Below are 72,089 nucleotides of genomic sequence, written 5' to 3' on the forward strand. Positions count from 1 at the left end.
AACAGAAATTTTATTCGCCAATCCTCCCATTTTACTCTTGTCGCGGATACACTATTTAAATGAGGTCTAGATGGTACTCTTTTAAGATGTCTCAAACAAGAAGAATATGAGAAGGCCTTACATAAAGTCCATAATGACATTTATAGCACTCATTCAAGTGGTCTTACCCTTTCAAAAAAACTCATACACTAGGGCTATTATTGGCTGACTATGGAATGAGATTCTTTTCAGATAGCTAGAACATTCAAACAATGTCAAATCCATGGGAATTTGATTCATGCACCAGCACAAGAACATCATGCTTTGGCAACATCTTGGCCTTTTTGTCAAATGGGATCTTGATCTAGTAGGAAAGATAAATCCTTCTTCATCTAATGGTCACAAACTCATCCTTGTGGCTACAAAATATTTCACAAAATGGATTGAGGCACTACCTCTCACAAATATCACAGGAAAACAGATTGTTGCATTTATCTTGAACTACATCATTTGTTGCTATGGAATACCAATGACCGTTATCACTGATAATGAGCGACCATTCAAGAATCAGGATGTACAAGAGCTATTTGAGAAATTCAAGATTCAACATAGATTCTCCACACCCTACTATCCACAAGAAAATGGACAAGTAGAAATATCAAACAAAACTATTCTGAAAATCCTCAAAAAGACAGTAAATGATGCTGGAAAAGATTGGCATATTCAATTAAACCCTTCTCTATGGGCCTACCGTACCAGTATCCGCACACCAGCATGTGCCACACCTTTCTCTCTTGTTTATGGATCAGAAGCAATACTGCCAATAGAAGTAGAGATACCTTCTCTACGAGTATCATTAAAAGGTCTCATCCCAGATGAAGAACGACGAGTATCTAGATTACAAGAGTTAGAATTGATCCATGAATGAAGACAAAATGACTTTGATCATTTAAAGGTATATCAGCAAAGAATGTGCCAGAGTTATAATCACATGGTCAAACCACGAGTCTTTCAAGTAGGGGAACTAGTACTAAAAGAAAATCCATGCAACCAGGCAGATCGAGAAAAGAAAGGAAAGTTTGAACCAAATTGGTTAGGTTCATTTGTGGTCACATCAGTATTTGGATTAGGAGCATATCAACTATCAACATAGGATGAAAATCAACTTGAAGAACCCATCAATAGCATGCATCTGAAGAAATTTTATTTCTGAAAAAGCAGAAAAATCAAAAACAGTGAAAAAGCAGAAAAATCCAAAAATAGTAAAAAAGAAAAAAAAGAAAAATAAATAAAAATAAAAAATGAGAAAAAGTGCAATAAAAACAGATAGTGAAAACCTGGCAAATAGGCGCTATCTGTCAGCTAGCTCTTCCATCTATTAGTTCATGCATCTTTCCGCTTGCATTCATTTTTCCATCAACGCTATCCATATCCATAATGAAGCCTTGTACATACATTGGCATCCCGAGTGGCTTCTTGCCATGGTTTGGATCATTGGGTATATCATAACAACTTTGTTTTTAGGCTTAGGGCAAAATCCTGCACTTAGGTGGGGGAAAAATTTTTGATCATTTTGAGCTTAATCAAACAGGTAGAACAAATGGTTAGACAACCCTTATCAAGCGAAAACTAAGACATATCCAGCATTGAACATGAGATCAAATTATTAACCATCAAACTATCACAAAGTCAGTCTAAACACATGGATGATATCTTTTGATAATGATTTTAACATGATTGATCAACTTTTTTATCTTGATTTTTGCTATCATGATTTCTGAGTGACTCCAGGATGTCTTTGACTAGAGGAACAAGGAAGGAACATGATATTTTTCTTGTCTATTGTCTATAAATTAATCATTAATATGTGAAAATTTGTCTCAGGACATGATCATCGGAGTATCATCAAAGACATTTCCGATTTGCATATTGAAATGATTAATATTGCCTGTTTTACGCAAGCAACACTCAGGTCATCTTGGTTCAATTATACCTCGATGCTTGTGTTAACTTGCCATATCAAAAGCTAGGAAAACAGTGCTCAGGTCATCATGGTTTAATTATACCATCGATGTTTGCACTCATGTCCCACATTTTAAAAAGCTCAATGATGATAAAAACGTAATAATTCAGTGATTGGTCTGATCGTAGCTTTGCATTTGATTTGCATTTAGCTGGCATTTCATTCTTGCATGGGATCCCACATGCTCCTTTTATCCAGGGTTAAATATATCACATGAATCATCAAGGTATCATCACAAGTGTATACACAATCAGACTAATGACTCATATCTCTCCAGATATTGTCGACCCAATGAAAATCTTATGCTACCCTCTCAACAGAATCAACATCAGCATATCCGAATCTTTCTGCAACTTCATATCAACAAACTGTCAGTTCTTTACCCAATCAATCTTATCAATTCTATCAAATCAAATCTAAATCAATTCTATCATATCTTCTACAGGATGTATCTTTCCTGAAACTAGACGTTCTGATCTTTGTCTTATACATGATATATCATTCCTGAAACCAAACGCTTTGATCATCTTTGTCTTATATAGGAGGTGTCATTCCTCAAACCAGACTAAATCAATCAAATCAATCAATCTTTATCAATAATAAAGAACCACATCACCATGATTGTAGAACTCACACTTTCATCAACCACAGTTGTAGACATCAAATCATTTCTAATCGAGATATCAATTTCTTAAAGATCCAAAAACTTCTGTTAGTCTCAAATTTTGATTTCCCTCCTATCCTCCTGTAAGAAAATGAATAACTTTGTCTGTGTATGAAGAGATCAGGGAAATAGAACTCTAGAGTAACATCTAACAAAATTTTATAACCTTCTATACTTTGAACTTATCCAATGTTCAAGTGGGTATACCTTCTGTGAATATTTTCACACTTTAAAAATGAGATCCACAGTAAACCGGTGTCAAATACCAGTGGATTTCATCACCTTGACACAATCAAAATATTTAGAAGAAAAACTTGTATACATTTTCAGTATTGATCTTCAAGAAAAATATAAAGAATCCCACAACAAGTATCAGTGCCTTATCCAGGCCACAGAGTCACCTAAATCAAGCAATAATTTTCAAAATTGAACATTCTCATACATCTCATCATCTCGGCTTTCATGAACCCCATACATGCCTAACATATACATAGGTCCTCTCCCATTTAACTAAAACAATTCATCAGATTCATAGCAACAAACAATAGATTTGCTAACAGAAATATTTCATGCACATTTAATCCCTCTCCTGAAGAGAAAAGCCAGAAATAACATCTATAAGATTGCCTTACAATCCATGCTCATTCAAACAACCCTAGATTATCCAAATGAAACCAGCAAACTAAAGAATGAACACCAGAAGACAAAGAAATTTTAGGCCTGGAACTTTGATCTGTATATTCATATTCATTCTTGAAAATATTACATAACTCAGAGTAATCTGCTTAAAACTAGAAAAAAGCCCTAAATATATTTTGCCAAAGCTTCTTTACAAAATTCTTGTGATCTCTCTTTTACTAGTCTTGGTATCCATTTATAATATCATGGATGCATACAAGCTTTGGGAATTCCTAAGAAACGTTTGTTACAAACCGCAATGTTCTCCAAGAAACAGTTACAAGTCCTTTTCAATATCAACAACCTCTTTAGCTTGTTGCTCCTCTATAACATCTTTTAACTGTTCTGGAAGTTCTTCTATTTGTCTGGCATATTCGTCCTTCCACTCCTGAAACAAGTCATCACTCAGCCAAGAGAAGCTAACAATATTCTTCTTCATCCCTTCTAGCCTTTTCCAAGTGACCCTTAACTGCCCAATCTCTGTTTCTATGAAACCATAGTGTGACTTTACCTTTTCAATCTCCTTAATTGTCTTGACAAATAAGGACGTTTCATTAGTGTTGATGATTTCATTAACCCTTTGGGACAATTTGTGGTCAAGTTCTTCAAACCATGCCTTTTCCTCTTTTAGCTGAGTCGGACCAACAAAACCCTTTGGGAACAACTCATATTTGTGATCAAAATTTTCCTTCCTATACAATTGGGCTTTTCTCTTCACACCTGCCCTTTCTTCTAAGATTATATTCATTTCTTTTATGAATTCATAGATGGATTTGAGATTGTCACTTGCCTCTATATCTGCATGGGATGAACACATAAGCTCTAACTCCTTTCACCTAGGCATCCACTTACTTAGAATTGGTTCCAAAATGGTCTCATCTTTTCTGAATTCAGTCAAAATATTCAGAATCCTCTTCATAGACGTATGCACAACAGAGGCCCTAACTGAATCAGCAAATTTTAAAATTGTGGCCTTTACCTTCTCCTCATACTTACTTGCAAACAGGGCTTGAGCCTGTTTCAACTTTTCCAGCTCTTGTTGAATAGTTTCAGCTGATTGGAAACTAGAAGGCATAGGAGAAGGGGGATATTCTATGATAGGACTTGTAGGTGGAGGTCTTGCTGGAGAAGAAGCTATCATAAGAGTAGAGGACTCACCCTGATGGTGTTGTCCTGTCAACTGACTCTGAAGTCTAACAATGATGTTGTCACGGTTAGCTATTCCCTCTTTGGCCTCATTATAAGCCTTCAAGATTGTTTCCAATTTCAATTGGAGATTATCCTTTTCTTTTGCCTTCTTTTCTGCCACTGCTACACTAAATTTTGCAGTTTCTAAAACTGTGCTAGCAGCTTCTACCACCCCTGTATCTTGGACTCTTTTCACAATCATACCTCCCAAGAAACTAGAATCTGAGGCATCTTTTATTCTTCTATTTTCATCATTTTTCAAAGACCACATGACTAAAGAAACATCATCTTTGCTGAATGTCACTCCTTCCATAGGCTTGGTTTCTTTCCTGACCACTTCAAGTACTAGAGCATCAGCTATATCCCACTCAGGGAAGATTAAAACACCAACCTTTGATACCATTTCTCTTCCCTTTTTAGGAGTAATGGCTTTGAATTCTTCAATCATTTATTGCTTTACCTCTTCCTCTACTAGAGTTGCATCTTTGTGAGGCTTCTCACTCCTCCTTTTTTCACATCTGGCCTTAAATTGTTCCATGTTCTATTTCCATACAAATTGCATGAAGGCCCCTGTTGTAACAAAGTTACTATCAGCCAGGAACTCCTCACTGGCTTGCTTGAAAGTTGGGTCTAACTCTTTACCTTTGAGCTCACCTTCAGTCAAGTTCATCTTAGCACTAGGTGGCTCTTCTGGCATCCCCTCTTGTGTTTCCTCATATGTGTAGGCAATCTCCCCGAGACTCCCTAACTGTAACAATTGTTTGGCCACCGCCTACTCATCTCCTATGTGGATAGGGGATTGAGATGGAGAATACAGAGGCTCATTTGTTTACACTTCCTCTCCCACTCTTTTCCTTTTAGGGAGTCTTGGATGTCAATGACATCTTCAATTGCTATTTTCCCTCTTGAAGTAGAAGGCTCACTAGTCACTGGCATCATCACACTGTATTTTGATTTCTTGTGCATTACATAATCACCAGGTGGGATGGCCTTAGCAAAGGTAGGCTTAGCTAGAACCAATATAACCCTGTCAGGGTCATCTCTCATTATAACCTCCCTCTTTTCTTTCAAAGTTTGCATGAGGTCTTCAAAACAAAGAATTAAGAATTTAATTTTTTCCTCAAAGGGATTAAAACTAGAAAGAGGGTCATAACTACTATCAAATTGATGAATGAAGTTAAGAGACCTTTTGTATGCCACCCACTTCTCTTTCCTCAATTCTTTCTCATCCAAATTGAATTCATTCCTAATTAGATCTTCAGGGAAATGAAATGGTGCGGCCTACCTTTACATACTGCTCTCTTTCTAAACATGCCATTGAAAAAATCTTCAGGGTCTACAAATCTTGAAACCACAGTAGACAACCTATATGGTTTAAAGAATTCTTCAAAATACTTCTAGCCACCTTTGGTGATCACAAAATGATGGGCAATGGTAATAGTTGGGAAAATAGTCCCTTTACCTCTATTTGTCAGCTCTGCCTCTTGCACGCCTCCAATCTACCTTAAGACTTCTGCAATTCCTATCTTCAGTGGGACTTGATAAGGCAATAAATATGGAGTGCCCTTGAAACCATAAACTCTGAAAACTATAGAAACAGGGTACAAATACATATCACCCCAGTTATGAACAATCTTAATACCCTCAGCAAACTCCTTGGGCCTGAGGAATTCTAAAAGAGCCTTAGGAATCCTAGGGTTTTCTGTAGACAAGAGAATCCTAATTTTAGATGCAAAACACCTATCAAACTTTAGGTAACTGGTATCTTCTCTATCCCAGGACAGAATGGTGCTCCATAATTGCACTAGCATCTCTTCACCATCTTTTTCCTTGATTAGTTCCATTTCACTAGCAAAATAATCAGCACCTTTAAATAGAAACATGTGCATGAGAAGGGAGTACCATCCAAAAGGACTATCCACCTTACCATTTTTTATGCCTACTAGCCCTTCATGAATTTCATCATTGAGGTAAGGCACATAATCAAATGTTTTTGCCAGAGAGGGGTTTAGAATCTGTGCAATCATCAACATGTAATGGGCTGGCATGTTTCTCTCAGCATCTTCTCCAAAAATCTGACAAAGTGCCCAATACATGCCCTTAGACCTTAGAGTAAACAGATTCAGGGAGAAAGGTTCCATGGTACTGGGGCCTACTACAGTTAACCCTCCTATCTTGACAAAAAACTCTTTTAGGGGGCCACTCCATAGGTGATCCCTTTGTACATTGTAGGCCTATGCTAGTGTCTCAAAGTTGATAGGCTCTAAATAATTGGACACTTCACTGAGCTTGAAAACCTTCCTGAACTCATCATCAGTAATCTCAATTAAGGTTGCTCGCTTTGTATTTCTAACACATTTGGCTATAGGGTCATAATTTTGTGCAATGAGGGTCAACAAATCTATATCCATGAAGATCCCTAGGACTATAAAATTTCCCACATCCAACTCCCATATACTATTTAATGGGGCAGGGGAATGTCTCTAACCAAAACCTACCTTGAAAAGTCCTAGACCTGACATCCCTATTTGTGGATCCCTTAACCAATTGCCCTTATCATATAGACCATCTCCAATTCTTAGACAAGGGTTTTTTGGCACCAATTCCTTAGTTTTGGCCGTGGCATTGGTAGACATGGTTAGTTGTTCCAGGAAGTCATCACATATGTTCCTATCTTGGTAATTTACCTTCCCTGTGAACTCCCTTCTTGGTGCCATCTCGTTAATGCAATTATCAAGTGAGATTCACACAGGACTCTAACGGAACAATTCACACAACAACACCGACTTCTCAGACTGCAATTAGCAAGAAAACAAACAAAAAACCCGGTTATTCGCTTGAAGAAACTTGCTCCACACCAGCTCCTCTGCAACAAACTTGTTGAAATGATGCTAACATTCAATTGATGTGGACCTTAATATGGCAACTTGGCATTGAATTGAGAAGTTAATCCCGCATGCTCTGGCCCTCACCTCAGAATTGAATTCGCAAAACAAATTAAAAAAAAAATAGGCTCCAACAGACCACAAGTTCTCTGAGTCTTTCTCTGTTTCGTTGTTTCACCATTTTGCAGAGCTTAAAACCCCCACACTTCTCTTTTGCGAAGCAACGATGTTCGTTGGATCCTTGGAACTTGCACTGCCTTTACTCCTTTCGATCCTTGTGTATTAGTGACGGGCCCCATCTTCTTTTCGCTACTTCGCAAACACTAAACCTTGCGCACTTCAATCATGCAAAACAACACCAGCCGTCAGATCATTTCGCTACTTTGCGAACATTAATCTTCGTTTGACTTGAGGCCGCGAGTCCACGTGAGCCGCCCAATTAACTTCTACTTAATCGGTCTTTAAAAACTACAACCTACTTGTCCTTTGGGCCCACTGACCTTTTCGCTACTTCGTGGACCTTAAATCTCTAGCAACTCCTTTTCGCGAAGCAACGACCACCGTTAGATCTTAGAAACCCGCTTGTCTGCTACCCTTGTCGTGGTCACCTTGCTCGGGCCCTCCACCTTTTCGCTACTTCATGAAAGGTAAAACACATGCATCTTGGGCTAGCGAATCAACGCCAGCCGTTGATCTCTTCTGAACTGATCATCCTTTAACCAATAGAATCGCTTGCCTCTGGGACCCACCAAGTCTTTCGCTATTTCGTGAAAGGTAAATCATATGCATCTTGGGCTAGTGAAGCAATGCCAACCATTGGATCAATTACGAAATGTAGTTTTTTAACCTGATGAGAAATCCTTTGGTTGGGCCTGCTTACTCTTTTCACCATTTTGTGAACACTAAACCACGGGCATCTTCTCTCAGCGAACCAACGCACAACGTAGGATGAACCTTAACTTGCACGATAGTTAAGAAGCCTGACAAAATTAAAACAATACATAGGCAAAGGCGTAATATTTGAAAACATTAGAAAGACTGCCTAGGGAAAACCTATGGGGGGGAGCACTTTTCATGATAAACCGACCCTTCCTTAAGTGGAAAAAGAAATTCAGAAATAGAACACAAGGGCTTTCAAACATATGAAGGGTTAAATATTTTCAAAAACCTTAAACCCTCTTTTGACCAAAAAACACAGAGGCAACAAGGCCATGCCAAGCACATTTTTGCATAATTTTAGCTGACTATGGGAAAAGAATACCCAATTTTCTAAACAGTGATAACAACTCCAAAGATCAATTATCTCAATTGATCTCCCGAGGGGGCATCATCGTATCGAAATTTATCAATCAAGAGCTGGGGCATCCTATCGAACCAATATCATCATCAAAATGAGATTATTCTTTGAATCAACACGTCATCACACCTCGCTTCAAAGAGGAGCGAAATGTATACACCTAAAAATGGTCTGAAGATAATTAATTAAATAAGAAATTATTTAATTAATCCCCCTCCCCAATTTCATTGAATTCACTAAGCAATTTGATTAAATTCCCCCTTTCATCTACTTTTTAATAAATCTAAGGATTTATTTAATAGGTTCATTTTCATAATCCCCTTTGATTAATTAATTCACCCTCCATCCATCTTCAATCTTTTCTTCTAAATTCCCTAATTAATTAAAACAAATCAATTTATGAGTTGTTGAAAATTAATTAGTCTTTATTTGAATTTTAAATTCAAATTACCCACATGCCTCCTAACTTCTAACCACCTAACCTAACCCCTTCTAAACCTAATCCCTTTCATCTAACCCTGGGTTTAATTAAACCTACTCTCTGCTTGAGACACATGGCAATATTGGGTCACATGTCCCCTTTCTTTAGACACTTTCTCTCTCATGACCAAAGCTTCTTGACACTTGTCACCATAGAGATGACAAATGTTCCCTTTCATCCAACCTCTTCTAGAAGCCTCTTGACACTTGTCACAATAGAGATGGCAAATGTTCCCTTTCATCCAATCTCTTTTCCAACCTCCTGCAATTTCACCATTGATATCTTTAGACTCAATCTTGACCATTGATTCCTGCCACCTCACCCCTGGCCTTGGAAATCCTATAAATAGACCCCATTTTGGAGCAATAATGATCTCATCTCATTTGTATCTTGATAATTGTTACTATAGGCATATTGATCTTAGCATATCATTTGAGCATTGTTATTATAGGCAATTGCATTCTTAGATCTATCTTATTTTCTAGCATAATTGTTGAATCATGTAGCTTAATAATTCTCTTTTCTAGCTTAAATGCATCATTATCATCTTAAATCCTCCATCTAGATGTAGTCAAGTCACTGGAATTTTCTTATCTAGATCTGAGAGCAAATCTACACTCACATTTATTAGGAGGCAATAGATCGATTAGCCATGGTTTTATCTTTATTTGTTTTAAATTTGGTAACCATGCTTGCCAGGACCTATTGAGTGTTTTGTGTTATAGCTATAGATATACACTTCATAGGCATGACAAGTACATATACATATTGAGAAGTGATAAATTAAAATCACTTAGCAATACATATTTACATTATTGGAAAGACTAAGTCATAAAGCATATAATGATATTGTATTGTTTTTGAAGAAAAATAAAGCAAATATGAGAATATTAAAAACTAAGACTATAATGCCTAAGTGTTGTCAACATTTTCTAGGGTAAAAGAAAACCCTAAGTCTTTTATTCTCATTTCTTTGGCATTCGACATTCTTCTTTCTTTGAGCCGCCATGAGGATTTTTCATCTTTGAGGGTTTTGCTTAGGGATTTTGTGAATGGACTTGCAGACAAAATGTATCTACAAGATGAATCTGGTAATTTCTTTGCTCATGACGCCCTTTTCGTGTATAAATTTACATATTGGTTCTTTGCCTTCTGACCATGCTTACAAATTTCTACTTTTGATTCCCTTACATCTTCATGGCATATCTTTGGCTATGATTCATATGCAATCCCTAAATCAGTTGTACATGTCGACTGTGTTACTATTCCTTTTCTCTCAAAATACTGCTCTTATTTTTTAGTCTTTCATTTTATGAATGCCACAATTTTATTTGGATTTTTTTCTGAAACAATATCTTTCATTCATTGATTTTCATGGGTAAGTGCACCAAGATGGTGAACAAAAAGGGGGGTATAAGTGGCCACTTTTTTTTTCTGAAAATGGGTAAACTTGAACTTCAAAGAGATATTTGAAGGTCATGTACTAAAAACTAGGAGTTGAGAAAAGAATAAGAATTGTAGTGCTCTGAATCTAGTGTCTAAGCTACAAATTTTTTTAAAAAATTGGATAATATTAAGAGGGTCAAACCTTCCACGCACCAAAAACCGTTCCTTATTTTTTCAGAAAAATATAACATAACTGTTTTTGTGCGCTGCACAAAATATATATTTAGATTAACTAATTTGCAAAACCCTTTGGTAGGATGATAGGTAAGAGTGAGATCTAGAAGTTGTGTATTTTTTTGTAATTTTCTGTGGATAATTTTTTTTTTTTTTTGAAGTGACCACATCCTGAAAATTTGGTACCTATTCGTGCGCTGGGCATAACTTGCATCAAAATAATTGAAAATGAAAACTTCTTTTTTTAAAAGTGTATAGAATCTAGTGTAGAACAATAATATGTAATTTATTTTGAATTTGGTCAAGTATATCAAAAGTTATTAAAAAAATGGTAGACATATGTCTGTGAGGACTGTCAAGGCACTGGTAAAGAAAATTAAAGTTTACTATGCTAATGTTGTCCAAAAATAGAAAAAACCATATGGTCAGAAAACTGAGAAGACGTGTGAGATTATGGTGGTAATTTTAGAGATACCCACTTGATCATTTGTAAACCTGATGATGACAAAGTCAATAAATCATGTTGGAAGATGAAAAAATGTGTAAAGGGACAAAAATGGGGGGAAAATGGGCTTGCAAGCCTTAGGGTCATTTTCCAACCCTCTTACCAAGCCAAAACCCACACGGGTTTTGAAAAACAAAAAGTACTATTCACAGTTCTTCATAACCCACACGGGTTTTGAAAACAAAAAGTATTATTCATAGTTCTTCATAACCCGCATGGGTTTTGAAAACCAAAAAGTACTATTCATAGTTCTACATAACCCGTACGGGTTATGAAGACATAATAATGTATGCTTGTAAACATAGCATTTACTACACATATGTATAGACATACATATATAATATGTGTTTATGTATGTATATATGCATATCTATAATTATATATACATATATTAATATAGATATATGTATATATGTTTGTATACATGCATGTCTCCCTTATTTTCCTCTTTCTCATCTTCCTTCCCCATCACTGTATTTGCCTATTCTAAGCCCTAATTATCCTCCTTGAGTTCTATCTCATCTCTCTCCCCCTCACACTTCTCTCTCTGTCAAGTCTCTCACCCTTTTCTCCTTCTCATTCTCTCTCTCTCTCTCTCTCATTATCCTATCCTATTCTCAACCTCTCCCGCTTCTCTCTCTTTCTATCCCCCTCCCTCTCCTTCTCCCACCTCTCTCTCCCCATCTCCATATCTTATCCTATTCTCTCTCTCTCTCTATCCTATTCTCCCCATCTCCACCCTCCCTCTCCCTCTCTCCCAATATACTCTCTCTCCCCTCTCTCTCTCCCTCCCCCTTTCCTTATCCTATTCTCTCTCTTACCCCCCCCTCTCTCTCTCTCTCTCTCTCTCTCTCTCTCTCTCTCTCTCTCTCTCTCTCTCTCTCTCTCCCTCTTCCCCTTTCCTTTTCCCAATCTCCCTCTCTCTCCCTCTCTCTCTCTCTCTCTCTTTGTGTATCTCTAACTCTCTCTCCCTCTCTTCCTATCCCCTTCTCTCTGTATCTCTAACTCTCTCTCCCTCTCTTCCTATCCCCTTCTCTCTGTATCTCTAACTCTCTCTCCCTCTCTCCCTCTCCTTTTCCCAATCTAAAAAGTATAATGTTCCTCAAAATGGGTTTTGAGGAACTTTTCATTTTTTATTATAAAACATAATGTTTTTGAATTTCCAGAACACACATGGGTTATGAAAAATTTCATTTTTTTTTTCATGTGGCCACTTTTCTATTCACCATCTTGGTGCACTTACCCTCATGTCCATGGCCATTTGTGTCTTTATGCTAACTGTATACATTTAGCACTTATGTTGTGCTTGCATGCATTAAACTATTTTCTTAAGGTTGAAGATCATACTGTATGTTGATCCATGTAATCATAAAAAGCTTTGTGACTGTTGTTCATTCATACTTGACTGTTGTTATCACTTGTCCAATGAATGGACTACTCTAACCTTGCGTTTCTCTTTGTTTTGAAGCACTGTGATGATGGATTTCCTTATGTGAACTACACAACTTTGTAGACCTTTTATACCTCTACTGTATTGAACCTCTGTGAACTTGAGCATCTATCTCTACTAAATGACTATGTGCTGAAAGCTGCCCTTTCATTTATGTATTGAAGCTAACTGATAGCTTTGATTATTCACACAATCATTGTGTGTTCGCCTTGTAAACTGAGACTATCAAACACTTCTTGGACTTTGTAATGCTTTAGAATTATTCTTTCCTTTTAGGAACTTGGAAATGAGCTTGAGGTTGTTCTTATATGTTACTGCACTAATGACAAATTGATAGTGGATTTTGAAGACTTATCTCTGTGATTTTCCTATTCATGTGTCCTTCCCTTGTTTTTCCTTAGCTTGTCTATCTATTGGTGGATTGCATTTATCCCAACAAGGGTTATCTTTGAGATTACCACCTTCTATCATATTATGGACCAAAAAAAAATGCCTCATGGGGACTACTGCTCTTGTTGAGATATCTACAGTCTTTGAATATCACTTTGTTCTTTTTAGCTCAAGCTAATGGTTGTGACCTTAGTATGACCTCAATGCTTGATTATTATTTGTCATATCACTGTAGGTACTCATTGAATTACTTAGTATTGTTCTTTGTTGTAGTTGGTCTTGTTGTCATGAATATACTCTTTTTGATAGCTCTATGGCTGCAATTAATGAGTACCCTTTCAATTTTCTCCATGGTTTCTGTGTCTTACTCACAATCATACACTACTGATTTGTATGCACAAAAATATCTTGATCATCTTTATCATTATTGACATTTTCTTTGTTGTATTGTCATGATAGCATCTCTCTGTGCTTGGTAATTGTCTTCCACAAATGTCACTATCTTTGTAATGGCCACTGATCTTTGCCTGATACTTTTCTTATATGATGCAAGCATATCAAGCTTTCATAACGTCATGTAGTATTCGTATCTTGCTAGTGGTAAGTTGTAGGGGTCCTTCTATTGGCTGTGACTATAATTACTTCATCATTACTATGTGTTCTACTGTTGTGGTGCATTGAGAAGCTCCTTTGACTGTACTAGTTGATTGGCAATATTTGTCATCTCAAAGAAGGATGACTGTTGTAGTAACATATTTTGCAATGCTTTATATGATGTACTGCAACTATTTTTTTTTGTTTTGTTTGATCCCCTTGGAAGGAGTACTGCTTTAGGCCCTATGTCCTTGTATATAGACTGTGTTGTTCCAAGATACATGTTGGGGAAAAGGCTTTACCTTTCTATCTAAAGTCTAAGATAAAAGATCTAACACCATTATTCTTGTGTCTTTTGAACTTGAGATGTACTTCCAGTTGTAGTATTTTATCTCCTGGGAATTGATGACTTTTCAATCACTTTCCTTTAACATATGCACTATCTTATACACCAATAACATTTATCAAATCTTGATAATCAAATCTACATTGCATGACATTATGACTGAAAACATGAATGTATTTTTCTTTGAAACTCATCTAGGATTCCAAGGGTCATCATGGATCTCTGTATTGTCATAGAAGCCATGACTACTCTTGAGCCCTTTGAATGCTCCTTTGGTGCTACTTTTGGCAATGAATTCCCTCACCATCTCCTTTGGAATAATCATTGTATATGGACTAATTTCATTAATAATAGTAGTAAGGTCACTATGTATCTTTATGCTTCTTTTTGATGAATAATGTCATTGTGATAGTACATAACTGCTTCAACTATCTGCTTAGCGTTGCTATGATGGTGTTGAAGGTGTTACAAGATAAACCTTTGTCCTTTGATACCATGACTATTAAAACCTTTATTAAGGACTACTTCCTCCTTCTTACTCTGTCAAAACACCGTCATTGATTTTTTGAAGATGCCTTCGCTCTTTGGACTGCCCTTTGCTTGGACCTTTGACTTTGATGAGGCTTTATCTTTGTTGTTTATTAATATTTGGCCTTTTGTAGTAGCATGTTAGGCTCAACCCTTATGGGAGCCACATTTAACCCACATGATGAATCTGATTAATCAAAAGAACATGATCTTCACCTGTAGCTGCACATGAAGCAAACATGTTAGAAAAATATGTGCATATCTTAGATGTGTTTGATGGCTTTGATGGTTTCTTGGACACCTAAAGTATGTATTGCTTATTTAATGCACATTGAGATCAGTTTATACAGTACAGGTTTGTGTTCATGTAAGGGTAGAGACCTTTCATTGGTTAGAGAATTTCTTTAACATCATTGTTATTGTCAGATGCAGGAATTGGGAGCAATATGGAACTAGGAAAAAACTCAAGACAACACACCCTGAACCAGTCATTCCCAGGCAATGAGTGGTCTCCCTCTTTATATGCACATTTATATCTATTTACTTACTCATGTATATGTTGTTTCTTCATTTGTATAGAATAAGAAAAGTTAGTCTCATGGCTTGTGTGAGACAATTTACATTTTTACATTCAGTAAAGACTACTACTTTGTACATAAAAGATTTGCATAAATCCTTTCTAGGTTACTTGCACTTGTATGAATGCAATAATCTATTAATGTAATCTTTTGATTTTTTCTTATACACCTGAATGTAATATAGGAAAGATTGAAAAATGTACCTTTTCTCCTTCCAATTTAAAATAATAAGCTCTACTTGATTGAGTTGTAAGTGAAAATCTGGTAACAAGAAGACTAAAAGGGTAGAGAGAGAGAGAGAGAGAGCTTTTATTTTAATCACCTTGTATTTATATTATATTTTATTATTACATTAATTTAAGTGGGTTTGTGCAATCAAACAAGGGTCAGGGTCTAGAGTTTGGAGAGGGTCGAACTACCAGGATAACTCATGATGATTCCATGTGATGACACTCTTCCCTAGTTGTAGCCTAGTACCCTATCATATGCAGTGTTGTGCATAAGCCTCTAGTAGTCTATGTTAAGTTTTTTTTTAGTCCTTGTGATTGTTTCATTTGTGTATTCATTGCATTTCCATGGTTGAGTTAGTGTCAACCTTAGTGGTATGTTTGGTGTGTGGGGCCTTATACCATTCTCTAAAGCACAGAGGGTGGTCCTTAGGGTCCCACATGGTTGGGTGGTTGATGCTTCCTTCCATTGGGATCTTTGGTTCTATGTTCATGATCTTCTTGGATGAACTATGTCTTCTTCAATTGTAAAAGCTTTGGATTTAGGATGCAGTTGTATTCTCTTATGCAATGTTTCATTCATGTAGCTAGAATAGATTTCCATTTGTATTTATTATGTTTTATGAACACTCTCTTTGAGAGGAAGATGTAATGTAAATTTAATGTAATAATGTTAATTGTGTGGTTGTTTTGTGAGTTTAGATAGTACGGTGTTGGTATCATCTATGCCTTATGAATGATATTCCATGAGCATAGTTTCTTTTATCTAAGTTCAGTTGCTATGATTATATGATAATGTGGAAAGTAATCTTAGGAACATTTGGGATTTAAAATGAACCTAGTTTCTAGGATAATCATGTTGTTTAATTCTTATATTATATTGTTGTTGGTATTTTGGTATGGTTTTGTCATTGATTTCAACACCTACTAAAACACTAGCACTTTGGAGATCCAGCAGTACTCACCAGCAAGCAAGTAACTATTGCACAGTTACTGGTATATGGTTCGCCAGCAGGATATAATGTTCATCGGCACTTGGAATGATATGGAAAATACTTGGTAATGTCAAAGACATCGTGTGGACACTTTTATTTGAAGAATTAATCATTGGTATATTCATATTTGTATATTTGCTTTTACTGGAAAATAGGTCAAGGGTTACCTAGGGTTACACCGATAGGTTTATCTTTTCCAGATCAGCATGGCACGCTATGGAGATGATTTATTATTATTATAAATGCATTAAGCCGGCATGTTCAATCGGTTATTGCATCGGATATTATATTGTTTGTAAAATGTTTTTATTGTAATATCTTGTAGAGCCAACCTACTAAAATTGGTCTTAGGTTAAGGTATAAATGTAAGATCTTATTTGTAAGATCGAATGTGGAATGCGAAAAAGAATTGTGAGAAGGTATATGCGAGATTAAGCAGAGGTATACACGAAGAAATCATTTGAAGGTGAAGCTAGGTTTCTATGAAAGCATATCAGCATTAGACCGGTACTGAATCCAGCATATGAAGATGCTATTTTGTGCAGTACATTCTTATTGGATTTAACCATCCAACTATAGTCAGTGTGAATCCCATTTTTGTGATTGAGCAATGAGCTCTAGGGTGTTGGCCTTTCTGCATGTGCAGCCCCATTTATGTACACTTACTATCTGCAGTAGTATCATCTGATTGTGGGTAAGGTTTCCCACTGTGGTTTTTCCCCTTATAGGGTTTCCACGTACAAATATTGGTGTTATGTGTTGTGGATGACTTTATGTTTATGTTTCATGCATTAATCTTTACTGGTATAGCAATTTACTATTAACATTGTCTACCGACATACTTAACTAGTTTATCGGTATTAAGCATTAAGTTGGTTAAGTGGTTTTTGGTTTGAGTTTATTAGACAACCGATTCACCCCCCCTCCCCCTCAGTTGTCTCCAGGACCTAACAATTGGTATCAGAGCATAGTCCTCTTTTTGCAGAAGTCTAACAACTTGAGGAGATCCAATGTCTACTAATTATTTTAGGAAGGACAGTCATAAACTTGATGGAACCAACTATGGGATATGGAAGATCGAGATGGAGACACATCTTAATTGCATTGGTAAAGACATCTAGGAAGTTACAAAGAATGGTTATACTACTGTTGTAGCTGGTCAGACGGCTCCAACTACCTTAGCTAAATATGAAGAGAATGATTGAAAAGCAAGAGAAGCACTTTTGAGCGCTTTATCAGATCAACAAATCATGGGATTATCAGATAGGTCTACTGCTAAAGCTATTTGGGATCATTTGGAAACACTGAATGAAGGAGATTCCATAGTCAAAATTGCAAAACTTGAAAGCTTCCGAGTCAGGTATGAATATTTGAAAATGGAAAAAGATGAAAGGATTTTTGCTTTTATGGAAAGAGTAAATGAAATTGTTTTGGGTATTAAATGTTGTGGAGGAACCTTGAGTGAGGATGAAATTGTTTCAAAAATCTTAAGAGGATTGCCACCGGCATATAAAATGAAGGTTATTGCTATAAATGAGTTGAGAACAATGTCTAATACATCAATAACTAGGGATACATTGATTGGAAAACTTTCAACCTTTGAAATTGAGGAATTTGGTCCTGTTGCTACTATAAAGACAGATTTGGCCTTTAAAGCATCAACATCATCTGCTCCATCATTTGACAAATCAGATTGGAAAGCCTTCTATGCAAGAGAACTTGAAGAAACTAGGAAGGAGAATGAAGAGCTTGAAGAAGTTGAAGCACTATTTGCAAGGAAAATGCCAAAAGGTCCAGTTGGAAGTAAGTATGAAGGTAAAGCACCCTTTAAATGTTTCAATTGCAATAAGATTGGTCATATTGCTTTGAGATGCCCTGATAGACATGCTAGACTAAGAGAAGAAGCTAGAAGAACATACAAGCCTAATCCTGAATATCAGAAATATAGATTTAAGAAGAACAAAGACAAATCTTGTCACATTGCTGATGAAGGAATGACTGATGATTCCAATGAGGATCCAGCAGACAATGGATGAATTTTTGTTGCTATAACAGAAGATCAACCGGCACCTACTGCTCAACCGGTAGAACAAGCCCTAGCAGCTAAAGTTGAAGTAAAGGACAAATGGATCATTGACTCAGGATGTTCACATCATATGACAGGAGACAAAGGTAAATTCTTGAACTTTCAAGAATACAATGGAGGTTTAGTAAGATTTGGAGATGACAAAGCCTGTTCAATCAAAGGTAAGGGTTCAATATCTCTTGATGGTAAGCATAACACTGACAATGTCTACTATGTTGAAGGATTAAAGCATAATCTTTTAAGTGTTGGTCAATTGGTTGAGAAAGGATTTCAGTTACAATTTAAGAATGGAAAATGCAAAATCATGAATAGAACTAGTTTGGAAATTGCAACCGGTAATCAAACTAGAGGTAATATCTTTCATTTGAATAACAATGAAAAGGCATGCTTGATTGCACATATAGATTAAAGTTGGTTATGGCATAAGAGACTATGTCATGTAAACTTTGATTGCATGGTGAAGATCAGTACTTCTAAGGCAGTTAGAGATCTACCTAAAATTGTGAAACCTCAGAATACAATTTGTAAAGAATGTCAATTTGGAAAACAAGTTAGAGCTAGTTTCAAAAGTATTCTAGAAAAATCCAATAATGCTCTTGATTTGATTCACACTGATTTATGTGGTCCAGCTAGAACTAAAAGCTTACAAGGTGATAGATATTTCATGCTAATTATTGATGATTATTCTAGAATGTGTTGGGTTACTTTTCTCAGAGAAAAATTAGAAGCACTTGGAAAGTTCAAACTGTTCAAAGCAATGGTTGAAAATGAAACCGGTAAAAAAATCAAATGTTTAAGATTAGATCAAGGAGGAGAATTCACATCTAAAGACTTTAATACATTCTGTGAAGTGAATGGAATCAGAAGACAGTTATCAGCACCTCGGACACCACAGTAGAATGGAGTTGTTGAAAGGAAAAACAGAACTATCTTGGATGCAGAAAGAAGCATGTTATTTGAAGCAAATTTACCATGTGTATTGGAGAGAAGCGGTCAGCACTGTTGTCTATACATTCAAAAAAGTTCACATCAAAGGTGAAACCGATAAGACCCCTCATGAACTATGGTTTGGTAATACTCCTACTCTTAAGTATTTCAGAATTTTTGGAAGTAAATGTTATATTAGAAGAGATGAGTATATTGGAAAATTTGATCCTAGAAGTGATGAAGGAATATTTTTTGGTTATTCATCTAAGAGCAAGGCATATAGACGTTTTAATAAGAGATTGCAGAAAATTGTTGAGAGTACAAATGTAAAGATTGATGAACAATTTAGAGGAACTTCAAGGTATATAGACTCTGAACCGGCAACAAAAATTGTGACAAATGAACCTACACTAAATCCACCAGTATAGAATGAAGATCTAGTTACCCCGGTACCATCAAAGGATTCCACAGTAATTGAAGAACAACAACAAACTAAGACACCCCGGTATGTAAGATTGAATCATTTTGAAGATCAGATAATTGGAAACAAATTTAGAGTTATGACAAGAGGAAGATTGGCAAATGAAGAGGTATGTCTTATTTCTCAAATTGAACCATTATCTATCAATGAGGCATGTGAAGACAAATTTTGGATTAAAGCTATGGAAGAAGAATTAGGACAAATTGAGAAAAATAATACTTGGACATTAGTTCCCTGGCCTAAAGATAAAAATGTAATTGGAACCAAATGGGTATTTAGAAACAAACTTAATGAAGATGGTAAGGTTGTCAGAAATAAAGGAAGACTAGTGTGTAAGGGATATTCTCAAAAAGGAGGAGTTGATTACAATGAAACCTTTGCACTGGTAGCTAGAATTGAGGTAGTCAGATTATTCTTGGCTTTTGCAGCTCATAAGAACTACAATGTTTATCAAATGGATATTAAATGTGCATTCTTGAATGGAGATCTTGAAGAGGAAGTCTATATTGAACAACCTGATGGATTTTCTTTGACAGATGACAATGATATGGTTTGCAGGTTAAGAAAAGTTTTGGATGGATTGAAACAAGCCCCAAGAGCTTGGTATGCAAGGTTGGATAAGTATCTTTTAAAGATTGGTTTTACTAAAGGAAATGCAGACAACAATTTATATTACAAAATAACTAATGATGATATCTTGATTATAGAAGTATTCGTTGATGATATAATCTTTGGAGGAGAAGATGGATTATGTAAGGAATTTTCTATTAAAATGCAGCAAGAATTTGAAATGTATGATTGGAGAAATAAAATTCTTTTTAGGATTGCAGATTTCACAGACTGACAAAGGTATATTTTTGAGTCAATCCAAGTACCTAAAAGATTTACTAAAGAAGTTTTGGATGGAGAACTCTAAACCGGTAAGCACACCTATGACTACAAATGACAAATTATCTCAAAGAGATGAATCTACACCTGTTAATCCAACTATATACAAATCTATGATAGGAGGTTTACTATATTTGACACAAACCAAGCCTGATATTATGAATGCAGTATGTATTGTTTCAAGATTTCAAAGTAATCCTAAGGAAAATCATGAATCAGCAGTAAAAAGGATTTTCTGGTACTTACAAGGCACTGCAAATCTTGGATTATGGTATCCTAGATATGAAAATTTTGATCTATGTGCATACACAGATGCAAATTGGGTAGGAGATGTGGATGATAGAAAAAGCACCACCGGTGGAGTATTCTTTCTTGGAAAGAGATTAGTTTCTTGGTTGAGTAAGAAACAAAGTTGTACATCTTTATCAACAGCAAAATCAGAATATGTTGCAACAGCAACTAACTATACACAGGTACTATGGCTTAAGCAAATGTTGAAAGACATAAAGGTAAAATGCAAGGAACCTATTACTATATATTGTGATAACACTGCAACAATTGATATATCTAAGAATCCGGTATTACATTCTAAAACAAAACATGTTTCTATCAAACTGAATTTTTTAAGGGAAAAAGTTGAAGAAAAGGAGATAAAACTGGTTTATGTGAATACTAAAGAACAACTTGCAGATATTTTCACAAAACCTTTTCCTAAGGAGAATTTTGAATATCTCAGAGATCAGCTTGGAGTCATACCACCACCGGTAGGGACTTAGACAGTTGATGATCGTCATCAACCGACAGAATTGAAAGACAAATCTTTTACTCCGGTCTTTGATGAGGAAGCTACTTCTCAAGGGGAGTAGTTGGTATATTGTACTGATTGGTATTTTGTATATGAACTTGGTTTTATTATAACTTTGGCATTTGATGTCAAAGGGGGAGAGATATCTATGGAAAAACACATTATCTTTTAAGGAGAGATTAGTAGAGAAATTGGTATTGAAAATCCTTGGATAAACACATGTTGCTCCAGGGGGAAAGATTGTTGTGAGATTGTTGTTTAGAAGAGATTGTTGGTTTTTGGTATTTGGCATTTCTGTTTTGGCACTTTGATGGTTTTTCCATCTTGTGTTGCCATCAATGTCAAAGGGGGAGATTGTTGGTATTTTGGTATGGTTTTGTCATTGATGTCAACACCTACTAAAACACTAGCACTTTGGAGATCCAGCAGCATTAATCGGCAAGCAAGTAACTATTGTACAGTTACTGGTATATGGTTCACCGGCACTTGGAATGATATGGAAAACACTTGGTAATGTCGAAGACATTGTGTGGACACTTTGCTTTGAAGAATTAATCATTGGTATATTCATATTTGCATATTTGCTTTTACCGGCAAATAGGTCCAGGGTTACCTAGGGTTACACCGACAGGTTTATCTTTTCCAGAACAGCATGGCACGCTATGGAGATGATTTATTGTTGTTATAAATGCATTAAGCTGACATGTTCAATCGGTTATTGCATCGGATATTATATTGTTTGTAAAATATTTTTATTGTAATATCTTGTAGAGCCGACCTACTAAAATTGGTCTTAGGTTATGGTATAAATGTAAGATCTTATTTGTAAGATCGAATGTGGAATGCGAAAAAGAATTGTGAGAAGGTATATGCGAGATTAAGCAGAGGTATACACGAAGACATCATTTGAAGGTGAAGCTAGGTTTTTATGAAAGCATATCAACATTACACCATTACTGAATCTAGCATATGAAGATGTTATTTTGTGCAGTACATTTTTATTGGATTTAACCATCCAACTATAGTCAGTGTGAATCCCATTTTTGTGATTGAGCAGTGAGCTCTAGGTTGTTGGTCTTTCTACATGTGCAGACCCCATTTATGTACACTTACTATCTACAGTAGTATCATCTGATTGTGGGTAAGGTTTCCCACCTTGGTTTTTCCCCTTATAGGGTTTCCACGTACAAATATTGGTGTTATGTGTTTTGGATGACTTTATGTTTATGTTTCATGCATTAATCTTTACTGGTATAGCAATTTACTGTTAACACTGTCTACCGGCATACTTAACTAGTTTACCGGTATTAAGCATTAAGTTGGTTAAGTGGTTTTTGGTTTGAATTTATTAGACAACTGATTCACCCCCCCCTCTCAGTTGTCTCCGGGACCTAACAATTGTTTCTATGTTAAGACTCGTCTATTTATGTTTAAGCATTATGTTATGCAATGATTAGTTTAGATTTGCTTCTTATGCTTTAGTAAGTGCTAGTGTTTCTTTATAGCGACGTTAGGGGGCCTTAGAGTACATACGTGTTATTATTTCTATTTATTTATGCTTGTGCTTAGATAAATTGTTCTCATGTTAAATAGTATGTTATGAAATTATTATAGTTTAATTAGTTAATGTATCTCTTTAAACAAAAATGTTATCTCCTTGAGGTTGGTTAGTTAGTTGTGTTGTCCTTTGGGGTTCTCTCATGGGGCGTTACATAAGCTCGACAAGAAGTGAGAAAATGGCCAAAAAACCTTTTTCTCACACAAGTATGTCCTCCCGAAGATAAGGGCATTTAAATGGACAATATAACATAAGCAAATATTAATTGGTGACAGGTTGCACAATATTGATACAAATTGTTGTATATTGTGCTTGAACAAGAAGAGGAAATGATTAACCATTTTCTATCAAATTATCATTTGTTGGTAGGTGTTGGGATTGTCTAAAACAGAAACTTAATTGACAGGGCGCAAGAAATGGGTATATGTCGTGGAATTTTTGAAGGGATGACCTAGATTATATAGCTATGCACTATGGTCTGCATTAGGATCTTGACTCCATCCATGGTGTTGTGGCTTTATGGAAGGAGATAAATAGACACATATTTAATGGCTTAGAAGGCATGATTGATAAAGTCATCCAAAAAATTGAGAGCAAAATTTCTAAGGTTTTGAACAAATAAAGTCAAGGATGGGGTTGGGTCTCCATTCACATGTTGTGACAAACAACGCGAACAAAAGCTTAGTGACCTTGGAGTTTCATTATGAATGAACCATGGTGTGGACAAGAAGAGCCTAAGAAAGCAACTAAATATACTATCCCTCCAAGAAGAAGATTGAAATTGAATTTTAATGAAGCATCGAAAAGAAACCGTAGAAACATAAGAGTTGGGTGTTTGATAAGAGATGAGAAATGTGGTCAATTTGAGCTTTATGCAAACATACTAAGATTGCAGCTAATAATAAAGATGAGATAGAGGTGTTGGCTAGAGGGCTTACTGAGTATAAGATTGGGGGAATAAGGCAAGTCGATATAGGAGGAGACTCAATAATCTACACCAAGAAAGATATGGCTAATTGGAAACTTCTAAGTATGTGTGGTTGAATTGGATGGAGGATTTCTCAATGACCTCCTTGCCCATGTTGAGGCCAACAATGGGGTTATCAAATTTGTGGAATCTTGTCCCATCACTTGGGAGGGCCTTGAACGAATTGTAAAAGATGAAGCTATCAAAAGTAGTGAGTTCCTTACACACGGAGACAAATACAATACACCCATATTGTCTTGCCAATGCAGATCTATCTATACTATCATGCATGGGGAGTTGGAGGAGCTATGTACTACCTCAAGCCAAATCTGGAAATGATACCCATTAGACTTTGGAAGAAGCAGAAGTAGAATAGAAAGTTATCGACCTTGAGATATTGCTATCGCGAGGATGTCAAATATTTTATTTGAGACTCTGCAAGAGAGAATTTTTGTACATGGTTGAGAGAAAGATTTTTGGGGTAGAATGAAATTACATGATAGAATCGAAGGAGGATGAGGTGTAGAGGCTTTTGAAGGCAAAAGTTGAAGAAACAAAGAAGGCTATTATCAATATATATATGCATATATATACACATATATGTATTCTTATGTTTATGTTGTCTATTTAATTGTATGTATATAATTACAGAGAATTTGAATTTGTAAATGCATGTGTATATTTTTGTGTTTGTTTATATGCTTAAGTATATGATATGAGTAGATTTGTATAAGTGTATGTATTTGTGTTAGTAATTGTATATAGTTATGTGCATATGTTTAGATTTGTATGTGTGTTTTCTTATTAACTATTTAATTATATATATATTCAAAAATTGCATATTTGTGTTTATGTTTTAATTTAATTTATTTATATTTTATTTTTGTTTAATTATAGTCTATTACATAAATATACTTTTTGATCATTATGCATACTTTAATAATTATATGTGTATGTGTATATTTATGTTTATGTTAATATATAATTTTGTGCTGTTTAAATTTTTGAGTTTATTTATTTTATTATGCTAAGAGTAACTCTATAATGACACCATCTTTCTTATCCATGTAATTTAAAAACTAAATTGTTGTTTCTCCTCCACCAACTTTCACATCAACTACATATTGCTTGGAAAAAATAGACATCGAACATTAGCTAATTATCTCTTTCCAAGAATAAACACGAAGATGAGGATAAGGGCTTTGGCAAGGAATATTTTCCAGGTTCTAAAATAAAAATATTTAGCAAGTATGGTTGTGAGAAGCAACTTTTGACATGTAATTCCAAGTTTTATGGCATGGAGAATTCTATATAAACACGACGAAGCTATATGGTAGTGCATTCCATTTTGAAAGCTTTTTGGTGCATGGTTGAACTATAAATGAGCAAGCATTGCAATGAAATTGTTTATCTACTCTCACGATAAATATTTAATTATTGTTTTTTTTGTGCATTTGTTGATATCTATTTCTCTAATTGATATTTGCATTCATGTCTTTGCATATGCCTAAGGGTTTTAAGGCCTTTCCATCTTTCCTATTTCATACATATTCTGTTTAATACTATAAACAATGGGTCGAGCTAGAAATAGGTTTTTATTATGTAGGGTAATACTTAATTTTTAGTGGTGGTATATTTTACTCTATAAATAGTTTTCTAAGTATAGAACTACAAATTTAAAAGCTATGAACATTTTTTTGAAGGTTGTAAGGCTAATAAATTGGTTCAAAACTGGATTATTATTTTTTTCTTAATTTCCATTCCAATTCTCAAGTAATAAACTATTTTCTACAAATTCTTAAATTCATATTTCATTTTAGGATTAACGTGGGTACCTTATGCTTTCAATTTATCTTGTTTGTAATGTCATGTTGTCTTAAAAAAGCATGGTTATCCCACCCCTCTCTGGAAAACTAGGGTACCTTATGCTTTCAATTTATCTTGTTTGTAAAAAAGATAGTCATGGATTCCTATGAAGCTGCTTTTGGGCAAAAAATAAACTGGGAAAAGAGTTCTTTGTTCTTCATAAACACCCCTATGGATAGACAAAGAAGGATTGAAAGGATCCTTGGATGTAAAATTGTAGAGTTTATTTCTACTTATCTGGGTCTCCCTCTGTGCTTAAAGCCTTCGAAGAATTTTTGGATGAAGTTGGTTGATAGATTTAATTCCAAACTGACTGGGTGGAAGGGAGTCCTCCTCAACCAAGCGGGTAAGGTGACGATGCTTAAGGCTACTCTTCAAAATCTTCCTATCTATGCCCTTAGTCTGTTTAAGATCCCCAGGAAGTTTGTTGAGGCCATTGAAAGAATATAAAAAAAATTCTTATGGTCGGGGGTTGAAGATAAAAATAGAATACCCCTAATTGTCTGGAGTAATATTTGCACTCCTAAGGCTTTTGGGGGCTTGGGAATAAGGAACATTATGACTATGAACAATGTCCTGTTAGCTAAACAAATTTGGAGAATGAAAGGTGAGGAAAGGGAATGGAATTCCATTTGGAAAAAGAAATACCTTCATATGTAGCCATCTGATGAAGAATTTTTGGATAATTCCTTCCTTGTGGATGGCTCTGCTATTTGGAATGTTGTTCAAACAGCTAAAGTCTGGGTTGCTGCTGGAAGAAAGTGGAAACTAGGTAATGGGAGAATTATCAGATTCTAGGAGGACAGATGGCTAATGGATAAACCGCTGGAGGAAATCCCAATTCTTAATGAATGGAAAGACTGGTTTAAAAGCAGGTATGGAGACCTTGTTAGGGACTACTGGAGAAATGGTAAGTGGATTGAGTTTAGCCAGGTTTGTCTAGGCCTAAGATTTTTGGAGACCTTGCTCTCTTCCAAAATCTTCATGGAGCATTCTGAGGATTGTATGATTTGGAAGGAAACTTCTGATGGATGATATTCTATTTCTTCAGCTGTCTCTATACATAACAAAGTTCCAGATGAGATTCCTCTATGAGCGAAAGTGTGGATGAAGAATTTGACTCCCAAAATTAATATCTTCTTTTGGATCTTTATCCAAAATAAGGCGCTAACCCTTGATAATCTCCATAAGTGTGGATTTGTTTTTCCTAACAGTTGCTCTCTTTGCTGCAGGGAAGAGGAGTATGCCTGCCATATCCTCTACCAGTGCACTTTTAGTCAAGATATTTGGAATATAATTCTTAATAAGTGGAAGTTGAGCTGGGTTTTCCTGAACTCTTTGGAAGAGTTCTAGTAACAATAGTTTTGCCCTATCACTAATTCTAAGAATGTTGAACTTTGGAAACTTATTCTCCCCATTGTCACCTGGAACATATGGAAGGAGCATAACAACAAGATTTTTAGGGAAAAAAATGTGATCCCTGAAGTGGTGGTGGATAAAATTTATAGAGGGATACATGAATGCTTATATGGCATTGATACTGGATTATCTACTAAAGAAGATTTTAATGAAAGGTGGAACCTTTCCAATAGCATAAATAGCAAGGATAAAGACGGAGAAGGTCTCTTATGGAACTTTCCTCCCCAGGGATGGATCAAGGCCAATTTCGATGGGGCATCTAAGGGAAATCTGGGCAATGTTGGATATGGGGGAATTGTCAAGAATTTTGCTGGAGGTTGTCTTGTGGCTATTGTTGGTCCTTTGGGTAACCAAACGAGCCATTATGTTGAAGCTTCAGCTACCCTTAATACTCTGAATATTGCTAAAAATATCAATCATGACAAATTATGGTTGGAGGGAGATTCTCTTAATATTATTAAATGCCTAAAGGATGGAGCTGAGCCTTCGTAGTCCATCGAAAATATCATTTTTAAGGCCAGAGAAATTATTACTAGTTTTAAATCTGTTATTATTGAGCATGTCTTTAGGGAAAAGAATGTCGTCGTGGACGGTCTTTCTAACCTTGGCGTTATATCCGAAAAACAAAGCATATGGGATGGTGAAGATATTATTGAGTTCAATATTAAAGACCTGATTAGAAAGGATAGAATTATGGGGAAAGAAAGATTGCATTTTAATCATGGTTGTATTAATGATTAAACATCAAAACTTTAAAAAGGAGATGATAGCTTTCCAGAAGGGTAGAGTTTTAAATAAGAATATTAAAAATTCGCATGCTTTGTGGGTGCTTATTTTCAAGTGTCTGAGTGTCATCTGGAAGCTCGCTTTGAATTTGCTGAAGCAGAGAAATTGCAGAATGAATTCAAGAATGGGAGGTGACCTTAGAAGAGAGGAACCCGACAACCTTTCTAGATGGCGAGAGATGCCCAAGGTCTGGACAAAGCAGGAGAAGGGTTTTATGACGTCGTTCATGGAAAAAATGGTGGATTATGACAAAAGCAGAGTTAATTGGGCGGTTACTAGAGTGACTGAAAACTGGAAAAATGGCACTTTCAAAATCCATGGTGTCAAATTCAAGCTGGACGCAGACCTCATCTCTACAGTCGCAGGTATGCCCCATACTGGTCTCAATTTCTTTAGGGACCTGAAAGTCTCCAATAATATTGTGAAGCTCTTTCTATGCAAAGATAAGGAGAGAGCTAAATTAGGCAAAGTGTCTGGGGGGTAATATGATGCATCTAATATTAAAAAAAATTGGGGTTTTGTGCTTAATGCCATTATGGAGTACATCACTATGGAGGGCCGCTTCACTAGGGTCCATACCTATCACTTTGTGCTTCTAAACCACTTTAGGCATGAGAAAAGGGTGTCTCTTTCTTATTACCTTTTCAAGTCCCTGTCGTGCTCATTAAATAAGCACAGTAAGAATCCCTCTTCTCTTGTGCTACATTATGGTCTTGTTTTTCTCATTTATGAACATTGTAAGATTTTGATGATTCAGGAAAACAAAAGGCCATTGGTGTCCCTGGGAAAAGGCAAGAGGAAAAGTGAGGATTCTGGGCCCAGCAAGGATGAGCAGAAACAGAGTAAAAAGGCTGAAAAAGGCTCTGCGGAGAAAAATGTGGAGGACACGGATTTGAGCCATAAACATAAGGATGTGGAGGTTGATCCTAAGCATACAAGAAAATATGGTAGTGATATGGAGACCGATGATATTGACAGGGTGGAGAGCTGGGAAGATGAGGAAGTGGGGGAAGAGGAAGGAGGAGAAGAGGAAGATCCCGATCAGAAAAGCTCGGTCAAGGAAACATCTAGAATGGACAGTGGTAATGAGAAGGAGAATCAGGAAGAGGATGAGGGTAATAAGGAGGAAATTACCCACAGTGCGAGTCCTGGTGATCTCAACAACCAGCCCATGGAGGATTCAGATAACCAGAAAAACCACGAGGACAAGGAAATGGAAACAAAGCTGAACAAAATTAAGGAGGATACAAGCATGGAATAGGATAGAGCTGGTGATGAGATGAATACTGGTACACTTATCCTGGGTAAGATTAAGAACCAATCTGATGCTCGTCTAGGTTTTGATAGATGGGTTTATGAAAGAATTAATAAAATGGAAAAAAAGGCTAATCATCAGGAAGAGCAGGGACAGAAAGGTGAAAGCAACCTAGAGCAATGGAAAAAGGAAATGGACGAAAAGGTGGAGAAGCTGGAAGTTCAGATAAGCAAGCTGGAGGAAGGGAAGGCAGCCATGAAGAACTTCTTGATTTTGATTCTAGAGATCCTCAACTCTGCAACCAAGAACATGGAGGAAATTGTCAAATACCTTGATAGTCCCAGCCCTACCAAGTCTATTGTGGACCTTGATGCTGAAGAGGTTGCTATTGAGGCTGGGAATGTGGATAGTGCTCCTGGAGGTGTGGCTAAAAGGACTAGGGAAAGCTTGAAAAAGGATGCCTTGGCTTCTTCAAAGGAAATCCCAATTCTCAGGGAGAATATCAAAGAAATGCAAGGGATTAGCAAGAAATTGGCTAATTCCCTTAAAAAATATAATGTAATTTCTCTTTTTTCTATTTTCGCTGGTTGTTGTTGGTAGTGTTCGACTTTTGTGCTGGCTTTTGTCCAGTACTTTATTGATTTTTTCATTGTTTGTCTCGTTTAGTTTCTTTATGCTTTTATCTTTTATGGATCCTTTGTAAAGGATTTTAGGGTCCCTTCAAAACCTGATTTTCCCATAATCAAAAACTATATTATATGTAATTATTTATAAATTTATTCAACACTAAAATTCTAATATTGCGTAAAAGCAATAATTCATTATTTTAAAAATTATTAAATATAATAATACAATGATAAATAATATAATAATATCAATATATTATAATAATATAAATATAATATAATAAATATTAATTAAATAAATAATAAAAAGAGATTAACAATGAATAGTTTCAAAGTTTCTAACTTTTTCACCTTTCTTCAAAATCCAAGTTTTAAAGAAGCATATTATAAAAAATTTGGAAAGCAAATTATATCATTGGAACCATATAAGACTGAAGAGTTTCAAAGTTATAACTTTTGCAACTTTTTCATTTTTTAAAGTTGCTATTCAAATGGATGAAATTCTTTCAAACTTTCATTTAAAGGACAAGTTACTATATTGATCCTAGATTTGACTTCCGTTATAAAGAATCTCTTCAAAATATAATAATATCAATATATTATAATAATATAAATATAATATCATATAATAAATATTAATTAACCAAATAATATTTAAATAATAAAAACAGATTAGAATGAATAGTTTATAACTTTTTGCATCTTTTTTCAAAATCCAAGATTCAAAAAAGCTTCTATTACAAAACTTTTAACTTTTTAATCCAAGTTTCTATTTCTATGAAATCCTTTCAACTACCATTTAAAACACAAGTTTCTATTTTATTGTGTTACAATACTAATCCTAATTTGACTTCTACTTTAAAGGATCTCTTCAAAATAGAAACCAACATTTTGAATAGAATCTTTAATAGAAGCATATATAATTCTCCATATATTATATTTGAATTAAATAAAATTATTGAATAACTGTTAATAAAAATATAATCTTATAATAACTAAAATTATAATGCACGCAATTTCTTACATGTATATATATCTTGTAAATAAGACTTTAATGTCTTATCAATTGATCAATGCAATATGATCCTTACATCTATCTTGTAGGTTTTATTACATTCAATTTATTGCATGTATATCTATCTTATAAATAAGACTTCAATATCTTACCAATTGATCAATGCAATATGGTCTTTATATATATTTTAATTGTTATAAATAGTGAATCTCATCATTTGTTCATATTTATGTATATTAAAGAATTTTTCAATTTGATATCTCTAACATTGTCTAAAATGAAATTTATTTATAAAATATAAGTATGTTAGTTTACATGCGTACATATAGATTTATGTTAATAAATACAAATATGTTTAATATCATACACATTCTTTAATATATACTATACCATTAATATATCCTTGTTTATGTATGTTTATATGCGCTAATATGTATATGTTTAACATAATTTATCTCTTCCTCTTTACTTTCTTGTTTCTTATGTTATTTCCTTTGTTTCTTTTCATTCCTTAACTTTATTTTAATTGTTTTTAATTCATGTTCTATTTCTTCTCATCTCCAACTCATTGAAGACTATTTATGCAATCTAACTCCATTTTCCCTCTTTTGACAATAGATCATTGAATGTGATTTCTAATATCCTTTTTAATTTGAAAAAAACTAAAATTAAAATTAAAACAAAAACTCACACTTATCATATTTATAAGTATACATTAGATCTGTGTCAGTATGACATTACATAATAGGTGTTGACCATTAAATTCCACATCACAATTATTAATCCTTTAACAAAAATATTAGATACCATTTATAATAATAAAGAAAAATAGTAACTACACAGACAGGCATTTTAAGGAGTTAAAGTCACATCATTCAGAAAAAGAAGAAATTATGGAATGTAAGTCACATCAACCTAAAATGTTTAAGGAGTATAGAGTAAATATTTTGCCGATAGGCAATTCCTGTTAGGATTCCCAAAGATACTGAGAGGAGGGGGGGGGGGGGGTGAATCAGATGCTAAAATCTTTCACACAATAGAATCCAGACATGCTCTCTTGATAATAATATTTTCTTAACTTATAACATGAAAAGCATATTAAAACTGTGTACCGGTAAACCAGGTAAACCAGAAATAATGCAGCAAATAAGAATAACAACCACAACATGAAAAACACACCATAACACAATGTTTTAATGAGGAAACCCGGTGTGGGAAAAACCTCGGTGGGATTTGTGACCCACAATATTCACTTACTGGCCAATAAGAGAATATTACTTCTACAATAGGGGCCCTCACATGCAAGAAGGCCAAGTGCCTAGAGCTCACTGCTCAATTACAAAAGAAGTCACACTAACTTACAAAAGTGGATTATACTAATCCAGTGTCTTGTACTACTTCAGATTATCATCTACTATGCTAGATTCAGTACCGGTTTAAGCTTTGCTACATACATAAACCCTTATCCAATAATTCGCATAATTGGTCTGCTACCTTCTATCTTTCGCATCATACCTTAACATATAAATTGATCTACAATGATCTCATACATATATGAGTCATATTACAATCTGCCATGTTGGCTTACAAAATATTTTACAATTAATTACAAAATACATTAATACAAAATTGTTTTCAGCCAGGGTGTCGGTAATCTTCCTTTTCGATGCCAGTATCGGTGTCTGTCTACCAGTATCACATGATTGTAAGGTTGTCATCAATGACAATACCTTCAATCACCTACAATATCTCATTGGAGTGTGCATTTTCCAACAATCTCCCCCTTTGGCATTGATGGCAACACTCATGAGAAAAATTCAAGAATGTATCCAAAATTTGAAGTCCAAAAGTCTTGCCAAAAACTGTACCAGAAATTGTACCAGATGCATGCTCCCCCTGAGCAGATGATCTCTATTTGTGGATTTTTCTCATCTCTACTACTCCCCCTTTGACATCAATGACAAAGGTTGTCATTCGCTATCAGTGGAGTCCTGCCTAGATTCTTGTAACCGGTGAGTTACAATCTGAAAAATATCTGTCAAAATCATATTTAAACCATTAATGAATGATTTTTTGTCTTTTAGTGCCTCTTGAGGTCTCTGCACTATACCGGTGAGTATATGCATTTGATCTTCCGATGTCTTAAGTCAGGGAACTAGAGCCTCAAAAATTTCTTTTCTCAAAGAAATGAGGTAGTCTAGTTTGGGACTAAGTCTACATTTCAAGTCCTTTGCTTTATCCTTTATTCTTTCTTTGTCCTTCTCTAACTGCTTGATTTTCTCTTCTTGCTCTGCAATCTTCTTCTCTATCTCCAAAAATAAATCCGATGTACCTATTAGATTGTCAACAATATTGTTAATCTTATATTGTGCTTTGTTGATTTCCTTGTCTAGATCTTCTGTTAAAATATTTGTTTTACAAGAATCTCTATACAGTTTCTTGAAGTCAAGAATTATCTCTCCAAGTTTCGGTAATAATGTTTCCATTTTCTCCTTATTCTTCTTCACAATTTCCTCAAAGAATTTCTCTTTTTCTTTAATCATTCTTTCCTTGAATGTGTCCTCATTTATTTGATCAATAGTCAATATGTTGTCGATGATGAACTTAGACAATGTGTCTAGTTGACCTAAAGAATCTTTGTTATCTACAATACACTTTGGTGCTATCAGTTTAAGAATGGGAATTGTGTCATCAATAGCCTTATAGGCTTGTGCATTGCACTCTGTGATCTTCTTTATTGAATCCAATAAGACCTCTATTACATTCGTAGGTCTAAATTCTGCCATAGAAGTACCATATGTTTGTCCAACTATCTTCACAATAGCCATACTATTGGTTGTAGTAATCACCTTGCTTGGTTTGACCTCTGGTAGGTCAGTCCATGTTTGCATTTCTACAAACAAAGGTTTAGGCTTTTCAGTTTTGGCTAGTGACACTGTCTCTATCTGAACTTGTGTCTCAACTTGTACATGTTCTGGTTTTTCCATCTGTATCTCAAAAGCTTTCTCTGAGCTCTCAATAGCCGGTTTCTCAATCTGTGTCTCTATATGCACTTTCGGTTTCTTTGTTTGTACCTTTGTACTGTCCATTTCCAGTTCTCCTGATTATTTATCAGTTTTTATCTACCGGTTTCTCTAATGGTTTACCAGTGGTATCCTCTATTGGTTGCTCTGTCTGACTAGGTTTTTCTGTGTTTATATTTATAGTTTCATTTACCTCAACCTCAGCATCTGCAGCCGGTGACTCAGTAGTCACATCTATCTTCTTCTCCTCAGTGGTTCTCTGTCAACCACAACATTTACTTCTTGAGTATCTATATTTACAGTGTACAAAACTTCAGACTCAGGATTTGTATTCTCTAATGGAGTCTCCATACTCTTAGTAGCCGGTTGACTGTCTGTAGCATCTACCGGTGGAGTATCCGAAGGAGGTGGGGTTAAGTAATCAGTTATTTTTAGGCTTGGAGGTCCACCTACCTTACCTTTCCCCTTATCCCTGTCCTTTTGATATACTTTAATAGTCTTTGGTCTAAGTAATTATTCCTATTTTTCTTTTTCCACAAAGAATATATCCCATGCATCTGTTGTTTCCTCAGAGACTTCATTTACTCTACCTGTCATTAGTGCTACATGTCGGTGAGCAGTGGAGAATACTGTCCGGTTTGCTTCACTAATTAGTTTATCTATTTCATCAGGCAAGTTGACTGGATGTACTGCAAGTAATTTTTCAATTTTAATTTTCTTGTATAGCTCAATGATGGCTAACCTTCTAGCTTCTAATCTTCTATAAAGATCATTTGGTATTTCATCAACAACTTCCATCAAAAATTTCTTATATATATCCAAGTGTAAGATTGCACTGTTCTCTATGCTTTCCTTGTCATCTGCAGATAGTGTGTTGTATATTTTGCTGATGTTTTTCAATTTTCCATCTTCAGTTATTTCTCTCAAGAGTTTATCTAGTGGAGCAATATCTTGTTTTACCTTTATTTTCTTCTTAGGAGTCAACTTCTTTTTCACTGGAGGCCTCACTACCTATTGTTTTTGCCTTGTTTTCCTAGGTGTAGGTGAGGGTACCGGTGAGGGTTTTCTTTTCCTTTCTACCCTTTTAAATACCGCTGACATATCACTCTTAGAGGAGGTTCCAACTGATGAAAGATGAGCTTCCGGTTGAAGTCCTTCCAACTCACTTTCCTTTATACCAGTTTGCTTCAAAACATCTTCCTTAATTGCTTTGGCCTATCGGGTTCCCTTTCTTATTGTTTCTTCGACCTTCTTAACCCTTTTTCTAGACTGAATTCCACTCTCAATTGTTTCAGCATTTCCAAAAACTTTCTCAATGGGCTCCTTTGGTGCTTCAAGGAGGGCTTTTGCATAAGTTTCAATAATATTGTCATCTATTTCATAGCCCATTTCAGTTACCCAGATAGTTCTAGGGACAACTGCCTCCATCTAGACTTCATCCTTTTTAATAACAAAATAAATTTCTTTCTAATACTTGTCCACAATAGCTTGTGACAATCTTATTCTGGTTTTCATTCGAGCCTTTAATGTTTGAAAGTATTCATTTAAGTTTTTCTCCCGGTTTTCTCCCATGTTGTTTAGTAGATCCAATAGTTGCTTTCCTACCGGTATATCAAAGCCAAAATCTCTTGCACCAATACCGGGTACTTGTTTAGTTATGTACAACATTAGACAAACAAGCAAATTTCCAAATCTGAATGTTCCTTTCTTATCTCCTTTAATCTTCCCCAGATTGTCTATCAATTCATCTTTGAGCCATTCACATACATCTATTCTTGCATTATCATTAACCATGTCATAAGAACTTTTAATACATAGGCTAGAAACTGAGTTCAACCTATTTGCATGTGTAGCTTTGTAGCCTAAGATCATACTGATAAATCTCACATTTATGTCCTTTACATCATTTACCCTTAGAGACCTTTTGTCAAATGTTGCACCGGTTAGGTTTATCACTATGTCATTTGAGACCTTCTTTGTTCTGTTAGGCTGCTACCAATGGAAGGTAACCCTGTTACTGCCTTAATGGGTTCCTTTGTTGTTTTATGAATTGTATCCAACCAGAAGAATTCACCATGAACTCTGCTTAGTACAATCCTTATAATATCCTTGGGAAAATCCGAGACACTAAGGATTTCAGTAAAACCTAAGGTTTCCACTATCTTATGTTCCGGCTTGATATTTCCAAATTCATCACAAATCACAGTGCTATACATGTTTTTGATCTCATCATCACCTAATTCCTCTATATGACAATGTATATACATCCTAGGGTCTTCAGCATATACTAGTCCCTTAGGAATTTGAGAAAATGCACCTATGCTATCATCTTTCTTCGCTATTTCAGGAACCAGTTTGAAAATGGGTCTAGGGCACTTAATTACTTCAACAATAGTAGGGCTTGCAATAAATTCAAGAGTGGATGAAGATGTCATGATTATAAATACCTCAATCTGCCTTTAGGAAGAATGCTTTGATGAACTACTTCACTTTTTTGCTAAGGATGCCTTCGCTCGGGAATTTTCGTTCTCTCAAAGATTTGAATGCTCGGTGAATGAAAAAGGAGCCAAAACACTTGCTTTATAATGTTATTTTCTCCAACTACCACATTTAATGCTCGCTGGTTAAGTCACAACTTAACTCATCTGCTGGTATAGAAGTAATTTCAACTTCTCACCATCAGCCGAGGGAATAATAGCATGTTTTTCATTTTGTTGCTAAACCCCCAAAGGATTTTCCTTCAGTTAGATGAAGAGTCTCCTGCTAGTGGAGTGATACTCTGTTCTACTGGTGGAGGGGTATTCCCTTCAACATTCTGATCTGACTTTCTGATCCATTGTTTTGAGAATTCTTTCTTTACCTCTTCAACCTTTTATTTACCTTTCAAACTAGGACTTTTGTTATCTGCTGGTGGGGACTTGCTTCTACAAAATTTTGCAATATGTCCAATTTTGTTACAAGCATAACAAGTCACATTGTTTTTCTGAATATCTTTCCCATATCCTATGCTAGTATGTGTTCTGCATTGATTAGATAAGTGTCCAAATCTTCCACAAACATAACGTCTTACATTCATTCTGCAATTTTCTGAGTTATGACCAACTTTGTTGCATTTAGAACATTGACCGGTGGGTGTATTAGTGTTCTAATAATTTCTAGATCTACACTGATTTTCTCTATGACCATACTTGTTACAGTTAAAACATTTCCCATTGAATTTGTAGGCATTAGGTTGTCTTACCGGTTTGTTATGATCATGATTGTTTGCGGTACCGAAGCTTTCACCAATTTCAAAGCCAAGGCCATTTGTATCACCATTAGGTTTCTGATTCTTCAGCATGTCAACAAGTTCTTCTAAAAATTTCTTGAATGTCTCCTTGTGTTGATTTGGAGCAGTTAGTTCATTCTCCAAGATTCATTTCTGTCTTACGAGTTCAGTTCTGTCATTTTGTATGTGCATCAAATTTGTCTTCAACATATCATTTTCATGACTGAGTCTTGTGTTTTCATTTCCAGCATCATTTAGTCTTCTTCATTCTTCTTTCTATATTCAATTTCTTTACAAAATCTCAAAGTCATATCTTGCATCTCATTCTTTGTTGTACTAATTTCTTGTCTTAGCTTGTTTACCAAATCATTAAGAGTTTCATTTTCATCTTCCTCTTTCTGCATCTTCTCACAAAGTTCTCTTCTTTTATTCCTTGCTATAGTGTAATTTTCTTGAAGTGCTTGAATGATATCCAAAGCAACCTTCAGATCATCCTCAAGTTTGATATTCTTCACCTTTTCTGCATCATAGTCTGAAAGAGTTATTTCTAATTGCTTTCTCAAGTTTTCCATCTCTACTAGTGACAAGATCTTCCTCAAGCTATTAGGCTTCTAAAAATAGAGGACCAGGCTCTGATACCAATTGTTAGGATTCCCAAAGATACTAAGAGGGGGGGTGAATCAGTATCTGACTGGTAATAATATTTTCTTAACTTATAACATGAAAAGCATATTAAAACTATATACCGGTAAACCAGAAATAATGCAGCAAATAAGAATAACAACCACAACATGAAAAACACACCATAACACAATGTTTTAATGAGGAAACCCAGTGTGGGAAAAACCTCGGTGGGATTTGTGACCCACAATATTCACTTACTGGCCAATAAGAGAATATTACTTCTACAATAGGGGCCTGCACATGCAGGAAGGCCAAGTGCCTAGAGCTCACTGCTCAATTACATAAGAAGTCACACTGACTTACAAAAATGGATTATACTAATCCAGTGTCTTGTACTGCTTTAGATTAGCATCTGCTATGCCAGATTCAATACCGGTTTAAGCTCTATTACATACATAAACCCTTATCCAATAATTCGCATAATTGGTCTGCTACCTTCTATCTTTCGCATCATACCTTAACAAATAAAGTGATCTACAATGATCTCATACATATATGAGTCATATTACAATCCGCCATGTCGGCTTACAAAAGATTTTACAATTAATTATAAAATACATTAATAAAAAATTGTTGTCGGCCAGGGTGTCCGTAATCTTCCTTTTCGGTGTCGGTGTTTTGTATGTCGATGTAGAGTCTGTCGGTGCCAGTGTCAGTGTCTGTCTGTCGGTATCACATGATTGTAAGATTGCCATCAATGACAATACCTTCAATCACCTACAATATCTCATTGGAGTGTGTATTTGCCAACAATTCCCTGTGGGGTTGGACCCCCATCGGAATAGTCTCACGCCATGAAATCATGAATTTCCCGTTGTCGTCGAAATTTTTACCAAAAGGCTTTCTGTGACAGCTGCTACAACGCATGGTTAGGGTTTGTATTCTAGCTATGGTGGAGATTGATGTGGCTGCCTCCATGCGTGTAATGCCCCGCTAGGAACCCTAAACAACACAACTAGGCAACTAAAGGGTGAAATAATTTGTTTTTTTAAAAGACTAAGTGCATTAGCTACAACCATTGCACGTTTAATAACACAGCGGAAGTCTAACATATGATTTCCTAAGGGTTACCAATGAAGATTAATTCTTAGATTATATTAACACCACAATTAATCCATTTAATTAGATAAAATTGAATGCTTTAGTTTAAAACTACACATACATCCAAATTTTATAATAAAGAAAATAAAAGTATTCCAATGTATCTAATTTCCATAAACCATTTAAACATAAGATCAAAGCAATAACATTCATTTCACTGACATAATATTACAATATCCATAGATACATGGCTTCCAATAATGTCACAGATTACAAAGCTACAATATCAAGGTTACATAAAAGCCTGATACAATTACCACAAGGTCTCAACTAAACAATGATCTCGAACAAGAGCTGGTACATAAACCACGAACCAAGAAACACCAACGAAGTCTTTCCTCGCCTGAAGATACAATCCAAAACATCTGATGGGAAGTGGCACTACCACCCGACCATGTGATCCCGAAATGGAACCACCCCATCGTGCTAGGAGATAGTAGAAAACCCTCAAGCAAGAAAAGTAAGACAAGTACGAAAGGACTACAAGACTTTGCAACCATCCATGTGACTCAACTCACAAAACACTAGTAACTCTAAGGAGAGAGTGTCATCACATGTCTTACGGTGGATACCATGGTACAACCTCCATAGGTCCCAGCCCCCATCCTGGGTTTCTCCTAGTAACCTCTCCCGAGCCTCTGGTTCCATCTAAGTCTCATGCAGACCCTACCAATCCTTTCGTGAAGACAAGGTGGTAAGTTTTCCATTCTAGGCCTTCTCGTAACATTATGAGCCTTGTACAAGCACTCACCTATGCACGAGGTACATTATCTTAATTAATATTTATCTCACTCCCCCCTAATATATTATTAGGTTATCACCTTTTAACTAACTTTCAACGGGTTATCCTATCAACCACTTCGGGCACGGCCCCTGCTCGAAAGCCACTCTCTCTCATAGAACACTAACAGGAAATGTCTCTCTCTACAAGAACTCTATGGTGAAACAGACAACCATAAACAATCCTAACAAAGCACAGGTGAAGGATACATAATCACTAACCCAAGATTGACCATTTGGAAAAACACACACAATGGCTCACATCAATAAGGTTATACAACAACACCTGACCAAGGAGAAATAATAACATAGGACAAAATGACAAATCAACCAAAATTGCAATGAAATTAAGCTTGACTGAGAACACAATATACGCAAGATCCTATTATAGGCAATCTTTCCTTAAAAACAACCAAAAGCATAAATAACATGCAATTTAAGAATTTCCAGATAACAAGAATTTACAACTATATAATACATAGAAATCAAACTTGTCATTTGTCCAATAAAGTTAAATAAATTCACATATGAATTAATCTCCTAATGTATTTCCATTATGAATATCGAATTTAAAATTATAGGTTTTTTTTTCTAAAATTACTAAATTCTAAATTCTTTATTCATATAACAAAAATCTTTAAATTGATAATTAAAAATAAAACAAATATATATATATATATATATATATAACACATTATAATTATTTATTTACTTTTTTAAAACTAAATAACAAATAAAATAATAAATTAAATTAAACTGAAAAAAAAATAATAATAACAAACTAACTACCCTAGGGTAGCGGTGCCACCATATGGCAGCCAACACTACACTTGGGTAGCGTTGCTGCCCTATGGCAACAACCACTACCTAAGGTAGTTGTTGTGTGGGTAGAGGCATAGCCTCCCCACATTTTTTTAATATTATTTTTTTTTAAAGCATTAAAAATAAATTCCCCATTTACTAAAAAATTTCTGACAGCAAAAACATAAATTCCCCATATCAATAAAATTCATTTTACAGAATTTTATTCTAATTATATACTTTTTTAAAAATTTCAGATAATCCAATAACTTTAATTCTTAATTAAATTTATTTCTAGGTAATCATATAATTTCATAGAGATGCCATTATTTAAAAGACTATTTAAACAAGAGAGAATAATTTTCCTAGTAAATACTATTTCTCTCAACTTTTGCAATTTTTCATGCAATCATGAGGATCTTGACTATTTTTTTTTTCTCCATAATAATTTTTCCTAATTTTCTCCAAATTAAACTCTTCCCACAAACTAGAAATACACATCAGGCATGAATTCTAAAACAAAAACTTAAATTCATCAGAAGAGGGTTTTGGATTTGACAATTATTTTACACGCACATCAAGCAGAGAAAAATAGAAATATTTACTAAAAACACACAACTAAGAAATCATCCAACCTGGTATAGCTTTCTTGGAAGATATTTGTAGAAGTGCCCTAATCCTTTCAATAAACTTCCAATAAATTTCTTCACCTAAAATTCTTGACCTGTTCCTGTGTGTCTAAAATAAAGACCTATACCCCTATTTAAACTAAAATTCTAGGTTCAATAGCTTTTTCACAGAAAACCTAAATTTAGAATAATAGTAATTTTATTTTATTTTCTAAATATATCACAAAAGATAAGGTAACATGCAATAATTAAAAATTATTATTCTTTCTTTTCTTTTCTCATGCACATTAATTAATTTTCTAAATAAAGAATTAAAACAATATTTTAATTCTAATTAATCCTTTTATTCATTTATTTAATTAAAATTTTAGGAAATAATAAAAACAATTAATCTAATTTATTTTTTCATTTAAATAAAAATATATTTCTAATATCATGCAGCTTGCAACTTAATTTAATAATTTCTTTTTAATTAACTAAATTTATAATCTCAATGCATAAAATACATAATTCACAAGAATACCAACCATGAGATAAATCCATAAATTTAATTAATTAATTAAATCCACTAAACACACACAACTGAACAAACCACAAGCAAATACTCATAAAAAGATCAAACGACAAAATACAAAGGCCGAACTAATTGACAGGTTGACCAACTGACGACACTTACATGAGTGTAACTGAGTAAAATAGGGTCAACAACTATCTCCTCCACTTCCATCGGAAAATATAAGGCACGCTCAGACCTGTGAAGCTAGGTGGAGACGATACCTCGTACCTATGCGGTACTTGTACCTACAATATCTTGCATCACCGAACTACACATGCATATATACAATATAGAAAACACGGTATACACACCAATGAAGGAGAATCATGATGTTCCTTGTCTCACCGAAATGAGTGAAGGAAAATCATCCCCTTGCATCCAATACACTTGCAGACACACAACATATAATTTCACATTGCATAAATAAAGTAAAATGTCAGTACATAGCAATAATCCATAAAATGCCATAAATCATAAGTACTGAAATACTGCAAATAAATTATGCATCTCATATCCAAATAAAGCATGAAATAATGTCATAAAAATCTGAATAACACATCATGGTAATGTATCCAGTGAAAATAAACAATAATAAAGTATGAGTCTAAAGAGTTCAAATGCGTAGGGGTACTACATTCTCCCCCCCAAAACTAGGCTTACTCCTGGAAGCCTAAAACAAATAAGAATATAGCTCTCTCATCTCGCTGCATCCTCCCCTAGCTTTCCTAGCCATGACCTAGCACTGTATAGAGAAAACGGATCAGACCTAGGGCAAGGATAAAACAAGGGAAACACAAACATTAAGACCTAAGAAAAAAGGTCATATTAGATAGGCTCACTACAAACGCAAAGTACCCAGTGTTAAAACTTAGGCTCTGATACCAAATGTAATGCCTCGCTAAGAACCCTAAAGGAAAACAACACAATGGGGCAACTAAAGGGTGAATTTTTTTTTTTTTAAAAAGACTAAATGCATTAGCTACAACCATTACACGTTTAATAACACAACGGAAGTATAACATATGATTTCCTAAGGGTTACCAACGAAGATTAATTCGTAGATTATATTAACACCACAGTTAATCCATTTAATTAGATAAAATTGAATGCTTTAGTTTAAAACTACACATACATCCAAATTTCATAATAAAGAAAATAAAAGTATTCCAATGTATCTAATTTCCATAAACCATTTAAACATAAGATCAAAGCAATAACATTCATTTCACTGACATAATATTACAATATCCATAGATACATGGCTTCGAATAATGTCACAGATTACAAAGTTACAATATCAAGGTTACATAAAAGCCTGATACAATTACCACAAGGTCTCAACTGAACAATGATCTCAAACAAGAGTTGGTACATAAACCACAAACCAAGAAACACCAGTGAAGCCTTTCCTCGCCTGAAGATACAATCTAGAACATCTAATGGGAAGTGGCACTGCCACCCGACCATGTGATCCCGAAATGGAACCACCCCACCGTCCTAGGAGATAGTAGAAAACCCTCAAGCAAGCAAAGTAAGACAAGTACGAAAGGACTACAAGACTTCGCAACCATCCATGTGACTCAACTCACAAAACACTAGTGACTCTAAGGGGAGAGTGTCATCACATGTCTTACGGTGGATACCATGGTACAACCTCCATAGGTCCCAACCCCCATCCTGGGTTTCTCCTAGTAACCTCTCCCGAGCCTCTGGTTCCATCTATGTCTCAAGCGGACCCTACCAATCCTTTCGTGAAGACAAGGTGGTAAGTTTTCCATTCTAGGCCTTCTCATAACATTATGAGCCTTGTACAAGCACTCACTTATGCACGAGGTACATTATCTTAATTAATATTTATCTCACTCCCCCCCAATATATTATTAGGTTATCACTTTTTAACTGACTTTCGACGGGTTATCCTATCAACCACTTCGGGCACGGCCCCTACTCGAAAGCCACTCTCTCTCATAGAACACTAACAGGAAATGTCTCTCTCTACGAGAACTCTATGGCGAAACAGACAACCATAAACAATCCTGACAAAACACAGGTGAAGGATACATAATCACTAACCCAAGATTGACCATTTGGAAAAACACACACAATGGCTCACATCAATAAGGTTATACAACAACACCTGACCAAGGAGAAATAATAACATAGGACACAATGACAAATCAACCAGAATTGCAATGAAATTAAGCTTGACTGAGAACACAATATACACAAGATCCTATTACAGGCAATATTTCCTTAAAAACAGCCAAAAGCATAAATAACATGCAATTTAAGAATTTCCAGATAACAAGAATTTACAACTATATAATACATAGAAATCAAACTTGTCATTTGTCCAATAAAGTTAAAATAAATTCACATATGAATTAATCTCCTAATGTATTTCCAATATGAATATCGAATTTAAAATTATAAGTTTTTTTTTCTAAAATTACTAAATTCTAAATTCTTTATTCATATAACAAAAATCTTTAAATTGATAATTAAAATTAAAACAAATATATATATATATATATATATATAACACATTATAATTATTTAATTATTATTTATTTAATAAAAAAAACTAAATAACAAATAAAATAATAAATAAAATTTAAAAATTAAAATTAAATTAAACTTTTTTTTTTTTTTAAATAACAAACTAACTACCCTAGGGTAGCGGTGCCACCATATGGCAGCCAACGCTACCCTTGGGTAGCGCTGCTACCCTATGGCATCAGCCACTACCTAAGGTAGTTGCTGCATGGGTAGAGGCATAGCCTCCCCACATTTTTTTAATATTATTTTTTTTTAAAGCATTAAAAATAAATTCCCCATTTACTAAAAAATTTCTGACAGCAAAAGCATAAATTTCCCCATATCAATAAAATTCATTTCACAGAATTTTATTCTAATTATATACTTTTTTTAAAAATTCAGATAATCCAATAAATTTAATTCTTAATTAAATTTATTTCTAAGTAATCATATAATTTCACAGAGACGTCATTATTTAAAAGACTATTTAAACAAGAGAGAACAATTTCCCTAGTAAATACTATTTCTCTCAACTTTTGCAATTTTTCACACAATCATGAGGATCTTGACTATTTTTTTTTCTCCATAATAATTTTTCCTAATTTTCTCCAAATTAAACCCTTTCCACAAACTAGAAATACACATCGGGCATGAATTCTAAAACAAAAACTTGAATTCACCAGAAGAGGGTTTTGGATTTGACAATTATTTTACACACACATCAAGCAGAGAAAAATAGAAATATTTACTAAAAACACACACTTAAGAAATCATCCAACCTGGTATAGCTTTCCTGGAAGATATCTGTAGAAGTGCCCTAATCCTTTCAATAAACTTCCAATAAATTTCTTCACCTAAAATTCTTGACCTATTCCTGTGTGTCTAAAATAAAGACCTATACCCCTATTTAAACTAAAATTCTAGGTTCAATAGCTTTTTCACAAAAAACCTAAATTTAGAATAATAGTAATTTTTCTTTTCTTTTCTAAATTTATCACAAAAGATAAGCTAACATGCAATAATTAAAAATCATTATTCTTTCTTTTCTTTTCTCATGCACATTAATTAATTTTCTAAATAAAGAATTAAAACAATATTTTAATTCTAATTAATCCTTTTATTCATTTATTTAATTAAAATTTTAGGAAATAATAAAAACAATTAATCTAATTTATTTTTTCATTTAAATAAAAATATATTTCTAATATCATGCAGCTTGCAACTTAATTTAATAATTTCTTTTTAATTAACTAAATTTATAATCTCAATGCATAAAATACATAATTCACAAGAATACCAACCATGAGATAAATCCATAAATCTAATTAATTAATTAAATCCACTAAACACACACAACTGAGCAAACCTCAAGCGAATACTCATAAAAAGATCAAACGAAAAAATACGAAGGCCGAACTAACTGATAGGACGACCAACTGACGGCACTTACATGAGTGTAACTGAGTAAAATAGGGTCAACTACTATCTCCTCCACTTCCATCAAAAAATATAAGGCATGCTCAGACCTGTGAAGCCAGGTGGAGACGATACCCCATACCTATCTGGTACTTGTACCTGCAATATCCTGCATCACCGAACCACACATGCATATATACAATATAGAAAACACGGTATACACACTGATGAAGGAGAATCACGATGTTCCCTGTCTCACCGAAATGAGTGAAGGAAAATCGTCCCCTTGCATCCAATACACTCGCAAACACACAACATATAATTCCACATTGCATAAATAAAGTAAAATGTCAGTACATAGCAATAATCCATAAAATGCCATAAATCATAAGTACTGAAATACTGCAAATAAATTATGCATCTCATATCCAGATAAAGCATGAAATAATGTCATAAAAATCTGAATAACACATCATGGTAATGTATCCAGTGAAAACAAACAATAATAAAGTATGAGTCTAAAGAGTTCAAATGAGTAGGGGTACTACAATGCGGGTTGCATTTTCATTCCAAGTTGTATTGCTAGCTAAGACTGCCTGAAATTAAAGTTCGAGGAAGCTATTGATTTTGATTCCTGATTTCAAACAAGCCCGATTCAACTATTAATTTGGATTCGGCTCCCCTATCATTTATTGAGTGAACGACGAGGCCCATATCTATATCAATTTACTCTCATATCCATCCGCTTAATCCATTGACCCAAAAGCATACACAGTAGAGCTAGCAACACCACTAGCAGAGGCTAGAGCAAAGAGACCTACCTCAAGTTAGTAGACCCAGCGGTTGATGTTGTTGACATAGTCACATAGATAGACCGAGATCCATACAACCTTAGTGATCGGGATCGTGATCCAAATTTTGAGTTTAGTGATTGAGGTGAAGATTCTGATGCTTCGGATAGAGGTCCAGCCATTGCTTTGAACCCTTTGGTATTTCTGTCGTTCATTCATTTTTTTCCTTTGTGTAGTACATGCGGTTTTAATTGTATGAATTGGGTTTTTGTGGTTTTTTGGGTTTGTTGTTCTATTTCCAATCATAGTATCACCCTCTTGCCCTAATACTTTTTATTCTATACCCTAATAGTAGGGTCAACAACACTCAACATATCCTTTTTTGGGGTATCCAACTCAAATCTATGTCAAATTTGTCACAGCTGCATTGTCTAAAGAACGATCTGATGTCTCTCCTAGGACTGGTTCAGACAAAGGATTAGCAACACATAACATAGATTTTTGCACTTCTTAAAGCAATGAGAAGAATCATGAGTATGTTGACAAGTGAAAGAATAGGGGTGTAGATCAAAATATGAAACTGATGTATGGCAATAACAACCACAATAGGAACACAATTTTGGTTGAAATAATTTGACACATGTAGAGAAAGATTTAACTTGACTAGCATTTGTAAGTCCTCTAGATACAAATTTGACAGGTTTATAATATTCTGGGATATAAGAGGACGATATTTTCCCCTAGCTGTTATCTGAGATTCCAAAACTTTCACAATGGGTTTGGGTGAAGTATCAAATTTTGATTCAGTGGGTTTCTACTTTTGCATTTTTGGTTGGTGGCATTTCTGGGCCATAGGCTTGGACACACATTTTGCCTCTGTGACACAAGGGAAGACACAACACATGTCTTCAAGTACATATTGGTTTTATTTGCTTGCTTTGTTGAAATGCTAGAAGAAGATACATCTTGCTTAACTTCTTTCTGCTCTGTGTTTTCTAACTGATCTTGTAACCTATTAAGTTTTTTACTCAATAATATGTTTGGTTACAAAGTTGCAATAATGAAGGTTTATATTGTCTCCAACATTCAGATATCAATTTTGTCTCATCTGTTGTGCTTATAGTGAAATTTTAGAGTCAATATGCCCTCTGTCAATAATGTGGACATGATTGTAGTTATTTGACAAATGCCTTATAAGATCAATTATATCCTTGTTACTCCCAAAGATAACCATATTACTCCATAAATAGTTAAAAAAATAAAGCACAGATATTATACATCAGCATTATCTTCCTTAACAGTTCACACTTTTCTAAACAAAACCACTGATCATGCAATTCTTGACCATATTTTCTTCACACTGTCGTGTCTATCACAGAAATTGCCATTCCTCTTCTTTTGAATTTATGAAAATTTTTACAGAATAATGGCGAATGATTTGAATAAGAAGATACATTGGCAAAAACAAACATACACATCGGTTGACAAAAGAAGCAAAACAATCTATCTCTTGTTGTTCCCAGCACTTCCAGTGATCAGTTCATGAATATCCTTTTTATTCCATCACTGATGGCAGTAGTATTAAGAAAAAAATAAGCTTCCCATGGCAGACACTTCTCTTCCCACACATGACCTTTACTCATTGTTTATACAAATCTGGAATTGCTTAAATACTTATTTTTATGTGTTTACATAATGGATCTCCATGCAGCAGTCAAACAGGAAACGATAAGTCTAAAATATGATGGGAAAGAGTGTAAACACCTTAAATCAGCTGGCAAAATAGAGGAACATTTATATCTCACTTATGCATATCAATAGCTTAGTTTTTCAGTAGATCAGCAACCGCAAATCAGCGATCAATGATGACTCAATCTCTAAACAAATTAGGAATGCTTAAAATGGTACCCAAATCTTATTGAGAATAGTGGACGATTCTACCTCTCTGCGTCATAATGATTTGAGCAGTACTTGTAACGTAAGTTGAATCTCAAATCAGCTACCAACACGCATCCACTGGCTTCACATGAATGCATGATTGCAGATTCATCTGCTCCTCATGTTCAACCATCCTAGTGCTCTGATACCACCGTTAGGCCCAGGAGGGGCAGAATATGAATTGATTTTTATTGTATTTCATTGTTTGTTACATAGGAAAGTTTACATTGTTATTTTATAGGCAGAAGAATAGTTTAACTGCCACATAACTATCTAAGTTGAGAATCAGTTTATTGAATTTACAAATGTGTAACCTTGGTGATTAACACATTAACATGATATGCATATGTATTGTCATGAAATTAAGTGTCTGAAAGTAACAAAATAGTAGTGAGCATACTTGGCTGAATCTGCACCACATTAAATTCCTCATAATTCAATGTAAGCATCATTTTTTACATTATTATTATCATTTAGAAGGTGGTTTCATGTATTTTATATAGCCTTTTAAAGCCAATTTTTTTTGTAAATATTAAGGTAGGATAGCAACCATAAAATATCAGTTAATTTTTTTGTTAACTTTTATTTCTGAGTATGCACGACACCTTGTCAATAAATTGGCTTCTTCAGATAGCTTAGTTTGTGTGCGTAGCTAAATTTATAGCACATTGGATTGGCTCAGGGATCAAATGTTTACGACAGTAAGATATCAGTTACTAATTTACTTACAACTGAAGAATGGTGCAGTTGGGGTAGTATATAAATAATATCAGACTACTGCTTATAGTTATAGTCCAGTAAAAATATGTTAGGTGACTACTTTATGCTATAGTAAAGCAAAAATCCATCCGATGATGTTAATACCTAATTGTACTAAATCAAGCTCTATAAATTAGAGGAAGAGTTTAGTTGGTGTGCTTGGTTGAATCTATTTGCATTGAATTCCTCATAATTTCAAATTGGTACGCATTTATTGACCACTACTCTCATCTAGAAGGTTATCCACATGCAATTTACATAGCCTTTTTATGCCACAATTGTTTTGTTAAATACTACAATAGGATGCCAACCATGAAAGTTGGCTCCAGGATGTAAATTTGAACAATCAACATTAAATTTCCCAAAATTTGCAACAGGCCTCATTCCTTGAGTTTACCTTTCAGGTCATCTGGGTGACCAAGACTTGCACACAATTTGAACCCTTAAGCCAGGAATTAATTCAGGGAGTTCTGTGTAGTCTTCTATCATCTAACACTTTAGAGACCAGCACACAACTTGGACCCAGTAACAGATGTACACTGTAGATGGAAGGCATATCTAGAAGGCAAGGGATATACCTTGACATCTACAGATGCCTGAATCTCATACTACAAAAAAAAAATGATTACTCTTAAGGATTGAAATTTTAAAATTCAAAATACCTCACACGAACAGTTTCTCACTCACTCAAATAGGAAATTAGCAAGAATTTTGGAGAGTGTGAAACAGGTCTACATGACTGCAATGAAAGGAAGAGAGCATACTATTAAAAAGCAATTCCAAGTTGAGGTAACATGGCTTTGTAAGAGAATCAAATTCAAAAAGTGGCACACCTGAACCTAGGCCCCTAGTAACTATAATTAAAAGCTTCCTATAGTATCTGCACTTCATACGATATGATAAATCATCGTAACTTTGGATTTATTTATTTTGATCTGACTGACTATGAGACCTGGTCTCAAACCATATTTTTCATTTTCTGTTAGGCTATTTACATTATTTGACTTTTAACTTCATTGTCTTAAAAGTTTTGTTTGACCCACAATCAGCTGAGGAATATTTTCTAGCTTCTCCAGTAAACCCACTCATCTAACTGAAGCTACTCAATTGCACTTCCTCTGCAACAATTAGTGTCATTCCCAGTAACTACAATCAACTATGATTTAGAGACTTGATGCTATCAGAATTCTTAACAGCTACAGCTAGATAATGCTTCAAAGTAAATTGCATAGATACAATAGCTAGATCGGTAATTTAGGCCAGTATTTGTGGATCTGATGATGCACCACAAAATCGTTGATCTGATGATCTCTCTCCTATTTCTATGCAATTTCTCCTGAAACATCCATCTAATTACATGTAGAATTCAAAATCTTCTAGATTCTACTGGATACTGATAAACATGGTCTCATTGTACTTTTGTGGTGTTTCATCTGAGTTTGTGGACTTCTATAGCTTAGATGACCAACTCGACAATTGAGTAGAACATCGTTCTTAGAGTTGAATGCAACTATAAATTGCATTTACCTGTTGCAAAAAATAAGCCATGTATGTTTATATTATTGCATCACATGATTATTGTGTTAGTACATTTAAGTGTCTTTTGTAGGTACATCTTTCTGGTACATACTATCTAGGGGAGGGATTCAACTATCTAGGGGAGGGATTCAATTTGCTTTGTACTAGCAAACAGTAGCGTGTAAGGGATATATAAACTGGCTAAATGTTTTTGTTTCTGTTTATATTTTGATTTTACCTGTTTTATTTTCTCTCTGTCTAAAAAATAGTGGCAAATAAAATTTGTATATTTGCTGCACATTCCAATTGCTTATGAGGGAAATTTTCAGTCCTACTATTGAATGTCATTGTTTCATCTCTGTTGTGTACGCTAAATAGTTAATCATTAAAATTTGTATGTAGAACACTCTTTTTATGGATGTGATCATTTGGTTGAATTGTAAACTTTTTTTAATGACATCTTTGTCCTTTGAATTATCTTAGCTGTTATTATTCAGGGATCCATTACACAAGGCATCTGTCTTTAAAGATACTGGCTAAATGTTTCTTTTTTCCTTTTGATTTTACCTTTTTTTGTTTCCTGTCAGAGGAAAAAAAAATTGAGCCAACTAAAATAAAATAACACAATGGCCATGTTCTATCTCCTATGATAAAATTTTATTCTAGATACAACATATCAAACACAATATGCAACAGGGTTATTCTCAGTAAATAGTAAATGCTAAAGCAAACCCATGAACAGGTGCCCATGTTTCACTTGTTAGATGTAGTTTTCTACCCTTTGTAACCCAGAATTTTGATTGCATCTTGCGCAAGAGGAGACTCCACATTGTGCAAACTAAAGAGCACTGATGAACTACAACATCAATGATCATGTTAGAACAACAACCTATATAAATTGCTACTTCCAAGTGAAACATGCGATACCTATTCTTGGTACAATGCTTGAACTGCTTCTGATTGTGTATTATGCTATATTGATGTTGTCAACTATGCTGCCCTTTCAAGCTACCACAAAACTTTAAATCTGTCCTACACTCTACATCCTCTCGGGGCTGCCCTGTTATGGGCTACTGGAGCAGTAGCATAGAAACAAGCACAAGCATAAATATATCAAACTATTTATTTCACAACTAAGACATAGTCATAGTCATAGTCATCGTTAGAAAAATACAAACATTAATTTGTAACCTGAATAAGGTTCAAGGATCATAGTTGATGACATTGTTGTTGCTTCTACTCGGTGATGTATAATGTTGTTATTGAAGGCTTGATACATACACATCGTATATTATGTGCGTTGACATTAATGAATCCAAGCTTTTATTGAACCGTCATATAGGGCAATGAAGTAGTTTGCCCTTGGTTTTGAAGGGAGCATCCTAATCCTCTGTCTCATGGATGTACTAACTGGAAACGCCATCCAGCTTATGTATGATGGGTCCATCCTTGTGGCTCCATGTCTCCAAATATCTACTATATCTAAGTTTGGGGATGGATCTGAGCATGGCAATCATTATAGAGTTGATCTTTCAAATGGTGTTCACAAACAAAAGGCATCCTTGCCAAAAAAATATAACAATGACATAGATTCCAAATGCCTCATGATTGGCTCCATTCTACAGCTAACAAAATATATCTTCCCAAATTCGCATGGCTCCCGGTGAGTCAATAAGCCTACCATTTTTCCAACAAAGTTTATATAACCATTACATTTTACAAAATGCATTGCTTAAAATATTTCATTTTCGATTGTTTAATTGTGTAGGTGGATTGTTATTATGGACCTAGAGATTATATGTACAACACATGCTATAGTTGGAGAACCAATTTTCCTTTGTGTAAAACAAGAAGATGACGTAGTAAAAACTACGCCTCCTCTGTGTGATGCAAGTATAGAGCCAAGCACATCCACAAAATGTCAGGGTTCCAGGCAACAGAGATCATTGTTTGGGGTTAGGACACCTCAAAACGTGGGTACCGCACCTATGATGATAACTCCCATAAAAAATTTGAATCCCTACCAACCAAACTGGTCCATCAAGGGTCATGTCGTAGTGAAGAAGGACATCTATCACTATAATACAGGAAAAGCAAGTGGCCATGTTTTTAGCTTTGACATTGTAGACAATGAAGGTACTGAAACACATGTTACGTGTTTCAATGAACTTGCAAAAACCCATTATGATAACATCCAAGTTGGAGTGACATACACATTATCTAGGGGAGCAATCAAGCCAACCAATAAAATTTACAACAAACTCAACAGTGGACTAGAAATAACCTTGGTAGATGATTCAAAGGTTACTGCCTGCAATGATGACTCTTCTATACCTAAGCACAGATACGCCTTCACAACTCTTGATCAAGTGGCTACCATAAATAACAACTCAACCATTGATGTTATTGGAATTGTCATTAGTGTTGATCCAAGCTCAACAATACGTAAAAGAGATGATATAGAGGTTTCTAGGCGTACCATTAAGTTAGTCGACATGACCCAAACAACCATTGATGTTACACTATGGGGTGCAATGACAGAAAAGGAAGGTACTGAACTTGAACGAAGGCATTGTTTACAAGAAACAACTACTCTTGCTATCAAGAATGGTCGTGTATGTGAATTCAATGGAAAGGTAATAGGTACAACATTTAATACAACCCTCTCCATAGACCCTCTTATAGAGGAATTAGCCCAGCTAAAAGATTGGTACAATGAAAAATGTTCACATTGGACAAGGAATTTTGCATCAGCTTACTGTAGCAGCTCCCACCCCTCAAAGAATGACGATTAGTGAAATTTGGGCACATGCATCAAATTCAGTGCAACCGTTCTATTGCATTCTAAAGGCAATGATACAATAGATAAAATCTAAGTCATTTTGCTACCAAGCATGTCCCACCCAAGTAAATGGAAAACCATGTAAGAAACGATTAGATGAGACCGAAGAAGGAACCTGGTATTGTTCAAAATGTAACATGACCCTGTCTGAATGTATCTACAGATACATCCTCCAGACAAACCTGCAGGATCACACATATACAATATGGGCAATTTCATTTAATGAAGGGGCAACAAAACTCATGGGCATGCCTGCAGAAACATTATACATGCTTCAATCCGATGACAATGCTGAGCAAAGCACCATAGATGTCATAAAAGCCGTAACGTATAATCAGTTCCTCTTGAACTTAACATGTAGAAATGAAACATACAATAATGAAGAATAGTTGAAGGTTGCCATCACCAATGCAAAGTAGCTAGATTTTGCCTCAGAGAGCAGTATACTTTTGGAAAAAATAAAAGAAATGTGTACTAATACAAGCCTCTAGCATTAAGGCTAGCACACAGTTGTAAATACAGCCACTTGTAAATGCAAACAGTTGTAAATACAGACAATGAGAATCAGTGTACAGTTGCAAATAGAGTGAAAATGTAATTTACTATGTGTGTGTGCATGTGTGCGCTTATGTGTGTCTCACGATGTGTATGAATTGTAAATTGATAAATCATGAATGCCAATATGTGATGGGCAAACTTGGAAACTACCTTTTCTCTTGATTGCCTATTTTGGGCTTGATATTGTATGGATTTTGTAAGGAGTTTGAGATTATATAGGAAAAAAATGGGTTTAGCAAGGTATACAATACATTCAACCTTGTCTAAGAATATTTTTGTACAATATATACTATATGTTGAGTTCAAACTTGTGTTGTGGATGAATGTCAACTTGCATGAATGACATGCTTTGATATGTCTTGTACCACAATTATTTTGGCATACCATTGCAAAGTAAATTTGTTTATTTTATTGAAACTACAGAAATAGAAATAAATTATTCAAAATAATTGAAAATAATCCCAAATTGAGATTCGTAACTTCCAGAACTCTTGCAAATATCTTATTGGTTCTTAATTTGAGTAGCCCAACCATTGTCAATGACGTAGTTTGTATATACATAGAAGTAGTCTATGTCTATGTCAATGAACTGTTTTGTCCATAAATATCTATGTAGTTCCTTGCATTATTAACAAATTAAATTACATAAGCAACAATATTGTTATGCATAATAGACAGTGACAGTAATAATATCATATAATATATCAACCATTTCAAGTGATCCATAACCAACAAACAATAGCCATACATGCGCTATTAATGCCACTTGCTATCCTTACTCTCACAAGTGAGTTAATTCATTGGAAGCCTTATGTGATTTGTTGTTTTCCAATCTCATAACCTTGCGAATTTGGGGGTTACTTTTGAACTAAGGGTTTTTAGACAAGAAATGACACAAATACTATCATAATGATTTCTCTTTTATTCACCTTTGTTTGACAGTGCATTAACAACCTAATGTTCTATCTTTGGACTGTGTTTTGCCATACATTCATGTTGTCGCCTTAAGTAGCCGTTGTTACCATTAATGGACTACTATTGACTCTGTTTTGATGCTCTGAATCTTGTCTATCTCTGCTCTGATTTGTGGTGTCTCATCTGAACATGTAAAGTGTTCTTTGTGGACTACTATAGCTTATATCTTTGGGGCTATGACTATTACAAACCTCCCAAATCTTCCACCGACTCTCTAAGATGTAGCTGATATATATATATATATATATATATATATATATATATATATATATATATATATATATATATATATATATATATATATATATATATATATATTTTAGAAGCAAGGAACTACACAGACATTTTGACTGAATCCTCTGTTCTCTGCAATAAAAAGGCGATATATTTACAAAGGAGAAGCAATTAAGCAATCGATTTTATTTTGGGAAACTTGTGGAATACTGGTGAGAAAATGGAAGGATACAGAGACATGAATGCCATAACAGCTACCTTGAATATGAGCTCATCTATAATGCTCTCTGTATTTGTTCTATAAACTAACGATTTGCACAAAACAAATATGATTGTCTTGCGAGCATTTGTATTTGCCATTATATTATCCAAGATAAGATATCTAACAAATTTGAATGTAAATGATAAAGTTTGGGAAAATAGGCCAAACCTAAGTTATAGTTTGGGAACAAGATCAAAAGAAGTGAAGAGCAACATTTTTGTGGCGAAGTGCAAAATACAACACCAGCAACAGAGTTTTAAGCATAATTTTTTTTTTCATAATTGATAAGCAACATACTATTCCTTTAACGTGTTACTTAATTACCTGTTCTGTATGTTCATCATGGAAATGATATTGTTCAAAATTTGTGCCCATTTTTATACTTGAAAATGATGGTAGATGCGAAAGCGCCGCTGCTTAGGTGCAAAATGTTGTTAATTAAAAGGGACTGGTAATTGCTTTTCTTTATATTGTTGATAATGGACTTATGATTTTTAAAAGAATTTATCAACTCTAAAGTAGCTTAGTTTACTAATTGAGTAGTTGGAACACAAGATTATTGCAAGTTCAATAGTCATCTTGTTAATCTAAGTGCCACTTTTTTTATTCTTCTTGTTTTCAATTTGGTATTTATTGCTTATTTATAAATTGAGTAGAAATTATCATACACAGATATGAACCAAAAGATTCCTCAAATAACGATAAATCTCAAGGAACCGCAACTTCATTTTTGACCCCTTATGTGTCTTCCGGTAAAAACACTTTCCTTTATGTTTCTAATTGTCAAATGGACTTTATCTTAGTATAATTCGAGTCCATCCATAAATTTTAGTACGTTGATTTGTAATTACTTTCTTTATCTTATTATAATTCAAGCCCATCCATAAATTACAGTACTTTGAATTGCAATTACTTTCAGCACTATTTCCATGTCATTCAATACATGCTTCCTGCCTTTTGCATTCTGAGCTCAATTCCTTTGTCTGTTCCAATATGCAATGTTCCATGTATATTATATTGTAATGTTGCTATTTGGTTCAAAGCTTTCTTGTGAAGGTGTTTATGCTTTTCCCGCTGAATACTACAATCAAATGGCTGACTCCAGCGCTCAAGGAACCACCAATCACCCTAAACAAATGCAAGATCAAAAAGAACTAAGCCAAAAAAGAAGCCAAACATATTATGCCAGTCATAAGGAGAAAATAGCTATACGTAGACATGTGAAAAGAAAAGAACAAAACGAAACTAACCCTGTGAATGGAAAATCTGCAAATGTGACAAATCCTCAAGCCCACCCAAAACTACAAGTACAAGAATGATATCAAACAAAGCAAACAATGGGGTTGAATGCTAATGCTAGATTCATGATAGCAATGAAAAGCTTTTGTAGGAAAATAGATGTGTTTTCTAACTTGGAAGTATGTAACATATGCAAAGAGTCATACCCAGGTATACTTTCACACTCATCATGCCAAACCCCCATCTGTAGGAGATGCATTAATGAAAAGGGCATACACTGGTTCTCACTACACAATAACATGGACCCAGGGGATCAACCTATTATGCTGAAGATATTGATGCAAGTAGAAGAAATGCTCATTGCTAGAGTGAACCCAATATTACAGGTTACCCATACTATTGGAGGCAAATATAAATACAATGGCCATACAATTAGCTTCCCACAAGACATACAGAACATTGCAAGTGTGCTCCCACGTAAATTAGGAGACATAGATGTCCTTATAGTTCGCAGACCCCAGGCTCAAGGAAACTACTATGACTCTTACGTAAGTAGGGGTCATGTAATGGATGCATTGCAATACAAAGTGAAATATGACCCATACTATAAAGATGTGTCAATAGATTATAACAACCTAAACCAAATCCCTGAGGAAAGAACAGACGTATCAAGCATGCTTCACACCATTGAAGCAAACGATGATGTAATGGTAACAAACAGTGAAGATGTTGATGAAGACCAAGTTGAGGGTACGATAACCAATTCATCATCATTTATACTCCACCTACCGAATGAACACCATGAACTACAGATAATTAAGAAAACACTAGAGCTAGAGGACACCATAGATAACATCATTGACTAGCCAAAAATAAGCTTAACCCCAATTAATGAATATAATACTGAGGGCCTACTGGATATGGAATTTCCAACACTCTTCCCAAAAGGAATTGGATTACAAATACAACCAAGAACTAGGGAAATAAAGATGCATGAATATGTACTACACTTGATGCGATTCCATGATCAAAGATTTGGACAACATCCAAGATTCTGATACTACATCTATAACCTTATGATGCGTCATCGGAGCCAATCACTCGCAACAGTTGTCATGAAAAAAATGCAGAAGAGCACTTACCAACCACTATTTATAATTTACACGCACACCTAAAAGAACTCCCTAACTCACAACTAGCTGTGGAATTACTACACTTTGGCTCTACCATGAGAGGAACCAGACCATATTGGAACAAGTGTCATTTGGAATTAATAAACATGATAAACCAAATAGGATCTCCGACCCTCTTCTTCACACTAAGCATAGCCGATACAAAGTGGCTAGACCTCCAACAACTCCTCACAAATAATATGGAGCTTTCCATGCATTCAAATAAGCACCGTCTTGAAAATGTTATTAATAACCCGCACAGAACATCATTATACCTACATCAAAGATTCACCATATTCCGTGAAGAAGTTATTGAGAAACTCCTTGGTGTGACAGATTATTGGTACAGATATGAATGGAAACACCGAGGACCGCACACATTCATGGGTTCCTGTGGCTCCAAGATGTGCCAGACATGGACAAGCTAGATTGGGAAAATAACGAAGATGTTGATAAATCAAAAAAAAAATTGATAAGTGTAGACATATAAAAATGACCATATTCCTAAATGAATATTTTATGTTCATTCCTCTATTTTAGTTAAATCTAATTTAACTAAATCACCTACATTCCTCTATATAATTAAGTAAATTATTCAATTTATTTAATTAAATTCACTTAAGCCCTTTTTGTCATTTAATTAAATAAATCATTTTATTTAATTAAAACCCTTCTTCTTGCCTTTTAATTAAATTTATATTTAATTAATAGTTTACCCCAAATTGAATAAATCTGATTTATTCAATTTCCCAAATTACAACCAAATTGAAATAAAGCAATTTATTTTTATTAATTATATTTTCCCTCACCCACTTGCATTTTCCTACATCTCCCACTTGCATCCTAAACCCTATTCCTAATTTATTCTAGAATCCATCTAATCCTAATAAATTAGCCTTAACTCATCCATTATCCCCTTTCCCTAAAATTGAGGAGGTCACTTCTCAAATTTGGAGTAAAGTCTTCAAAAGGCATTAAAGCCTTTATCCATACAACAAGCTAGCTTGTTGACTACCCCCAAATTTGGAATGACTCTTACAATTTTGTCCCCAAAGTCTTCAAACCATTAATGGTTAACTAACCCTTAGTGGCATGGTTAGAGACTTTTTGACTAACTTAACCTCCATCTAACCCAAGGGTCTCATCAAGCATTTATTGCTTTGACCATGGTTATTCCTTTAACCTTTACACAAGAGTTTACCCCTTGGGTAAAAGCTTTATCCAATGGATAACCCTAACCTAACCTTGACCCTTACCTCCTAGGGTAACCATGAGGTCTTCTCAAGCATTTAATGCTTCTTACCTCTCCTCTCAACCAGCCTTATGTTGACAATTGTCACCATTTCATTGGTGAAAATTGAAAACATGGATTGACAACTTTCAAACTTGACCCTTGATTAACTCTTTCAATCCTGACCATCCATTGCCCTATTTTCACTATAAATAGAACTCTCATTCCTCTATTTTAGGGATCCATGCAAGCTTTTAGTATCTCATTTATGCTGAATTTTATTAACACATCTAGCTTCTCTTTGTAATAGGAATTAATCTAATAAGCATTTTAGACTATTTTTTTTATCATTAGCTTAACTCATAAACTAGTATACCATGTTAGGATAGTATTGCTACTAATCTTGTCATCTTATAAATCTAGTTTATTGCATTTGTAGAATCATGCATAGATAGGATGCATATTCATAACTAAATCAATCATAAGCATCCCTTGCTCTTGCATTTGTCATCCCTAAGACACTTTTATCGGTGATCTGAGAGCAAAGGCATTGGCTTGAGGGACCTTGTGAGATAGAGAACCATGGAACCAACCTTGGGAAGTTGAGTCATTCTTCATGACTCCATAACTTGCACCAAGAAGTCCTGTGGGTGTGTGGACAAGCCTCTTTGAACTTCATTTATTTTACATTTTAAGCTTTATTGCCTCGCTTTTCCCACATACATTTCCGGCACCCACCATGGGGCCCTACCCCATTAATCAAATCGGTTTTTAAAAATAAACACTTATGCAGGTACGCGGGAAACAGGAATCAGCGTGTAGGGAACATCCCTTAGCACATCTGGTGTATCATTTAGCGCATATGGACTACTGTTTGGCGCGTGCGACTCATTTCCTAGTGCGGGAAGATCATACTTTAGCGCATCATCCTCACTAACCTTTTTCCTGTAGGTCTTGGCGCAGAAGAATAACAGCTTAGCGCATCTAGAAAACAGCTTAGCGCATCCTGGCTATACAGTAGCATGTACATTTTGTTCTGTAGCACATCACAAACAGAGGCAAAAACCAAAAACTGTAACCGAAAAAAAAAAATTAGACTTGTTGAAGTCCACAGATTGTCTAACAATTTTAGTTGGTATTTTGTAGGGTTCTAACAAATTTCTTGCAGATAGGAGCTTAATTTTAGGATCATTAAATAGTTTAGGTTTTTACTAACTTAGTTAAGTTAGTTAAGATATAAACTTCTTTTGATTCTTGTTAAAATTGAACTCGCTTTTGTTTGGGCTTTAAAAGGAACCACAAAACAATTTTTCCTTGCTTTTCTAGGAGAGAAAAATTTTCAAATTGGGTCTTAAAAAGAACAAATCAATCTTTCAAGTTTTGCAAACAAATGGATTAAAAAGAACTTCACCATCCTTTGGTGTATAAAAGGATCCATTTTAGGTTTTAGCAAAGTAAAGAACCACACAAAGTCCCAAAAGTCTTTTTTGCAACTAAAGAGGGAAGATATTCCCTTTTCAATCGATTTCTTTTGTTTACGAAAAATCGCGTTCATTTTGTTGACCAAGTTCTTTTTAGACCAGAAAATCATTGCCTTGAAAAGTTAAAAAGAACACCATGTTTTTGTGGAGCAACATCTCCATATAGGATTAGCAAATCATTCCTTTGAAGGGCTAAAAAGAACTTGTGTGCTTCGTCTCAAAAGTGGAAGGTATATGCTCTCCCCTTAATTGGGTGATCAAAAAGCCAAACCACTCTTAAAGATTTATTTAATTCAAGCAATAAATCATTTAGCAGACCTACCTTCCCAAGGGGTTGAAAAACTCTTAAAGCCATTTTTGGCTGGTGTGAAGGGAATGACCTAAGTGGGAAACAACTTTGAAGCCAAGTGTTCCAACCCACTATAATCAAAAGTGGAAAGTGATGAAAGTCCTTTTCAATGGTTGTGAGCAGCGATTAGCCTTCCCCTTGTATCCTTGAGATACATAAAGCCTTTGTTATAAAGGTTGGGAAGCCTCCTAAGGGAGTTTATCACTGACAGCCGAACAGGAAGCTTGATTACGAACCTTAGCATAGAAACTTCAAGCCAAGTCAGTAACTAGACATTTGCAATATCATAGTGCAAGGGTGGGGAAGAATCCACCCCCAAGATCGCTCACCATATATCTCCCAAGATAGCTACTCAATTGTGAAGCAATCCACTTTGGGTTAATTTCTGGAAAAAGGCAAAAAAATGGGCTCCCCCTAGGGGGTGACACGACTGTTTGAGCTAAGGAGTACCAAGACTAGTGGGCTATGATATTGCTTATGACCATTGAATAAAGAGTTTGATTGAAATGCATGTTGTATCTAAACCTGTTGAAACATTGGGGATTTGAACACATCCTCACTGAACATACACATTGTTTAGATTAAGCAAAATGGTTGTCTCTTTGGTGTTGTGCTTTCATTTGTTATTTTAGAAAATCATCCATCAGCATTAAAAACTTAAGGCAAAATTCCAAATTGTAGAAAACAACCAAGTCAATATATTTCAGGGCAGTTTAGCGCATAAGAGAAACCTCTTAGTGCGTAGGAACCATCTTTTAGTGCATTAAATCTTCTCTTTAGCACATCAAGTCTTAGCAATAGCGCTTCACCAGAATCTAAAAGCAAGTAGTGGCAGTTAGCACATTTTGAAAATAGTTTAGCGCGTTGAAGCATCAGCTTAGTGCGTAGAGGTCAAACTTTAGCTTGTAGGGTCTAACTGTTAGCGCATAGGTGGCCCATATTGGCGCATAACCTTTTGAACAAAAGCTGAAGCAATATTAAACAATATTAACCAGTTAGCGTGTATCAAGGGGCAGCGTAGCACGTGGGGTCTTTTGCTAGCACATAGAGAAGTTTTTATAGTGCATAGCAACTCTATTCTAGCGCATAGTCAAAACCAGAAGAACAGGGGGCAAAAAAGAGGTCAATTTTGAAAATTTAAGAAAACAATTTCTAAAGCATTCCTTCATCAGCCTGAACTTCATCAATTAGAAAACCAGAAATAGAGTATCAAAGCTATTTCTACAAGCAAATTTCCATCAAGCAAAGTTGTCTAAAAATCTGAAACTAGTCACAAGATACACATATCTCTCCTATAAAAATCAAGAAACATCATCGCAAGTGGAAAACAGGTCCTTTAAATCAAACGGATTTTTATCCCAAAACACACTTATTTAAAACTCTAAGTTGTCAAATCGAGTTTCCATATCGGGAAAGCTCATATTCCATATCATTTGACACACTTTGTCGTGAGGGGGCATCTAAACCTTCACTTTGATAAAGTAAGACTTAAGTTTTCAAAACAAGCTAAAGTGAATCCAAAACAAATCAAAGGACACCATTGATCACTTGTGCATGACTAATCCTCATATTCTGAAAAGAAAGAATATTTATCATAACACTAAGTTGAAGAAACAGCAACTAAGTTCTTCAAAATTTGCCAAAAGAAATAAATTTTTATACATCAATCGCCAACTCTTTAAATCTCATCACACATTCCTTCGTCATATACGCTTATATCTTCAAAACAAAACAAATGAATTTGACAAGGAACCCTTGAGGAGTAGGGCATTCTGTCAAAAATCAGGATTCAGTCAACGCATAAATCAAGGAGGGAAGATCAACCCGGCCTTCTTTCTCGAAGAGTGCATCACTTATAACATACCCCGATTTGAACCACCAACCCCTGAGAAAAACATTGAAGAAGATTTCATTCCTTTTGTCATAGAAAGCTTCTACTGATGCCCATTGTTACTCGCTCTCAATGAAACAAACAAGGTTTCAAGACAGTGCTTCATTTCAAAGGCTTATGGAAAGGCTCATGGAAAATGACAAAGAAAATTATCTGCTCATGCGCACAAGCAAAGGAGTTAAACTTCCTAAAGATTTGGACATGGACATTTTTAGAACAAGATCTCAACATTATGAATATCAAGAATGATAAAGAGAGGAAGAAACACGTGACCCTGAGCAACATATCCTTGAGAAAAATATCCCTGAGCAAAACATCTCGAAGCAAAACATACCATTCCACACACCATTTCAGCCTCGAACTAATACAAGGGAAGAACTCTTCCCTCGGCAACACAATACACCTTTGGTTGCTCTCACTCAACAAATGCAAATGTTACAAAGACAAATGCAAGACATGCAACAAGGTACAATAGTACGGTACTCCTTAACTAAAATTTGTCCTTATCCTTTTGACAGACGATTAAACATGGTAGCTTTTCCTCCAAACTCAGACATTCCCAAATTTGACAAATATGATGGGAAAAGTGATCCCTGTGATCATGTTCGTGAATTCTGTACAATGAGTCTGGAATTCGCCCATAATAACACCTATTCGATGAGGTTATTCCCAAGAAGCTTGGGCGGACAAACAATGGAATGGTTATCCAAAATCACACCTCCTATCAAATCATTCGATGAACTAGTCAACATAACTCAATATTCCTATAACATTCAACATGCTATCACTATGTTAGACATCTGTAACACCAAATAGAAAAACAATGAAACATTCATGGTATTCCTTCAATGTTGGCGGCATATGGTTTCAAGATATCCTCGTGATATACCCGAAAAGGAAAAGATGGAAATTTTCATCGACAACTTGAATAGTGAGATGAGTTACAGACTCAAACTCCAATGCATACCATCTTTTGATAAATTGATTGAGAATGGCATCCAAGTAGAAGAAGTGTGTGTCAAAAAGGGAAAGTTGAAATTTTTCAAAGAAGGAACAAGTTCATCCAATTACAACAACCAAAACAACAACAACTTGGACAAATCCAAGTTCTAGACCAGAAACAAAAACAATGGAAATGAAGGAGGAAATGAATCAAATGATCCAAAATCAAAGCAGCCCGTGCTCTCTTTATCAGGTAATCCTCAAGCTACAAAGAATCCCAAAGGTGCTAACCCAGGCACTGACACTTATGCACCGAATACCAATCAAAATCAACTCAACACGAACAACACCAACAATACCCAAAAAAATAACACCAATAGGGGATCTAATCCAAACTCACGGGATAATGCAAACAACTTTCCAAAATGCATTTATACACCACTAGGGAAATCATTGGAGTCGGTGTTCAGAGAACTCCTGGAAAACAAAATTATCTCTTTACCAACAATCAACAACTTTGAACTGCAAATCAAACCACCCTGGTGGAATGACTCACACTTTTGTGATTTTCATCACAACAAAGGTCATCAAACAAATGATTGCATGAGGCTGAAAAACATTGTTGAGGACATGATCGATAGAGGTGATTTAACGATCGATGGTCTCAAGACAAATGGTGACCACAGAGCTTTCAAGAATCCTCTTCCAAACTACAACAAGGATGGAGCTTCAACCTCAAATGATACACGTGGGGCTCGTATCAATCACATATACAATAACACCATCAATCATATATCAGCTGAAGACAATCAAGTCAATGTTATCACAATCAAAGACAGGCGTGAACATGAATCCATCAACATAACAACCAGAGCTCAAAAATATGTCTATAAGGGACATATGTCAACAACAAACACCGTACCCAAAATTCAATATGATCTAGTCAGTCAACTATGCAAAACTCCTGCTCAAATATCTATATTGGAATTGTTAAAACTGTCACCAAAATACAAAGACATATTGGAACAAGCATTATTAGAAACAAATGTACCTCAAGATCTGGATGCTAACAAATTCCAAGACATGGTGGCTCATATGACAAGGCCTCATAACGCCACTTTTTCTGAGCATGATAATATCTCATTGAGCCATCCACACAATATTTCCCTCCATATTGAAGTCATGGTCTATAAACATCGAGTTAAATGAGTATTAATAGATGGAGGAGCTGGACTTAATATTTGTACCTTAAAACTTATCTGTGCATTAGGCTTCTCTAAGGAGTCTATTGATCCATGCAAAAAGATCACTATAAAGGCATATGATGATGAAGAAAGATCATTCAAAGGAATAGTGGTGTTGCCAATTCAAGTAGGACCAATACGAAAGGATACTATATGTCAGGTCTTAGACATAGATCTCACATACAATATCTTATTAGGTTGACCTTGGATACATGAAATGCAAGCAGTACCCTCCACTTATCACCAATGTGTTAAATTCCCCTATAATGGGCAGGAGGTTTCTATATCAGTTGATCATAATCCATTTCAGCATTGTAATTCTATGGGGGCAGCCCAAGACAGCTTGGTTCCACATAATAGAGAGAAGCAAAATTCCTCAACACTAGATCTTCAACAAGAAAAGTCTAAATCATTATCTTTGGATTTCAAGCAAAAAATGAAAATCAAAGAATAAGGCATGGGAGAATACTCTTTGGAACCCATGTGTTTGGCCAACTTACCAACATCACCTAGATCTCATGGATTACCTATAGCATCAACACATCAAGCAACTCAGCCCATCACCAAGTTTGATGGCACATTCATCCAACTCGGCACTCTAGCACATGAATCCGAGGAAAAGGACATCCTTAGTTGGCTATACAAAGATGAGGAAGAAGACAGAGCAGCTACTATAGAAGTAGCTATACCAACACACTTGTATGGAAAAGGCTACTTAATCATGCAACAAATAGGATACAATGGAAAAGGACCTATTGGTAAGTGAAAGGAAGGCGTCACAGAACCATTAGATCCTCCTTCACAATTCAGTAAAGACAAAAAGGTATTGGGCTTTGAACTCACTCTACTACCAAAGAGGGCACCACACAAATATCAAAAACCTCAGTGGAAAGCAAAGAAGAAATACAAAGAAGACTCCTGGCAAGAGGCACTATTTGAGTCAGGAGAGACAATACGTAAGGAACGAGAACATCAAGAACAAAAGCAATGTCAAAGGTAGCCTATCAATCAAAAGAAAGAAGCATCTATTGCAGAAGCACATCATTTTCAAGAACCAATATCCAACAAAGAAGAATCACCTCCTGATAACATCATTCCTCCCCGAGGAGAGACAATATATGAACAAATGCAAAGAGTGGAAACAGGATCTTACACAAAATCAAAGAAAACTATCAAACTTATATCAATCATCAAAGACCTATTCTCACCCTACAACATACCAGTCCACAACACTGCTAGAATCTGGGATAATACCTCTGAGACTGATTCCAATGAATATGAATGGGGTCGCTGTCCTAATGTTACTAAAGATATTTGTGCAAAAGATAGTAGTACACCCATCTCTCAAGAAGACCATGGCACAAAATCTAGACCACTTGAATTTGGTCCACAAAATATCTATGATGCCAAGGAAAATGAGTAGCAACATTATGAGCAAGTCTATACGGAAGATGATACCATCGAAGACCTTGACGAGATCCTTAACTTCTTTAACACCCAGGCCAACCACGATGATACTTCCATCCTGACACTTACAGCAGCAGAACTTAATCCACCAAACGACTCCTTACCACTTGTCTTTCCTGACCTCATAGATTGGGACGAAGCTGAAACTCATGATATACCAATTTTCCCAAATGATGAATCCATTATCCATTACTTATGTACTCCTAGCCCAGAAATAGACTCTACCAGTGAAAAAAGTAACGATGTCTGCAACCAAGGGAGTGCCAAGTCTCTCAGTCGCAAAAATGAGCAAACTAAAGGATCTACTGCTGAAAACCAGTCAATGGTAGCAATAGATCACACAAAAGTAAAAATAAAGGACGCATCTGAGGGTGAAAACCTTTTTAAGGCACCTAAGGATGGGAGACTTAACACTCTTCCTGAGCATTATCACGAGCAATCACCCATATTGATTGAGCCCACTCAATCAATCAACATTGGTACTATAGAAGTAGCCAAAACTATACACCTTGCAGAATCTTTGACAGAGGGAGAAAGATTAGAATTTATTAAATTTTTTAAAGAAAAGTAAATCAACTTTTCTTGGTCATATGCTGATATTCCCGAGATTGATCCATAATTAATCATGCATCACTTGTCCATTTCTCCAGTAGCTAAGCCAGTCAAGCAAAAACTAAGAAAGATGAATCCACATGTAGCGCTCATGGTTAAAGATGAGCTGAAGAAACTATTAGACGTCGGATTTATTCAACCTATCGACTATGCTAAATAGATTTCCAACATTGTACCAGTATCAAAACCCGATGGGAGTATCAGAATCTGCACTGATTTTAGAGATGTCAACAAAACCTGTCCAAAGGATGACTTTCCTTTGCCCAGTATCGACATAATTGTAGACCTCACAGCAGGCCATGCAATGCTATCACAAATGGATGGTTTTTTAAGATATAATCAAATAAAGATAGCCCCAGAAGATCAAGATAGAATAGTGTTTACCTGTCTGTGGGGAACATACTGTTGGAATGTCATGCCTTTTGGCTTAAAGAATGCAGGAGCAACTTATCAATGAGCAATGACAACAATCTTTCATGACATGATGCATACCTTCATGGAAGGCTATGTAGATGATTTACTAGCTAAATCCTTAACTAGAGCAGAACATCTAAGCATCTTAGAAAAGATTCTTGATAGATTGGAAAAATTCCAAGTCAAGCTCAACCCTAAGAAGTGTGTCTTCGGGGTTATATCAGGAAAATTACTAGGCTACATAGTCTCAGTTAAAGGTATTGAAGTGGATCCAGTAAAGGTACAAGCCATTATGGAGATGCCACCACCAAAGAACATCAGCCAGCTTAGATCTCTACAAGGATGACTCCAATCAATCAAGTGATTCATCGCTCAACTAGCAGATAAAAGTCTCCCCTTCAATCATTTGCTACATAAAAATGTATTGTTCAAATGGGAAGCCAAATGTGCCGAATCCTTTTATCAAATCAAGCAGTATCTAATGAACCCGCTAGTTCTAGTACCACCAATAGCAGGGAAGCCACTCGTCCTCTACATTTCAACAACAAACATTTCACTGGGGGAATTGTTAGCACAAGAAGATCAACAGGGCAAAGAGCGAGCTATCTATTATATCAGCAGGACATTGAACGGATATGAACTCAACTCTACATTCATTGAGAAAGCTTGTCTAACAGTGGTATTTGTCTCTCAAAAAGTCTAGAACTACATGCTAGCTCACACAATTAAGCTAGTTGCAAAAATTGATCCTCTCACATAGTTACTCAGTAAAGCAGCTCTTATAAGCAGATTGGCTAAGTGGGTCATGATCCTCAGTGAATTTGATATCCACTACACAAAACAAAGAGCTATCAAAAGACAAACAATTGCAAATTAACTAGCAGAAGCACCACTACCGGGAAAACAAACTATGGAGATCGAATTTCTAGACAGAGACGTTCTTTCTATCTCCACCAAACAATGGACCTTATATTTTGATGGATCCTACACACAACATGGCTCAGGTGCTGGCATTTTGTTCATTACTCCTGAAGGACACACTATACCAAGATCATATAGGCTTATGTTTCCATGCACAAATAACACTGCTAAATATGAGGCATTGGTTATAGGCATCAAAATGGTCGTAGAATGGAGGATCACAGAATTAAAAGTCTACGGAGACTCACAACTAGTCATTAATCAAATCAACAATGACTATCAAACAAAGGACGACAAGCTACTACCATACAAGTGAATGGTGGATGATTTTAAACAATATTTTATACACATCACCTTCGAGCAAATACCAAGGTTGGATAATAGAGAAGCTAGTGCAATGGCTACTATCACTTCACTACTATAAATTCAAAAGCAACAAAATTGTTACGAGTTTCTGGTAGAGTAATTGTTCTCCCCAGCCTATGACCATTCTGAATCCCATGTTATCTATTCCTTGACTAGTTCCGACTCTCTATTATATGGAACAATATACGACTATCTTAAGAACAATATCCTACCCATTGACCTATCCCGAAATCAAAAATGTAACTTTATCCGGCAAGTCGCCCGTTATACTCTTACTGCTGATACTTTGTACCATCGAGGTCTAGATGGTACTCTTCTTCATTGCCTTGATCATAATGAATCTGACTTTGCTTTACACGAGCTTCACGAAGGTATCTGTGGCACACATTCAAGTGGTACTACTCTTGCTAAAAAGCTTCAAAGAATGGGATATTACTGGTCGACAATGGAAAAAGACTCTTACCACTTTGCAAAGAAGTGTCCTAAATGCCAAATCCATGGCAATCTTATACATGCACCAGCATAGGAACTGTAGTCATTCATAACATCCTGGCCCTTTTGCCAGTGGGGACTAGACTTAGTTGGCAAAATTCATCCTTCATCTTCAAATGGACATAAGCTCATTATAACTACAATAGAATACTTTACCAAATGGATTGAAGTAGTCCCCATGACCATAGTGACTGGGAAACAAATTGTCTCTTTTATCCTGAATTATCTGATCTGCAGATATGGCATTCCAAGTTCCATCATCACATATAAAGGATGACCTTTCAAAAACCAAGATGTACGAGAACTATGTGAAAAATTCAAAATCCAACACTGTTTTTCTACACCTTACTACCCATAGGGAAATGGTCAAGCAGAAGCATCCAACAAGACAATATTAAAAATCCTAAAGAAAACAGTGAATGATGTAGGCAAAGATTGGCATGTACAACTCAATCCAGCACTTTGGGCATATAGAACTAGCATCCGCACACCTATAGGAGCTACACCATATTCATTGGTATATGGATTAGAGGCAATTTTACCCTTGGAGGTAGAAATTTCATCTCTCAGAGTCTCTTTAAAAGGCCTAATTCCAGATGAAGAGCATCGAGCTAACCGACTGCAAGAGCTCAAGCTTCTAGATGAAAGACATCAACGTGCCTACACTCATCTCAAAGCCTATCAGCAACGTATGTGCAGGAGCTACAACCACAAGGTCATTCCAAAAAAATTTAAAATTGGTGACCTAGTACTCAAGGAAAATCCTAGGAATCAACAAGATCGGGAAAAGAAAGGGAAATTTGAACCTAATTGGTTAGGTCCCTATGTCATTATATCGCCTTATGGATCAGGCGCCTATCAGCTAACAACTTCAGAAGGAGATGTGCTCGATGAACCAACTAACAACATCCATCTAAAGAAATACTACACTTGAGTAATCTAATGCCCGGAAAAAATAAATAAATAAATAAAATATAAAAAAATCAAGAAAAAGGTAAATAAAAAGGTACAATAAAAGCAAATGGTGAAAACTTGGCAATAGGCACTATTGTGAGAGGATAGCTCCTCTATCTATATCCATACCATTATATCAACAATAAAGCACTCTCGACCATCACCCGACATTTTTATCACAATATCCATCCAGGACATACTTAGTGTAGTCACTATCCTGGTTTATCCGCATATCTTTTCACCGCATCTCACCATGGCTTGGTAATCACTGTACAATCCACATTTAGAAGCACACTTGACTAGGGGCAGTATAAACTTGTAGCACATTCAAGCCGTCAAAACTTTTCGCAAACTCAGAACATCATATCCAGCAAACTGCACTCGCACAATCACAAAGCAAAACATTGATCGCTTAAACAAGATTCACAAAATATGATGGATGATTTTCTGAAGTATCAAATGTTACATCTTGCATAAATTTTTGACTAGTTTTGTACTTGAACTTTTTGAATTGTTGGATCCTCTATATTTTCTCACCAAAGCTTCAAAGCTAGAGAATGTCGTGGGGATTCCAATATTTTCTTAGTTTTCTGTCTGTGAGGCGATCATCTGTACTATGTAAATACTTGTCTCAAGATGTGATTCACAACATATCACTAAAGACATGATTCCACTTTATGCATACACATGATTTAATCTTGTCTGTTTCTACGCAATTCGCACTTAGGTCATCCTGGTTCAATTATACCTTGACGCTTGTGCTATCTTGCAAAATCAAAAACCATGTAAATTTTTCTCAAGTCATTATGGTTCAAATATACCATTATGCTTGTATAAATTTTCAACATATCCCAAATTTAATCAATGCTCAATGATGATACATATAAAGAAAGCAAACAACATGTGGCTATATAGGGATGACAATTACAGAATGAGGCTACTCAAATCACTTAGTTGCATATCATTTTACAATTAGTTGCATATCAAAATCAATTAGTTGCATATCATTGTAAATCTGGCATAATTCTCACAGCATATCATTATCATACATCTCATTTTCAAGATACATCTCACAGCATATCATTATCATACATCTCATTTTCAAGATACATCTCACAACATATCATTATCATACATCTCATTTTCAAGATACATCTCACAGCATATCATTATCATACATCTCATTTTCAAGATACATCTCACAGCATATCATTATCATACATCTCATTTTCAAGATACATCTCACAGCATATCATTATCATACATCTCATTTTCAAGATACATCTTACAACATCATGCATTATCACATCATATTCATCACATATCACATCACATACAAGAATTGCACCATCATAGAATAAACAAAAGCATGTAGAAAGCATAATCCATAACACATCACATGAGGATCAAAGAAAATGGTGTCGTATATATATCTAAAAAAATGATCAATGTACAAAATATGTCATGTCTATGCCAATATAAAATGATCAAAATACAATAAAGACAATGTGTCTCAGGTATGACTATCTCCTGA

The sequence above is a fragment of the Cryptomeria japonica genome, chromosome 3, assembly GCF_030272615.1.
Source record: "Cryptomeria japonica chromosome 3, Sugi_1.0, whole genome shotgun sequence".
In the NCBI taxonomy this organism is placed as follows: domain Eukaryota; kingdom Viridiplantae; phylum Streptophyta; class Pinopsida; order Cupressales; family Cupressaceae; genus Cryptomeria; species Cryptomeria japonica.